This window comes from Chiloscyllium punctatum, chromosome 47 (genome assembly GCF_047496795.1).
Source record: "Chiloscyllium punctatum isolate Juve2018m chromosome 47, sChiPun1.3, whole genome shotgun sequence".
Lineage (NCBI taxonomy): Eukaryota > Metazoa > Chordata > Chondrichthyes > Orectolobiformes > Hemiscylliidae > Chiloscyllium > Chiloscyllium punctatum.
The window spans coordinates 51,069,203-51,141,291 of NC_092785.1; the positions used below are offsets into that span (position 1 = coordinate 51,069,203).

A 72,089-nucleotide genomic window follows, 5' to 3' on the forward strand; every position below is an offset into this window, starting at 1 on the left:
CAAAGATCTTCACGACCATCTAATTACTGTTCAGTGGAATAATCACAGTAAAATTTTATTGTTACTGAGATCAATCCCCACTATCACAGTAAGGATCTGGTTATCATTCCCTTCAATAAATGTAATAGTTGTCCTCTGGTATTTCAGTTCAGTCGTTATACACTATACTGGTTGTTCAAAGCATGGTTATTCTTTATTATGAATGGCCAAGGGTTCTAACGGCAAGAGATGTTGTTCGACCTGATTTGTTGCATGTTCTCAAACAAGTTTTCACGATAAATATTATAAAAAAATTTGCATTTATTTGGTCTTGTTCAACTGCTGATGCTAACATTTTCAGTTCATGTTCATTAAGCATATTTGGAGAAAGTGAGGAAAGCTGTGGTGTTGGAAAAGTGCAGGCACATTCAAAGAGCAGGAGTATCGAAAAGATTCCTGATGAAGGACTTATGCCCAAAACGTCGATTCTGCTTCTCCTTGAATGCTGCCTGACCTGCTGTGCTTTACCGGCACAATGCTCGTGCCATTAGAAATATTTGACTGAATATTCAGAGACAATACTAAAAGTTACCTCTGTCAATTTAATTTACTGTGCTTTCTATTCACTGAAGTTTTCATGTTAATTGCACCTCTTTTTCTTCTTAAATCTGATACAAATTTTAAAATACAGAACACATTAAAATTCACATGAATTATAAATTTACATTCTCGACAACAAAACCAATGGAAGGCGTGAAAGAATGCTTGAACAGCCTACATATTTGAATGAAAAAGCAATTCCTTCTAAAAAATGTTTCCACGTCTGTATCTTTTTCTCAATTCAATAATCCTGCAAGTAGTTTATAATTGTCAGTTGATCTCTCTGAATGAGTACCTAATCAATGTCAATGTAACAGCTGAAACATTAACAACAGATGGATAACTGGATGTTAAAGACCTTATTTGAAGCCAACAAATGTTTGGTCTTTACTAGAATTCCACCAGAAAACATTCTTGAATCATAATAAAAGAAGTGAGATATGTGAGAGATGTGCAAACCTTATTTTTAAATGAACAAACTCCAATATTTTCAAAGCATTTCAATCTTACGGTCAAAATGAACAGGTGAATGGGAAAATAAAAACAAGTTTCTGACAATTCATAAACTGAACAACAATTACAAATTCACTTTGATCAAAGGACAGAGTAATATTTAGATGAATCACAACATTTAGTTACAAAGTAGATAATCAGCTGACTGACAAGTAATAGGTGGTAGCATTCGTTAGTTTACTGAAGAAGATATCAACTTTATTTCAAATTTATAGCACAAGAGAATAATGTTTAAAGTGTTTCAATTGTTTGGACTTGCCCCTTTGCAACAAAAAAAGATCAATCTCATTACTTAGACATTGTAATCTTTAATTCTGCAGCATTTTCAAATACTCTCCAGGAACTTATAAGCGACAGAATTAGATACAGGTCTCCCCACTATCCGAAAGTAGAGCGTTATTATGAAACCTTACACAAACTGAAAAGGGGTAAATCGAAGAAGCATTAATTTATATGAGAAACACCTCCCCTTTTATCGTAAAAGTGAAAATCCTCTTCAGATTTATTTCAGTTAGAGAAAACAGGGACAGATGTAAGTCTTTTGTAAAAGCAAAGTGGCTAAAACGAATTTTCCAACACATATTTCTTGGTAACCTGGTAATCTGATAAGTATCAGATTTTGTGATTATTGATATAATAGATAAAAGCAGATCTAATGGTGGATTGAAAAGCAGTTCAGTCTGTGCTCAGGTACTCTCTCATCAACATTCAGATAGCTCTTGGTATATTTGTGGTGAAGGTGTGATTTGAAACCTTCCCTCGGGTCTAGTAATAGAGACACTGCCACAGCTCCACAGGCTCCTTTCATAATGTTCCCACTCAGGACGGTCAGAACTGCAATATTATGTTTAATGTGGTTACACAAATGAAAACTAATCAGCTGTTTATTGTAGTAATTCGATTGGGAATTAATTCGTTGGTTTCTGTGTGTAATGGACTGGAAATTAAACAATATTTTACAATAACAATAGAATAAATGAATGATAGTCTTAAATAAAGAGGAATCTCATGGCAATTCTTTGAAAGACAAATTGACAAAACTGCATGATCATTGTACTTTAATTTTAAATATACATCAGTCATTCAATGTGAATATTCAGCTGACGACAAGTTCCCTTCCTTTCAACAATGTACAACTTCCACAATTTCAAAATGAACAGTCATTGATAAAGGAAGGAACAAGGAGATGTTAATTCTATTTTCTTCACATAAACGTGTGATTAATTTAAGTAAGTTTCATATATGTAAAAAGGAAACTCTTATTGTTGTCCTAAATGCAATAAATGTTAGCATGAAGTGAAATATAATCAAATGAATTCAACTGTGTTTTCTCAGTTAAAATACCGTTCAATATTCAAAGTAGTCGAGTGATTGTACACTGCAATATCTTTACAGTAATTCAGTGCTGAGACATAATTCCACATTTATACGCATCATAGTGAAGCAAACTTGTGCCAGGAGTCTGAGCAGGTTGGTGAGATCTTTAATGAGTACTTTGCTTCTGTATTCACGAGTGAGTGGGACCTTTTTCCTTGTGAGGACAACATGAAACAGGCTGATATGGTCGAACAGGTTGATGTAAAGACAGAGAATGTGCTGAAAACATTTAAAAATAATGGGGATAGATACGTCCCCTGGGCCATAGTTTGTTATGAGAAGGGAGGCAAGTGATTGCTGTGTTTTGGCAATGATCTTTGCATCCTCACTGTCCACTGGAGTCATAACAGATGATTGGAGGGTGGGAAAAGTTATTCCCTTATTCAAGAAAGGAAATTGAGATAATCCTGGGAATGATTGATGAGTCAGTCTTACATCAGTTGTGGGCAAATATATGGAGAGAATTCAGAGAGACAGGATTATGATTCTTTGGAAAAGCTTAGATTGATTAGAGATAGTCAGCATGGCTTTGTGAGTGGCAGGTTATGCCTCACAAGGCTCATTGAATTATTTGATGTTGTGGCAAACACATTGGTGAGGACAGAGTAGTGGGTGTGGTGTATAAGGATTTTAGCAAGGTGTTTGATAAGGTACCCCATGGTAGGCTCATTTAGAAAGTAATGAGGCATGGGATATAGGGAAACCTGCCTGGTTAGATAATAAATTGGCTGACCCATAGAAGACAGGGTGAGATTGCATAGATAGTTTTCAGCTTGGAGCACGGTGACCAATGGTGTTCTGAAGGAATTAGTTCTGGGATCTCTGCTCTTCGTGATTTTTACAAATGACTTGGATGAGGAAGTGGAAGGGTGTGTTCGGAAGTTTGCCAATGACACGAGGGTTGGTGGAGTTGTGGATAGTGTGGAAGGCTTTTGTACGTTGCTGGAGGACATTGACTATGCAGAACTGGGCTGAGAAGTGGCAGATGGAGTTCAACCTGGGAAAATGTGAAGTTATTCATTTTCGAATTTCAAATTTGAATGCAAATTTTCAGATTATTTGCAGGATTTTTGACAATGTGGAGGAACAGAGGGATCGTGGGGTGCACGTCCATACATCCCTCATAGCTGACATCCAAGGTGATAGGGTTATTATGACGGTGCATAGGGTGTTGGCTTTCATTAGTGGCGAGATTGAGTTTAATAGCCACGAGGTTATGCTGCAGCTCCGTGGATCCCTGATGAGACTACACTTGGAATATTGTGTTCTGTTCTGATCACCTCATAAGACATAGGATGCGGAAGCTTTAGAGAAGGTGCAGATGATATTTATCAAGATGTTGCCTGGACTGGAAGGCATGTCTCATGAATAAAGATTGACAGAGCTGGGGCTTTGGTCATTGCAATGAAAGAGGATGATAGTTTACTTGATAGCTTTGTGTAAGATGATGAGAGGCATAGATAGAGTGGATAATGAAAGACGTTTCCCCACAAAGTGGCATAATTTTAAGATGAATGGGGGAAGTTGTGGGGAGATGTCAGAGATAGTTTCTTTATAGATAGTGGTGAGTGTGTGGAATGCACTGCCAGTGGTGGTAGTACGTTCAGATTCATCAGGGACATCTAAGCGACTCTTGGATAGGCACATGGATGATAGTAAATGAAGGGCATGTTGGTTAGTTTGATATTAGAGTATGATAAAAGGTCTGAACTACATCGTGGCCAAAGGGCTGTGCTGTACTGTTCTATAGTCTATGGATTGAAATGAACAATTATTATATATTAGCAACATAGAGATTTTCAAAATTCTACTGGCATACTTAAGAATAATGATAAATTTCATCTTGCTATTTGACTGTGCTATCTGCAAAAAAATGAACAGGAATTGTTGCAGGGAAAAGTAAATAGGATTTTCTAAATTTATAAGGCTGGGATTACACAGATCATTCAAATGAGCAAAAGTCATATTTTGAACAGTGCGCATTGCATCAGAAATAATGGATTCTTTTGTAGGTGTGTTGATTGGAAATAAAATGGAGTTTTATATTACTATATAGGTACTATGGAAGATTGGATTAAATTCAAATATAAACATCACTGTAGTTGTTAGCAAAACTAAACTAAAGCATACTATAATTATTGTCGTACAAATGCCTTAACAATTACTGTTAGAATCCTGAAAAAAGGATATATTGTACCAATTTTCAAACAATCAATAAATTAAATTGTAAACCTCAGTATACTTGTTACCCAGACCAATTATTCTGCAATTGTTGTAATTGTAATGACGTTATAACTAATGCTAAAACCTAAACAGATAAATTGTTTCAATACTTTGTCAGCATGTTGCTCTGAAATTGATTGGATATTTATTAAGATCGGTAAACTGAGGGACAAAATATAATAGCTCACTTGATAGAATTGAAGGAAAAAATGAGACAGTGTTTATTGAACACAATGGATTTTGTTTAAAAATGCAGTTGATGCAAGAATAATATATTTTCCTCGATTGGTTTTCTAATAGAGACATGTTTTTTTTAAAAAAAATTGTCATGATTGTCAGAGTCTGCAAAGGGGAGAGTGAGAGAGAATGAAATTCTAAAAAAACAAAAAGGAAAGGAATTGGCGAGCAGAGGATCTCCAACTGTACTGTCTCACCCTGCCAACATCTTCTTGGGTGAGCTGGAACGCAGACAAGTCAAGCAACAAGCCGACACAGTCATACGCACAGAATCATAGCTTACAATGTCCTAGACACCATCGTCACCATCCCTGTATGTCCTGTCCCACCGGCAGGACATGGATGTCACTGAAATACTGGAACATGCAGGGTAATGGACTAAGATGTGCAGAATGTGATCAATGTGATTTATTTGACATTTCTCCAGAAATTTAAACTCCAGTCCAAATTGAAAAGTTACTAGCGTCATCAGACTTGAACTACAAATGCCAGAAAAAAAATTATCAGAAAATGACAGCACACTTGGCCAATCCTGGGTAAGTGTTGGCTGAAATACAACTCCCCAGGCGTTACAGCTTTTTTACTCATCATTGAGAGCAAAGATTTCAGACTGAACTCTGCCCTCTATGCTTTTATAATCTGTTTTTTAACATATTCCTTTGGCAGCTGCACACCTTATTTCCTTGTTTCTTTCCCAGCTCTAACTCCATTCTCCATGGCCTTGAGGGACGACCATTTCTGCTGTTGAACCTCTCCTGCCTTCCCCCGTGTGACAGACTGTCTTTGTGTCCTTGTCTCACCCCCACCTTGCTCACAACCTCTTACATTTCTGATGGTTCCGAGACCTCTGTAACTTTCACTGCGCCCCCTGGGTCAGTGGCGTGAGTTTTGAATTCTCTTCCTCCTAAGAAAATCAGAACTTTTTCCGGTTGCAGTGTCCCCCAGATTTTATTTTGAAAAGCAGAGCATTTGTGTCAGAGTCTAGTATTTGTGAGCCATCTTCCACAATTCTCAGCATTTGTATGTAATTTGTGACCTTCCCACAGATGTGTAACGTCACTGGATTGGCCATGCTAACATGGTCGCAGTGTGCAATTTAGGTGGGTTGAGCTAGCCATGGTTAATGTGGGGTTATGCGGGTAGGGTAGGTGAGCAGGTCATTGCAGACTCGATGGGCAGAATAAACTCTTTCTGCACCCACGGGATTCTGTGATTCTAACTAGTTTTGATTGTTGTTCATTCAACTCAGATACATATGATTCCTTTATGATTCTGTGGGTGCTCACTCACTCATTTCCTTCAGTTTTACATCAATTTCACACTGTATGTGAGGGTGGGAATGGATTTGTAAATATAAATACTCCAATCAAAACCCCTCACAGGTCAGGAACTGTTTCTGCTACTTTCATCACTCACAAGGAAGAGGAAAATAAAGGTTCAGTCACAAATCTCACAGGAACATAGCGATTATAATCACCAGGAAAGGCTGAACAGGTCGAAACGCTTTTCACAAGAAAAGAGGAGCCTCAGAGACAGCCTGGTACAAACAGAAAGCATTGTGTCTGTGTTTTCAGAGTTTTGAGGTTGAAATCTTTGGGTTGGAAGCATGTTTCATTGCCCCAGATCATCAAAGGTGATATCTAAATGTGCATCTTTCTTTCTATCTGTCTGAGTTAACAATCAGTTGGACAGGTCAATGTCTGAGTGTCTTACCAAATCCCTGATTGAAACTGTCTCCGCCCACAAACTCAGCTGCCTCACCACTCACTAGGTCATGGAGAAACTCTGCTGTTACAATGAGAACTGTCTTTGCTGTCACCGCTCCTCATGCTTCCACCTAATCCCCACTTCCCTTCATTAAATCCCAGCTACCTCTAGTCCACCCATGTGGACATGTTGAAGAGCATGACAGGAGATTGGATTGAAACCAAGAGTTCAATAGCCAGAATGAAATAGGAAGAAGTCAATAAAAGGTGATTGTGGATCCTAGGGGATACAGACTCCAGGATTAGTCTTTGTGGGCATTCCTGCAGTAATACACGACAGTATTCCATGATGAGAGTTAAACCCGGGTGGCAGGAGAGGGAGTCACTGAACATTAGTAAGTTTATTTCAAACACAGGAGGTTTGTTCAGTCAGTAACAGTGTGTTCGATATGGAGGTGAATTGAGCAGTGACGGGAAATGTTACCACAAGCTGACAATGGAAAACTTTCCTTGGAACAGGAGGAGGCCATTCAGCCCCTCGACTTTGCTCTGCCATTCATGATGATCATAGCTGATGTGTGACATAACGTACAATTTTCAAAACCCTCTAATTTCATCAATAAACTCCTCTGCAACAGACAAGATGAGAATTGGAAAACTAAACATCTGCACATGCTGGGAAAAACTGAAAAAAATAAAAGAAATTGCTGGAGAAATTCAGCAGATCTGGCAGCATTTGTGAGGAGTGAACCTTTCAGGACCAGTGACAAGTCAGGTGACCAGCCGCAGCTGACCATTCTGCCTGTTCTGGAACACTCTCTGGAACAAGTTCTGGTGTGAGATTGTCAATGATAACTGAGAGAAACAGGAGGACGGGCTCAATCAGAATAAGGAATTCACTTCACCCGAACAGTGGGACACTCACCGACACAGTCACACTGCAGAGAGGCATTTCACCTGCCCCACGTATGAGAAGGGATTTACTCGACCTCACAATCTACTGAGGCAGATCTCATTCAGATGCTCAGTGAAGAGAAGGGATTCAGTTATTCATCCCACCCCCTGAGACTCCAGCGTGTTCACACTGGGTAGGAGCTGTTCACCCCTCTGTGTGAGAAGAGAATTGCTGCGTCTTCAACACGATTGAGAGCCCAGTGAGTGCTCACAGGGAAGTGGTCATCCCCCTGCTCCATGTGGATTGCAGGACTCTGATTCTGATGTTACTGTCCATCAGAGTCAGGAGTGGACCTTGTACATGATGACACTGTTGGAGTATTGATGTTGTTGTTAACCACATTAACTGGGCTGGAGGTGACTGAACTTACATTGCCACTTTCTGAACCTCAGGATGTCTCTCTGGGCAGTAAGTCCCCACAAACAGCAATGTGACAATGAGCAGGGATCATCTGTTTTGATTTAAATTGTGATTGTAGCACAGCTGCTTCACAGCATCAGGTACAAAGTTGGAGTCCAGCCTTGTCCAACGGCCTGTGTGGAGTTCCCACATTCTCTCCATGATAGTGTGGGTCCCCTCCAGGTGTTCTGGTTTCCTCCCACAGTCCAAAGATGTGCAGGTTAGGTGGATCAGTCGTGCTAAATTGTCCACAGGATCCAGAATTGTACAGACTAGGTGGATCAGCCATGGGAAATGCAGTGTTACAGTGATGGAGTGCTCTGGGCGTGATGTTCTTCGGATGGTCGGTGGGGTTTGATGGGCCAATGCTCTCCTTCCACACTGTAGGGATTTTATTCTATGATTGAGGATAAATGCTACACAGAAGGGTGTCCTTGGAAAAGGAGCATGTGGTGTGGATCAATGCTCTCGATGCCTTTAGATAGAAGTGGGCACCGCAGGGGATATAGTGCTTTATCTCCATCGCTGCCCCCTCCCCACAACTCTACTGTGATTTAGTCCCTTCTCATTCTGACACTTGTAATGGTTTGCTTGGCCCGAAATGGGCTTTGTTTGGAAATATTCAATTGGTTACACAAATGGTTGACTGCTGGTGATTATATGTCTAGATTAGAGTGGTGTTGGAAAAGCACAGCAGGTCAGGCAGGATCTGAGGAGCCGGAAAATCAACATTTCAGCAAAAGGCCTTTTCCAGCATCCCTCTAATCTAGGCTCTTGTTTCCAGCATCTGCAGTCCTCACATTTGCACTGCTGGTGATTATATGTTAACCAAAAGCAAAATGGCGTACTGATGATTTTGATGGTGGGTAGATTGCTGTGCTCACATTTCTGGGTCGGAGAAATGGGGAAAAAGAATGCTTCACAGCTAACAGAACGAGAACTGAAAAGCAGTTAAATCAAACCAAAGGTTCAGACAGGGAGGGAATATTTCCCTGGAGTTTGAGTAGCTGGAAAGTGATTGTGTCCAGGAATAGACAGGATTTTGTTTTACAAGGGTTGAAAGTTTTAAAACTGTTATATTCAGACAGTTTACGTTATTTTCTTTAATTTTATTTGCTGTGCAAAATAACTTTTACAACATTTTAAAACCAAAATTTACAAACCTTTTGTTAAAGATAAATGTTAAATAAAATCCATCAAACCATCCCACACTGAAAACTGTTGTGGAAGTGCAATCTCCTGGAGAATCCCTGCGAACTCCTTCCTGCCCAGGCTCCATGACTATATACAGACCTGGGGGATAGCAGCAGGAGGAGACCATTCAGCCTTTCAATCCTGCTCCACCATTCAATGGGAAACAGCTGACCATCCAGCTCAGTCTCCTGCTGTGTTCCAATCCCTTTTCATGACTTTACCTTGAAGAACTATATCTAAGTCCTCCTTTGGCTTCACTGCCTTTTGTTCCAGTGATGTTGCTGTGTTACTGTGTGGGTGTAGGCAGGGGTAATGTGATGGTGCTACCTCCTGGAGGATGCACTCAGCGTCCCTCATCATCCTGCAGGAACATCAACTGGGGTTCAGCAACTAGAGATAGAAACCATTTCCAGGATATGGGCATCACTGGCTCAGCCAGCATTTATTCCCCTTCTCTAGTTACCCTTGAGAAGATGGTAGGGAGCTGCTGTCTTGTACAATTCACAGTCCATTTGGTGCAGAGAGATCGAAAATGCTGCGATGAGAGTGTTGCAGGATTTTGGCTGAGTGATTCTCTGTCTTTGCTTCTTCAAATGCTGGTTAACTTAATCATGATCTGCACATGACTTTGAGATTTCAGTCTGCAAATCTTCACCATCTAGCACCCTGTATAAAGGAATATGTACATGTTAGAAATTCAGAGCAGACAATTCTACTTACTCTTTTTCCCTTTCTTCCCTCAAAGCTGTAACCCTCCAGCCCACTTACTCTCTCCCACCATTCTGACTCTGCTACCCCCTAATGTACACCCTCCCCATTCCCATGGTGTTACTGATAAACAGATCCATGCCACCACTTCCCGTCCCTGGTTAGACTCTGCACCCTTTCTGAGTTCACTTCCTTTCCCTTCAGTTGCTGCAAGTGAATAATGTAACAGCAGAATGAAACAAAAGGAAAGAAAGGGAGGTGGCAGATCCTGGACAGAAGAGGAACCTTCAATCTGGGAGAATGGATCAGATCCTTCTTCGTTCCCCATTAGTTGATTCCGACCATTACAATGAATTGGGGATGGAGAGTGGTCCTACATGGATGTAGTGATACTTTGACCCCCTCCCCCAACAGATCAATACTATGAGTAAATACGTTCCTCCTCCAGCCAATCACAGAGTGAAAAACTTTCCGCAAAGCATATTTACCCAAAGCACATGCTCCAAAACCCGCACACATTTTGTACATGTACAGTGCCGTGTTTCCCCACACACGTGTGGTCCCTGCCTCAGGGATTGTGGGAGTTGTAGTCCCCATGACGCCATTGGAGCCCTGTCTCTGGAAAGTCAACGAAAAGTGTAGACTGGAGGGTGTTGTGTATCTGATCCCCATTCAGACACACATAACATTTGGATTGTCACTGGGTTTTATTGAAACATCTGCTTCCACAACCTGATTTTCTGATGTAAGGAATATAGATTCAGCCAACTGGGGTGTGGCGAGAATAATAGGAGCAGGAGATTTTAAGCAGAGGTGACTCAATGGTTAGCATTGCTGACTCACAGCGTCAGAGACCTGGATTTGGTTACAGCCTTAGGCAACTGTGTGGAGTTTACACGTGCTCCCTGCGTCACTGCGGGTTTCCTCTGGGTGCTCGAGTTTCATCCCACAGTCCAAAGATGTGCAGGTAAAGTGGATTGGCTATGCGAAATTCCCAGTGCCCATACGTGTGCAGGTTAAGCCATTAACCATGGGAAATACAGGGAATGGGTGAGTGTGAATGGGATGCTCATGATAGGGTTGGTGTGGACTCCATGGACGATTACCCTATTTCTGCACGGTAGGGCTCCTATTCCATTCTCATATAGAAGAATGTACCTATCTCAATGTGCTGTGTATCTGTGGAATTCCCTATTCAAAATGCGGTAGATGCTAGGACAATGAGCAAATTTACTGAAGAAATACAGATGTTGAATTTGCAATGAATTGAAGGGTAAGAGAGAGCAGGCAGGAAAATCCAGCTGAGACCGAGGTGAGCTCAATCAGCATGGTATTAAATGGTGGAGCTGCATTGCCTCTCCTGTGCCCAGTGCTTATCTTCTTGCGGTAATAACGGAAAAGCTGAAACCAAAACTCACCACCTTCACCAAAGGAGATTTTTGGAAAAAGCAGGATAGTCAGGTGGATTAGCGTTTCAAACTTCGAAAGTAAGGAAGCATGTGGGAGAAAATGATTTTTCAATTTTAAACTGAGGTGAGTTAGACCGGTTATAGTCCAACTTATTTAATTGGATCATGATGAAGGAGCAACGCTCCGAAATCCAGTGTGCTTCCAATTAAACCTGAGGGACTATAACCTGGTGTTGTGAGATTTTTAACTTTGTACACCCCAGTCCAACACCGGCATCTCCAGATCATGTAAACTGAGGGGAGACAGTGATTTATGGTTTTAGACTGTTCAGTACATTCACACCGTCCAGAATACTCTGTTTTGAACATCTATCCTGTACTTTATTACAAAGCCAAGGTCTCTGACAATGAAAACCAAAACATCCAGGTAACATGGCCTCACCTCGTAATCTGATAAAAGACTTGTGATAAATCTGGTTGAATTTAGAATACAGTTGGAAAGCGGGAAGATTAAATCCAATCCCAAGATCCTGTGTTTAAACAAAGGAGACTACAATAGGATGAGGCAGGAGTTGGCTAATGTAGACTGGAAGCAAAGACTTTAGGGTGGGACAGTTGACGGACAGTGCGGGAATATCAAATAATCTTTCAAACTGCTCAGCAAAATTATATATCAGTGAAAAGGGAGGACTGTAGGAAATGGAATAATCTGCCGTGGGTGGATAAGGAAATAAGGGAGTCTATCAAACTGAAATAGAAAGCATTCAAATTGGCAAAGACCAAGAAGAAACTAGGAGATTAGAAAAACTTTAAAGATCAACAGAAAGCTGGATGGGATTGGGGGAGAAAAGTGATGAGTAGCTATCCCCAGGGCTGGAATAGCAGTTTACACTGCTAGAGGGGAACCTATTATTTGGGGAACATATGGCCTCTGTAATTGTTGAAGCACTTAACTGTTACCATAGAGATAATCCTGATCAAGTGCAAAATCTCAGCACACTCCAAAAGCTTGTACTTCCAAATAAACCTGTTGGACTATAACTTGGTGATGTGTGGCTTTTAACTTTGCCCACCCCACTCCAACACCAGTTCTTCCACATCAGAATCCTGATAGACAGCCCCACGGAAACTGAAGTGCCTGTCAGATACCTGACTGAGCCACAGGGCCGTGAGGGAGGGGTATGTGGTTTAACCACAAAGTGCTGAGCTGAACTCGACTTTTTTAACTGCCATTGCCATGGAGATAATATTGAGAGACAGCGTCCATTCAAAACACAAACCACAAAGGTATAAGAATGGGAGCGGCACATCGGACAGGCGGGGAGTTACCTGATGCTGCCTGGAGGTGTTTTGCATGTACACTATCCAGGTAACTGCCATGTCTCATCAATAAAGACTCAAAGAAGGCCTCTCAGAGTTCTGTGCCCAGTTATTCCTATCCAGCAGGGTTCAGGAATATGAGTACACAGCAGTCAGTCTTCACAGTGGAGGATACGAAGAACATGCCAGTAATTGATAAGGAGACTGAGGAAGGTGAAGACCAAGGAACAACCATTATCACGAAAGTGTTAGAGCTGGGCAAGCTAATGGAGCTAAAGGTAGACATGTCTCTTTGCCAGGATGGAATACATCCCAGGGTACTACCAGAGGTGGCGGGAGAAATAGAAAATATATTTGGAGTCAGAGTCCTACAGCAGAGACAGGCCCTTTGGCCCAATCTGGCCCATGCCGGCCAATATGTCCATCCACGCGAACCCATTTCCCTGCACTTGGCCCATCTGCATCTGACCCTTTGCTATCCATGTATTTGTCCAAATGTCTTTTACATGTTGTTAATGTACCCACCTCAACCACTTCCACTGGCAGCTCAGTCCATATACATACCACCTTCTATGTAAAACAGTTGCCCCTCAGGTTCCCTTTCATAATTTCTCCTCTCACCTTAAACTGATGCCCTCTACTCCTTGATTTCCTGGGAAAAAGACTGAGTGCATTCACCTTACCCAAGCCTGTCACAATATTATACACTGCCAGAAATAGATCTCCCCTCTGTTTCCTCTGCTCTAAACAAAAAAGAATCCTCGCTTGTCCAACCTCTCCCTCTAACTCAGACCCCTGAGCCCATTTCTTCTGCACCTTATCCAGTTGAATAACCGAAATCTTCACTGCATTCATCACATTTCCAGTGTCTCCCCACGGCGCTGGAACAGACGTGACATCGCCAACGGATTACAAGCCATGATCGAAAATTAACCCCATTACAACAATCCCGTTTTCATTGTATTTTCCATGGTGCAGGTATCCTTCTGTCTTTCTGGTTGCATGGTTAATTAAAAACTTGTCCTCATACAAAACAAATCTGTAACTTCATTATTCCTGGGAAATGTGACATGTATTTTCAGACTTTTAAAAACAAATGAAAGCTCTCTCCACATTCACCACGCTGACATGGACTTGGCTGTGTCTCAGTAATTTTTCCAGTCACATTGACACTTGAAATATTCGCCCACGGACAGAATACACACCTTTCTTTCCACATGAAAAGGCCAATGATATTCAGATCGGCACGGATTAAGTAACTGTCAAAACTGAACATGAAGTTCAATCTGAATTTCTCATTCACAAATCTGCCCTTTCAGTACCCTACAACAGAGAAAACAAGTCACCACCATTAACACAGGATGGAAATTCATAAGACAATTATAGTATTAAATTGTAGTTTCTTTGTTCCCCCAAAGCTTTAATTCTCAGTCTCACAATTTCTCCCTTCTGTGAACTGAAATCCAAACCAATCTCCTCACCCCTTTCCTCCACACCCAGTTCTAATGCTCTCTCCTCTCGTTGAATTCAGCTTCTTAGCTCCTGCCTGCAGACTAAGGACCAAAACAAAGGTGTGGCACGATGGCACTGCTGCCCCACAGCGTCCGTGTGGAATTTGCATGTTCTCTCCGTGTCTGCGTGGGTTTTCTCCGGGTGCGCCGGTTTTCTCCCACAATCCAAAGATGCATTGGTCAGGTGAATCGGCTAGGCTAAATTGCCAATAGTGTTATGTGCATTAGTCAGAGGGAAATGGGTCTGGGTGGGCTACACTTCCGAGGGTCGGTGTGGACTGGCTGGGCCGAAGGGCATGTTTCCACACTGCAGGAAGTCTAATCTAATCAAATCAATGAATCTGACTCGGAGTCTCCTGGGTGTTGGTGAATCCTCCCCCCACCTCCCAAGGTTTCCTAGTCAGACCAACATTGATTTTTTTTTTCCAATCTGGAACCTCTTATTTATTTCCTCCACACCAACCCTCTGATAAGAACCATCCTGCACACACTGGACAAATCACATCTGGTTGAACTAAAATGAACCAAATTAGAACTTTAATTGCAGGCCTACCTTTGTTCCTTTCCATAACATTCCTGAATCTTCACCTGAGTTCTGATAACTTTCTGCAAAATGCTCCCCCCACCGATACGCCGACCACTTGTCACGATACCAGGGCAGGGACCAGTCCCCTGGGTCCTGTTCTCAGAGGGAGGAAGGGAGGGAGCAGCCAATGACAGATTAATCCCACACATCCAAAGCCTCCCTCGCTGGCACTGACCCATACTGCACATACGCCAACAATTGGCCAGCACTGCGCCCGTGCACAGGTCTCCCCTCCTACAGAGCATGCTCCAGATCACACAGGTGCCTGGGTGATTGAAAGCAGCTGCTGCCCAATAGAGTGGAGGGGGAGGGGCTGCAGGACTGGAACAATGGGATTGTAAACAACGAATGAATGTGGAGGACACTTGGGGATGGACAGGTCAGTGAGGGACAGGAGCAGTGCAGCAGCAGGAGGGAATACTGGACAAACTGAGCAATGGGAGAGCCTGACAGGAGAGAAACGACAGGATGGTTCTGTTTGGAGACTCAGGCAGGGACAGCTGGGAGACAGTATGGCCTGGTGGCTTGGGCATGATTTCCAATCAGCCTCTTCAAAGCCGCTGTTACCAAACTCTGAACCCGATTCTCTTGGTCCAGAGGTAAGGACACTACCGCCATTTCTTGGTGGGCTAGTGGAAAGAAGGGAAGATTTTCTCAATCTCACTCACATGGAAACTCCATGAGCTCCTCCCACTTACTGTCTACGGTGGGAATGGAGGAGACAGAGCAACTGGAAGGGGGTTAGGGATATAGGGACTGCCTTTCAAAAGGAACTCATCTGTGTTGGTGTTATTAACAAGACTCAGTACACAGTCACCAACACAAAGCTGGTGTATGTGAAATTTATCCAGAATATTAACACCCATAACTGGGTGACGCAGACCCCAATGTACAGAGTTAAGTCCGGGATATTAATAACGGCTTTGTGTGTGAGAAATCACGTCTCATGAACTTGATTCAATTTTTTTGAAGTAACAACAAAGAGGATTGATGACGGCAAAGCGGTAGAAATAATCTACATGGACTTCAGTAAGGCATTCAACAAGGTTCCCCATGGGAGACTGGTTAGCACGGTTAGATCTCATGGAATACAGAGACAACTAGCCATTTGGATACAAAACTTGTTCAAAGGGAGAAGACAGAGGGTGGTGGTGGAAGGTTGCTTTTCAGATTGGAGACCTGTGACCAGTGGGATGTCACAATGTATCGGTGCTGGATCCTGAAATGTTCATAATTTATATAAATGATTTGGATGTGAATATAGGAAGTAATGTTCGTAAGATGACCCCAAAATTGGAGGTGTAGTGGACAGTGAACAGGATTACCTCAGATTATAATGGGATCTTGATCAGATGGTTGAATGTGCTGAGGACTGGCAGATGGAGTTTAATTTAGATAAATGTGAGGTGCTGCATTTTGGAAAAGCAAATATTAGCAGGGTGAATACACTTAATGATAAGGTCCTCGGGATTGCTGCTGAGAAAGAGACTTTGGAGTACAGGTTCATAGCTACTTGAAATGCAGAATCACAGGTAGATAGGATAGTTAAGAAGGTGTTTAGTATATTTTCCTTTATTGGTCAGAGCACTGAGTATAGGAGGTGGGAAGTCATATTGCGGCTGTACAGGGCCTTGGTTAGGTCATGCTTGGAATATTGCATGCAATTCTGATCTCTTTCCTATCAAAACAATATTGTGAAACTTGAAAGGGATCAGCAAAGTATTACAAGCATGTTGCTAGGGTTGGAGGATTTGAACCAAAGGGAGCGGATGAATACACTGTTTTCCCTGGAGCGTCAGATGCTGATGGGTGACCTTATAGAGGTTTATCAAATCAGTAGGGGCATGGATAGGGAAAATACACAAGATCTTTTCCCTGCGGTGGGGAGGAGGCATGATGGGGGATGGGAGACAGAGGGGAGACACCGAGAGGGGGAGGGTGACCATTATTTTGTAGATTACAACACAACCCTGTTCCTGTTCTCTCCCTATCCCCTTCAATCCCTATGAAAGGCTCAGAACAAGTGTACAGTCCCTGGAAAGTAGAGCTTCAGGGTGATCAAGTGCTGAAGGTCAGCTACCTGACCTGCTGTGCTTTTCCAGCGCCACACTTTAACACAAGCTGGAAGAACAACACCTCATTTTCTACTTGGACATCCTGAACACCTCTATCAAATTCAATAATTTTAGGCCCTGAACTCTCCAATGTCCTAGCGCCCTAGCCTCTTAACCCACACACCAGTCCTTGTTATCATAGAGCATGCCATTACACACTACCTATGGTTCGCCACTAACAGTCCTCATAAACAGCTATTCACCCTCCCCCAGCCAGTTCGTTATCCACTCCGTTGTCCAACTGCTCCCATCTCTTTCTTTGGACTCTATCCCCACCTATCATGTACTCCTTAACCCCTACCTTCTGCATAAAAAGTGACATTTCTTTTCAGTCACATCGGCTCTGAGGAAGGCTCAGCGAATCCAAAATGTTAATTCTGATTTCTCTTCTCAGATGCTGCCAGACCTGCTGAGCTTTTCCAGTACCTTTTGGTTATTGTGAGATTTACAGCATCCGCAGCTCTTTTGGTTCTAATTTACCAGGAATTTCTAATTCAGGTCTAGCCACCTAAAACCGTGTGTTTATCAACACTCCCAGTCCATACAAACTCAATTTCTCTCCCAATCTCTGCTGTCTCTCTCATTCCCTTCACACTCACGGAGTACACCCGCACCATAGTGACAGTGCACCTGCACAGTTTATGGTCACATGTTGGCCCACTGGACCCACCCCTCATTCACTCCCATTGTCTGGAGGATCACATCAACTCTCCTATTGGTCTGAAGCTGCCATCAATCTCACCGGCCCCATTGTGACACGAGTTGTGCGCTCCTCCTAGGAGTATTGGAGGCTGAAGGGTGACCTTATAGAGGTTTATCAAATCATGAGGGGCATGGATAGGATAAATAGACAAGGTCCTTGCCCTGGGGTGGGGGTGTCCAGAACTAGCGGGCATAGGTTCAATGTGCGAGGGGAAATATATAAAAGGGATCAGAGGGTCAACTTTTTTCACAGCAGGTGGTGTGTGTATGGAATCTTCTGTCAGGGGAAGTGGTGGAAGTTGGTAAAACTAGACCATTTGGCATCTGGATGGGTGTATGTATTGGAAGGGTGTAGTGGGATGTGTGCCAAGTGTTGGCAAATGGGACGAGATTAAGTTCGGATATCTGGTCAGCATGGACTAGTTTGACCAAAAGGGCTGTTTTCATGCTGTATATCTCTATGGCTCTGCACTGGCATGAGCTTCAACATTCAGTGAAAGGGGGCAGTATCACAGAGTAGAGGGACTGGGGGCTATTCAGCCCATTGGGGCTGTACTCTCTCTCTCTGGAGATGGTGCCAGTCTGTCCCAACTCACCTCCCATTTGCCTGTAAGAAATCTGCTCCTAGTTGAAATCACTGCTTAACTTTCTGAGTTCCAAGGAGAATTATCCGACCTTCTGCTAACTCTCCACATAGAGAAACGTATCTTATTTTAATGTTTCAGTGTTATCGAGATGTACAGCACAGAAACCAACCGTTTGGTCCAACTTGTCCATGCCGATCAGATATTCTAAATTAATCTCGTCCCATTTGACAACACTTGGCCCATAACCTTCTAAACCTTTCCTAATCACTTACCCAATCTTTTAAATGTTGCCTTTTAAATGTTGCAATTGTTCCAGCCACCACACTTTCTCTGGCAGCTCATTCCATACACATAGCACGTTCAGCTTGAAAACAATGCCCCTCAGATCCCTTATAAATTGTTTTCCTCACTCCTTAAGCCTGTGCCCCATAGATTTGGACACACCTAACCTGTGAATAAGATCCTGGTTGATCACCCTATCCATGTCCCTCACAATTGTATCAACCACTGAGGTCATCTGTCAGCATCCGATGCTCCAGGGAAAACAGCCCCAGCCTATTCAGCCCATCCCTATATAGCTGAGACCCTCAACCCTAGTAACATCTTTGCACATCTTTTCTGAACCCTTTCAAGTTTCACAATATCATTCCGATAGCGGGGAAACCAGGACTGAAAGCAAAATTAAAGAAGTGGCTGAATCAATGTGCTGAACAGCCACAAAATGCCGTCACAACTCGTGTACTCAATCCACTAACCAGTAAAGGCAAGGATACTAAACGCCTTCTTCACTACCCTGCCTATCTATGACTCCACTTTCAGGAACTATGAACCTGCACTCCAAGATCTTTGTTCAGCAACGCTCCTCAGGACCTTTCCATTAAGTGTATTAGTCCTGCCCTGATTTGATTTTCCAAAATGGAGCACCTCACATTTTTCTGAATTAAACTCCATCTGCCACTCCTTAGCCCATTTGTTTGAAGTCCCATTGTAATCTGAGGTAACCTTCTTCCCTGTCCACTGCACCTCCAATTTTGGTATCTATGTAAAGTCACTGACCATGCCTCCTATATTCACATAGAAAACATTTACATAAATGAAGAAAAGCAGTGGACCCAGAAACGATCCTTACAGCATATTGCTCATAGAACATAGAACATTAAAACACAGTACAGGCTCTTCGGCCCTCAATGTCGCGCCGACCTGTCATACCAATCTGAAGCCCATTTAACCAACACTATTCCATGTACGTCCATTTGCTTGTCCAATAACGACTTAAATGTACTTAAAGTTGGTGAATCTACTACCGTTGCAGGCAAAGCATTCCATACACGGACTACTCTCTGAGTAAAGAAATTACCTCTGACATCTGTCCTATATCTATCACCCCTCAATTTAAAGCTATATCTCCTCGTGCTCGCCATCACCATTCTTGGAAAAAGGCTCTCCCTGTCCACCCTATCTAACCATCTGATTATCTTGTATGTCTCTATTAAGTAACGTATCAACCTTCTTCTCTAACGAAAACAGCCTCAAGTCCCTCAGCCTTTCCTTGTAAGACCTTCCCACCATACCAGGCAACATCCTAGTAAATCTCCTCTGCACCCTTTCAAAGCTTCCACATCCTCCTTATAATGTGGGGAACAGAACTGTACACAATACTCTAAGTGCAGCCTCACTAGAGTTTTGTACAGCTGTAGCATAACATCATGGTTCCGGATTTCGATCCCCCTGTTAATAAAAGCTAAAACCCTGTATGCCTTCTAAACAACCCCGTCAACCTGGTGGCAACTTTCAAGGAAATGTGTACCTGGACACTGAGATCTCTCTGCTCATCTACACTACCAAGAATCATACCATTAGCCCAGTACTTTGCATTCCAGTTACTCTGACCAAAGTGAATCACCTCACACTTGTCCGCATTAAACTCCATTTGCCACCTCTCAGCCCAGTTCTGCAGCTTATCTAAGTCTCTCTGTAACGTACAACATCCTTCGTCACTATCCACAACTCCACCAACCTTCGTGTTGTCTGCAAATTTACTAATCCATCCTTCTACGCCCTCATCCAGGTAGTTTATGAAAATGACGAACAACAGTGGACCCAACGCCGACCCTTGCGGTACACTACTGGCAACTGGACTCCAGGATGAACGTTTCCCATCAATCACCACTGTCTGCTTTCAGCGAGCCAATTACTGATCCAAACTGCTTTATCTCCCACAATCCCATCCTTCCGCATTTTGTACAATAGTCTACTGTGGGGAACCTTATCGAACGCGTTGCTGAAATCCATATACACCACATCAACCGGTTTACTCTCATCTATCTGTTTGGTCACCTTCTCAAAGAACTCAATAAGGTTTGTGAGGCACGACCTACCCTTCACAAAACCGTGCTGACTATCCCTAATCAAATTATTCTTTTCTGGATCATATCTCTTATAACCTTTTCCAACACTTTACCAACAACTGATGTAAGGCTCACTAGTCTATAATTACCAGGGTTGTCTCTACTCCCCTTCTTGAACAGGGGAACCACATGTGCTATCCTCCAGTCTTCTGGCACTATTCCTGTAGACAATGATGATTTAAAGATCAATGCCAAGGCTCGGCAATCTCTACCTTGGCTTCCCAGAGGATCCTGGGATAAGTTCACTGGGCCAAATGGGTTTTATCTATTTTCACACTCTGCAAGATTTCTAATACCTCTTCCTCATGAGCCTTAATCCCACCTAGTCTAGTAGCCTGTATCTCAGTAATCTCAACAACATTGTCATTTTCTAAAGGGAATACTGTTGAAAAATATTCATTTAGTGCTTCCCCTATCTCCTCTGACTCTACACACAACTCCCCACTACTATCCTTGATTGGCCCTAATCTTATTCGTCATTCTTTAAATACCTATAGAAAGCCTTAGGGTTTACCCTGTTTCTATCCGTCAACAATTTCTCATGTGTCCTCCTGGCACTTCTGAGCTCTTTCTTTAGGACTTTGCTGGCTATTTTGTAACCCTCAAGCGCCCTAACAGACGCTTCACATCTCATCCTAACATAAGCCGCCTTCTTCCTTTTGAAGAGAGATTCCATTTCCTTTGTAAACCACAGCTCCTGCACTCTACAGCTTCCGCCCTGCCTGACAGGTATATACTTATCTCGGACAAATAGGACCTTTTTCTTGATCTTTGAGGGTCCCTATTCTCTGCCTGCTTACTCGTTTATCCTTAGTGTATTTCTGGAATCTCTGGATTCTCTGGGAACCTATTTCCCAAAGCTCTCTCATGTCCCGTTTTTGCTCTCCTGGTTTCCCTCAAGGAGACTCCGACTGCCCCTATACTCCTCCAGGAATTTACACAAACCCAGCTGTCTGCACCTGCCGTATCGCTCCTTCATTTTCTTGACGAGACTCTCAATTTCTCTCGACAGGCAGCATTCCCTACACTACCTATTAAGGCCTTAACAGGAACATACTGTCTGTGTACTCTCGTTGTTGCAGGCCTATGGACGCAATGGCAGATGAGGACAAAGAAGCAATCATTCTCAGTAAAGAGGTGGTGTTGGGAAAGATAACAGCCGAAAGGTAGATGGGTCTCCTGGCCGTGATGGAGTGCATCCAAGGGGACGTTAACAGATGGCAGTGGGTAAATAGCAAATGCACTCGTGATAATTCACTAAAATTTGCTGGACTCTGGGACAGCTCTGACAGATTGGCAAGCTACAAATGTGATGCGAATATTTTAAAATGGACCTGTTAGCATAACTTCTTTGGTGGGGAAAATGCCCGATCTCTTAAGGAAGAAATAGTGAGCTATGTGGATAGAAATTATCTCATTGAGCAGACACAGCATCGATTCATGAAAGGTAGACTTCACTAAGATGAGTGGTAGAGCAATGTGTGCCGAGGCCACTGTAAGTCTGCACAGGGATACAGATAGGCTATGTGAGTGGGTAAGGATCTGGCAGATGAAGGACAAGATTGGGAAACGTGAAGTCATCCATTTTGGTCAGACTAACAGCAAACTGATGATGAAATGGTGAAAACTTGCAGCATGCTGCTGTGCAGAGGGAGCTGGGTGTCCTTATGCACGAATCACAGCAAGTTGGTTTTCAGGTACAGCAGGTAATTAAGACAGTGAAGGGAATATTGTCCTTCATTGCTAGAGGGATGGTTATGCTGCAGCTGTACAGGGTGCTGGGGAGGCTACACCTGGAGTACTGTGTACAGGTTTGGTCCCCTTACATTCGCAAAGATGTACTGACACAGGAGGGAGTGTAGAGGAGGGTCACTAGTTTCAGTCAGGATTTCAGAGGGTTGGCGGATGCAGAGAGATTGAGGAAACTGGTAGTATGCTCATTGGAATTTCGAAATATGGGAGGTTGGATGGGAAAAAAAATAAAATTATGAACGGAGTAGATAAGATAGAAGCAGGGAGGTGATTTCCGCTAGGGGTCGCTTAAACTAGGGAGCAGAGCATCAAAATAAGGGGGTATCAGATTTAGGACTGAGTTCAGGATGGACTTCTTTAGGTAAATCTGTGAATCTGTGGAATTTGCTGCTGAGTGCAGCAGTTTAGGTTATCGACTTGACTATCGTTAGGTCAAAAGGTAGATTTGTGAACAGGAAAGGAATTAAGGGTTATGGTGAGAGAACAGGAAAGTGGAGCAGAGGCCAAGAAAAGATCAGCCCTGATCTTATTAAATGGAAGAGCAGGCTTGAGGGGCCATGTAGCCTACTCCTGCTCCTCTTTCTTATGTTCTTATGTTCCCACTTTCCAGCCTGGGAATAGCAAAGGAATACCTTGTACTGTCAAAATTCGCCTTTGTCCAATTTAGAACACCATTTAGATCTGGTCTATTATTTTCTGTAACTATTTTAAAACTAGTAGAATTATCAAAGAACCCTGACAGCGTGGAAGTAGGCCATTCAGCTCATCACAACCACACGGACCCTCAGAGACTCCTACCTTACCACTGCATTCCCCATGGCTAATCCACCTAGCGTGCACATCCCTGAACAATATGGGCAATTCAGCCTGGAATATCCACACAACCTGCATATCTTTAGATAATGGGAGGAAACCAGAGCAAATAGACGAAACCCACGCAGATAGTAACAACAAGGTGATGATCCCTTTCTTATTTCCCAGTTCCACCAAAATAACTTCACTGGACGTACTCCCAGGAATATCCTCCCTCAGCACAACTGTAATGCTACCTCTAATCAAAAAGGCCACTCCGCCCCCTCTCATGTCCCCCTTTCTATCCTTCCTCTTGCATCGATACCCTGGAACATTACACTGCCAGTCCAACCCATCTCTGAGTAACGTTTCTGTAATCCTCATGATATCCCAGTGCCACGTTCAAAACCATACCCTGAGCCCATCTGCTTTCCCTGTCCGGCCTCTTGCATTGAAGTAAATGCAGTGTAACTTGTCAGTTCTACCTGGTTCTGTGCCTTGCCCTTGCCTGTCTTGACTGTCTGACTTCTGAACTGTACCAGCCTCAGACTTACCTCTTTTCTCACCATCTCTTTGGGTTTACCCTCACTGGATTAATGCCACCTGAGTAACACTAGCAAATCTCCCTGCCTGGATATTAGACACTTTCTAATTCAGGTACAATCCATCCTTCTTATGCAGGTCAACTCTACTCCAGAGGAGATTACAATGATCAAAAGATGTGAATCCTTCTGCCCTACACCAGCTCCTTAGCCAATCATTCATCTCCTCCATCCTGCTATTCCTAGTCTCACTAGCATGTAGCACCAGAAGTAATGCAGATATTATGGTCGAGGACCTACTTTTTTATATTCCAGGCTAATTTGCTATATTCTCTCATCAGGACTTCATCTCTTCCCCTTCCTATGTCATTGGTACCAATGTACAATGACCTCTCACTGGTCATTCTTCCCTTTGAGAATATTCTGCTACCTGTCCGAAACATCCTTGATCCTGGCACCAGGGAGGTACCACCCCATTCTGATGTCTGTCAGCTACAGAAAGGGCAGTCTGTGCCCAACTACAGAGTCCCTTATCATCCTTGAGCGTTTGGAATCTGATATACCTCTCATTATAGTTGAGCCAGTCTCAGTAGCAGTAACTTGGCTGTCAGTGCAAAATTCCCCTGAGAGTCTATGACCACCTACATTATCCATAATAGTATACTTGTTTCAGATGGGGATAGCCACAGGAGACTCCTTCTCTACCTACCTCCCTCTCCTACCTTTCCGAGAGGTAACCCATCTACCTGACTGTATCGGCAGTTTTTCGGCCTGAAACTGCCACCTATCACACATCCTGACTTTTGTAAATTCTTCATTACCATTAAGCACCGCTCCATCTGATCCATGTGATCCAAGAGGATTTGCATCACTTCCTGTAGGCTATCCTCAGGATCATTCAAACTCCCCCTACTCTCCTCCAGGAAGTGCACATCACTGTACGAATGGCCATCTCTGCACCTTAATCTGTAGACCCAGAAAAAGGCAGAGTCTTACAGCTTTACAAAAGACTACTCTCAAATACATTAGTACCTGTATTTTACATTTAAAACATTCAACCAAAAGATCATAACAGAGGCACTTAAACTAGTAAACACTCACCCTACTGAATGTTGCAGATTTGAAAAAGTAAAACAGAGTAAGATTTACCTTTGAAGAGACTGAAACCCACTGAGCTGATCCCCGGCTGTGAGTCACAGACATACAGCACGGAAACAGACCCTTCAGTCAAACTCGTCCATACCGACCAGATATCCGAACCTAATCTCGTCCCATTTGCCAGCACTTGGTCAATATCCCTCTAAACCCTTCCTATTCATATACTCATCCAGATGCCGAATAAATGTTGCAATTGTACCAGCCTTCACAACTCCCTCTGGCAGCTCATTCCATAAACACAACACCGTCGCATGAAAAAGTTGCCCCTTAGGTCCCTTTTATATCTTTTCCCTCACGCTAAATCTATACCCTCTAGTTCTAGACTCCCCCACTCCAGTGAAAATCCCTTGTCTATCTATCTGATCGATGCTCATGATTTTATAAACCTTTGAGATCACTCCTCAGCCTCTGACGCTCCAGGGAAAACAGCCCCAGCCTGTACAGCCTATCCCTATATCTCAAATTCTCCAACCCTAGCAACATCCTTATAAATCTTTTGTGAACCTTTCAAGTTACACAACATCTTTGTGATAGGTGGAGAACAGAATTGCGCACAATATTGCAAGAGTGGCCAAACCAATGTCCTGAACAGCCGCAACATGACCTCCCAACTCTCTTACTCAATACTCTGACTAATCAACGAAATCATACCAAACACCTTCACTATCCTATCTACCTGCACCTCTACTTTCAAGGAGCTATGAACCTGCACAACAAGGTCTCTTTGTGCAGCAACACTCCCCAGGACCTGACCATGATGTGTATCAGTCCTACTAAGCTTTGCTTTTCCAAAATGCAGCACCTCGCACTTATCTGAATTGAACTCCATCTGCCACTCCTCAGCCCATTTGCCTATTTGATCAAAATCCCATTGAAATCTGAGGTAACCTTCTTCACTGTCCTCTACACCTCCAATATTGGTGCCATCTACAAACTTACTAACTATCCCTCCTGTGTTCACATCTAATTCATTTATATAAATGATGAGAGGTAGTGGACCCAGCACGATCCTTGTGGCACTCCACTAGTCACAGGCCTCCAGTCTGAAAAACAATCATCCATCACCACCACCCTCTGTCTTCTGCCTTTGAGCCAGTTCTATATCCAAATGGCTACTTCCGTGAGATCTAACCTTGATAACCAGTCTCCCATGGGGAACCTTGTCGAACACCTTACTGAAGTCCATATAGATCGCATCTACTACTCTTCTCTCATCAATCCTCTTTGTTACTTCTTAAAAACCAGATCGAGTATGTGACACATGATTTCCCATGCAGAAAGTTATGCTGACTATCCCTAATCAGTCTGTGCTTTTCCAAATACACGCAAATCCTGTCGCTCAGGGCTCCCTCCAAAACCTAGTCTAGCACAGCATCTGTAGTTCCTGGGCTTGTCCAAACTGCCTTCGTTAAATAGTAGCGCCGTATTAACCAACCCGCAGTCTTCTGGCACCTCAGCTGTGACTATCAATAATACAAAAATCTCAGCAAGAGGCCCAGAAATCACTTCCCTCGCTTCCCACAGAATTTTAGGGTACAACTGATCAAAGCCTGGGGATTGATCCATCCTTTATGCGTTTCCAGACATCCCGTACTCTGTAGTATGGACATTTTTCAAGATGTCACCATTTATTTCCCCACATTCTACATCTCCCGTGTCCTTCTCCACAGTAAATACTGATGCAAAATATTGCATCTTGATAAAACAAACGAGGGCAGGACTTACACTAATTAAAAGTAAGGCTTTGAGTTGTGATATGGAACAAAGAGACTGAGAGGTACAGGTCTTCTTAGTCTGTGTCACATGTAGACAGGGTGGTTAAGAAGGTGGTTAGCACACTTATCTTCATTGCTCAGACCTCTGAGTACCAGAGTTGGGAATTTAGGTTGAGGCTGTACAGGATGCTGGGGAGGCCTCTTCTAGAATACTGTGTCCAGTTCTGGTTGTGCTGTGATAGGAAGGATATTATTAAATTGGAGCGGATTCGGAAGAGACTAACCGGGATGTTGCCATGAATGGAGGGATTGTGTCACAAGGAGAAGCTGGATAGGCTGGGATGCTTTTTCACTACAGCGTAGGAGGTTGAGGGATGACCTTAAAGGATTATAAAACCATGAAGCGTGTAGATAAGGGGGAGGGGGGGATTCAAGACCTGGGTGCATACAATTTGAAAATAGAGGAGAAAGGTTTAAAAAATAAATTGGGGATTTATTTTTACCTTTACATGTGTGAAGTGAACTCCCAGAAAAAGAGGCAGCTGTGAATACAATTACAATGTTTAAAAGACATTTAGACAAGTCCATAAATAGGAAATATTTGGATGAATGTGGACCAAGCGGAGGCAGGTGCGATTAGATTAGTTGGGAATTATGGTCAACACGGACTGGTTTAACCACAGGGTCTGTCTCTGTTCTGTATCATTTTAGGACTCAAACTCTCGCTATCTCTGAATTCCTCCATGCTCACAACTCCCCAGATCACTGTCACCTCATCCAGACTAAACTCTTCCTTATCTCTAGAAATCCTCTCTTGCCTCAGAACCATCACTATCTCTGGTATCACAAGCATCTCTGTAACATCCTCCAATTGCCTCCCATCTCATCACCCACCCTCACGATCTCTAATCTTGACAACCCCCACAAATCTGTCCTTCTCCACAGTAAAAACTGATGCCACTCATTTAGTATCCCCCCCAACAACTCCATCTCCTGTGTCTTCACACATAGGCTGCCTTGCTGATCTTTGAGGTGGCCTATTCTCTCTCTAGTGACCCATTTGCTCTTAATGTATTTGTAAAAACCCTTTCCCTATTCGCCAAAGCGGTGTCCTGTCCCCTTTTTGCCTGACTGATTTTACTCTTAAGTATACTCCTCTTGCCTCTATACTCGAAGGATGTTTGTGATTTTTGGATTGGAATAAATGCAAAATATTACATCTTGGTAAAACAAACGAAGGCTGGACTTAGACTGATTAAAAGTTGGGCCTCGGATAGTGATATGGAACAAAGAGACCGAGGGGTTCAGATCTTTGAACTATGTGTCACATGCAGACAGGGTGGTTCAGAAGGGGTTTAGCACATTTGCCTTCATTGCTCAGATCTTTGAATATAGGAGTTGGGACATTATGTTGAGGTTGTACAGGATGTTGGGGAGGCCTCTTCTGGAATACTGTGCCCAGTTCTGCTTGTGCTGTTATAGGAAGGATATTATTAAATCGGAGCAGGTTCAGAAGAGATTTACCAGGATGGTGATGGGAACGGAGGGATTGAATTATAAGCAGAGTCTGGATAGGTTGGGTCCTTTTTCACTGGAGCACAGGAGGCTGAGGGGTGAACTTATTAGAGGTTTATAAAATCCTGAAGAGTTTTGGTAATGTGAACAGCAGGTGCCCTTTCCAGGAGGGGTTGCGATTCAAGATTGGGGACATCCTTTTCTCAAATTAAAAAGTAAGGCTTTAAAAAGAAGTTCCGATGTTATTTTTTGTTTTTGCACAAGAGTGGTTCACATGTGGAATAAACTTGCAGAGGACGTGGTAGATGTGAATGCAATTACAATTTCAGGGTGGCACAGTGGCTCAACGGTTAGCACTGCTACCTCTCAACACCAGGGACACAGGCTCAATTCCTGTATTGGGTGACTGTCCATGTGGAGTTTGCATATTCTTCCCCATGACAGTGTGGGTTCCTCCAGGTGCTGCCGTTTCCTCCCACAATCCACAGATGTACAGGGGAGGTGACCTGACCGTGCTCAATTGCCCATAGTGTTCAGGAATGATTGGGTTGAGTGAATTAGTCGGGGTAAATGTAGAGCAAAAGGGTAGGGGAATGGGATTCTAATAGGAAAAAAACATTTGGACCCGTATATCAACAGGGAATGCTAGGATGGACTTGGACCAAGTGGAGGCAGGTGCGATTAGTTCAGTTCGAATTTATGGTCGACACGGACTGGTTGGACCACATGTTCTGTGTCGATGCTGTGTAACTTTATGACTCGTTACCTCTGTAAATTCCTCTATGTTTGGAACTCTCCCTATCAGTGCCATCTCATCCAGCCTTACAAATATTCCTCATCTCTATAATTCCACTCCAGCCTCAAAATTCAAAAACCTCTATCACAAATATCTCTATCTCTGTAACATCCTCCATCCTCACAATCCTTTCCAACTTGCATCTCCTCCAGCTTCATTATCCTCCCCATGTCTAATCCCCTCCAGTCTCTCAAAGCTCTGCTATATGTGCCTTTCTTTATTTCCAGCTTTCAGGATGCCCAATGTTTATTTCTCACTTGATGATTGCCCTTTACAATTCCTGCGCTGAGCTTCTGAATTTCCTCTTAAATCTCTGCGTCTCACTTTCCTCCCAAGAAAATCGACCAATCATGTGTCATCTATTCTAGTATCACCGTTTCTGACCTGATGTCCAATGGAGCCTGTCATATTCCTATAATAAACATCTCAGCGGTCTACAGAACAGAAAAACGCTCTGGTGGTCCATCGAATCTGAGAGAAAGAAAACTACGACTGAAAACTACCACCATACTATTATCCTCCTCTATTTTCCAGTACATGTGGAAAAGTGTCATCTATCATGGCATAGCAAGTGCACACTAAATACATCTCAAATGATTTCGGGATTTGTGTCTCCCACCCTCACAGACAGTGAGGTTTAGTGCAAGTGTTGCTCGATGATGACATCACCCACAGGAACACAGAGCAGCTGGGTCTGTGCAAACCAGAGTTTGCCCACACATTGGGAAGGATGGCAGGGTCCCTGAGAGGGGGCACAGGAGAGTTACCAGGATGGTTCAAGGAATGGGGGATTTTAGTTGCAGGGACATGGGTGTTGTTAATACATATCAAGAATATCCATCTACAATAGATGGACTCTTGTTCTCAACCTCTCCCCTTGCCTGGGCTGTGGTAACCTTCAGGTTAAACCACCACCAGACATCTCTCCCTAATGAGAGAGCAGCCCTATGGTCTGGTAGGACAATGCTGACTTTACCTTTTACACAGTGATGCCACTGTGCATCGGGGGTGGAGAGAGGGAATGCTGAAGGTGGTGGATGGGACACCACTCAGGCACAGTGCTTTGTCCTGGAGGATGTTCGCTTTCTTTAATACTGTTGAGGGCTGCACTGATGAAGGCAAGTGGAGAATGTTCCAACACGATCCTGATGTGTACCTTTTAGAGAGCAAACAGACACTGGGGAATCAGGGGTTTGGGGAAACTGAGGTGTTCTCGTTGTAGCAAAGGAAATTGAGGGGAGCTGAGAGACAAGTGCTTACAAAACATATACAACAGGATGTTAAACCTTGCACTCATCAACTCATCATAAAAGGATTACTGGACATATATTTAAGATTTTGGGGAGATCTATTGACAGGACGGTTTGATTCAAAGGAGAATTTTTATGCAGAAAATGGAATTGAGCTGGAACAAAATACTCACACACAGTGCAAATATCCAGGTCCTGAGGTCCTGATGAATGGAGTAATTCAATCAGAGTTTGGCATTACAGTTACTGAGATTGCCATCTGAATATCCACCTGTAGTATCCTGTAATACAAATTTATAAAATCTGTCACTGTCAGTTCAGGTTAGAAACTCACACCATCCCCTCCTCCTGGTCCAGGATGACTGTACATATTATCCCTTGTGGAGGTCAGTAGTCAGTTCAGGGGGAAATCTGTGTGGGTTTCTATGATTTTCCAACTTGGGACTTCATGTGACTGAACAGGGCAGATCTTTGACACATGGGACAGAATGTTCCAAGAGTCAGTGAGATTTGGAGAGCAGGATTTCCTTCCTTTTCTTTCCTTCCGTTCTGCCGCTGTGCCTCATCAATAAGACATGGGGGGGGGGGGGTGAAAGGCTCATGCAGCTCGATGGGCAAGTTGTCTCCATTCTGACCAAAGGGCAGCAAGATCCTCCCAGTCATTCCAAAGAGTCTCTCTGAAAAGACAGCAACTCAGCATGCTTCCCACTGCCTGGTGCTCCCTGGAAAGATTTAGAAGAATGAGGGGGGAGTCTCCTAGAAAATGTAGAACAGTAAAATTCCAAAAGGATTATAAACAGTTTACAGAGATGGATTCGGAGAAGTGGACAAGTTGGTAAATGGAGCATAACTTGGGATAATGTGAAGTTGTTCATTTTGGAGGAGGTAATAAAAGAACAGAGGACTATTTAAATGGTGGAAACTGTAGAAAGCTGCAACACAAAAGGGACCCAGGGGGTAACTGTGCAGGAAACACAGAAAGCTAGCACACAGTTACAACAGGTCATCAGGAAGGGGAATGGAATATTATTCCTGATTTCAGGGGATTTGCAGTATAAGAGTTTGGAGTATATACCTGAGAGCCACTTTATATATGCGAGTGAGACCACATATGGAGTAATGAGAGAAATTTTGGTCCCTTTATTTAAGGAAATACATCACTTCATCGGAAGCATTCAGAGAAGATTTACTGGGATGATCCCTGGTTTGCAGGGACTATCTTTTAAGAAAAGGCTGAAGAAGTTGGGACTGGACTCATTGGATTTGGGGGAGAATGAGAGGCGATCTTATTGAAACATAGGCTTATTAAGGGGTATGTCAGGGTAAATACTGAGAGGATGTGTCCCATCATGAGGGAACCTAGAACCAGATTCTGGGTCAGTTGCAGAATCAAGGGTTCTGTTTTAGATTTGTCAACTTTAATGCAACACAGACATGGGTAAGGGGTTTCAGTAGCAATGGAGCTGGGGTGAGGTGGAGAAAAGCAACATTTTAGAGATTGGAATTCCAGGTGTTTGCAATTGTGTAGATGTCTGATCAGAAGGTTACCTTGGGGTCAGAACATGAGAGCAATATTGTTAAGTTCTGCCTCAGGCATTTCCCAGTAAGAGGGAGGGGCTGAGCAGTAAGGGAAAGTAATTTGTAATAGCAACTGAAGGCAAGGGGTTTAACCATTGCAGTGTTTCATTGGAGGAAATTGCAGCCAAACGTGTGGTAAGCAGTTTGATGAATGAGTAACAGTGGAGCAATGGAGAGGGATGATAGGGAGAGAGAGCTGGGCATTGTCAGTGTAGATGGGAAACCAATACGATCTCACCTCCTGGCAGTATGTAGGTGAGATACAGGAGGGGACAAAGATAGATCCTGGATGGACACTACATATGAGGAATTCAGAAAGGAAAGGGAGAGTGGAGATGGAGCAGGATTTTCCAACAACCGGGAGGTCAAATATTAGTTCTTAGCAGAATTGGAGAGAAGGACATAACCAGAAAAGACAGACAGGACAACGAACAATATTTGTGAATTGGGGAGGGGGAGTGATGAGGAGGAGCCCGACTCCAAAACTGCTATTCCTACATCAGTGACATCACCCAACTCCACCCTCGTCTCAGCTCATTTACGGAAATGCTCGTCCATCCCTGTGTTATCTCCAGACTACGTTATCCAAACACAGTCCTGGCCAGCCTCCCACATTCAACTTACATATAATCCCAAGAGTATCGAAAACCCTCCTGCCCGAGTGCTCACTTGCACCAAAACTTGTTGATTCATCAAAAGGTTCCTTCCAAGCAACAATTTAAAATTCTCTCCCTTGATGTAATTCCTGGCTGTGAACATCCCTGTCTCCCTGCACCACACAACCTGAGAGACCTCGACAACTCATTTTCTTTCAGACTCCCAAAGATGCATTTATGTATTGCTTCACCAGTCTGGCTGTTTCGACACGGTCAAGGGAACAAAGTCTGGAATTCGCACCCTGACCCTCTCAGACTTGCTTTCCTCCTTTAATGTATTCCTGAAAACCTGCTTATTTGGCAATACTTTTGATCACCTGACCTAATATCCCCATCTGTGGCCTTATGTCAGAAATTCTCAATTTCTGTGAAATTATAAAAATGATAAAAATACAAACCGTTGTTGATTTGCACACACATTGTCAACTCTTCACTGTCACTGAGTGAATAATCTGTAACATCTCTTACCCAAGTCACCACACCAACTGCAGCTGTACAAGGAAGTCAAACATCACCCTCTCCACAGGCAATGGGGCTTTGGCATTAATCACTGGTGTCTGTGGAGAGAGAAACACATAGTTGATATTTCAGGGAGTGCTAAATGCATTACAGGAAGTGAGAATGTTGCAGAATTTGATGGTCAGAAATGGAAGGAAAATGCACTCTTTTGTTGAAAAAAAGATTTATTCACTGGCAAAGATACTGTGGAAAATTTAGTCCGTTGAGAGAGCAGCACATTGTCAGGGGTTGGGCAGCAGAGGAAAATTAACTTACAAAAGGTCTGTGAAAGTAACAGTTAAACACTAAACAAGCCAAACAGCCTGTGCCCAAAGACTTTAACTCCCCTTCCCGCTCCACCAAAGATATGCAGGTCCTGGGCCACCTCCACCGCCAAATCCCAGGCATCTGATGGCTGGACGAAGAACGCCTCATCATCTGTGTTCAGATCCTCCAACCACATGGGATCAATGTGGATTTCACTACTTTCCTCATTTCCACTCCCCCCACCTTATCCCAGATCCAGCCTTCCAACTCGGCACTGCCCTTTTGACCTGTCCTACGTTTCCATCTTCCTTCCCACCAATCAGCTGCTGCCTGACCTGCTGTGCTTTTCTAGCATCACACTCTTTGACATTGAAAACATCCTGACTCTGACACTGTGTAAATCCTGCCCTATCACTCCCTGCCAAGGAAGGCTGTGCATGCGTTCCCCCTACAGCTTGCCCCTCTCAAAGTTGGCAGCCACACACATGTCCCGTGGATCACTGCCCCCAATAAAGATGGCGGCGATCACTCACACCTTTCACCATTTGAAGCATTTTCCCGTTTGCCACAAACACAGGCCTGGGATTTTCAAATTTGTGTTTTCCGATGTGCACTAAGTTCTGTAAAACGTCTCAGCCCGTTCCATTAAAATTTCCTTCTCTTCCTGATTAATATGTCTTTCCTTAACCATGCCCTGCACCTTCACACATTTCCAATGCCTTGATCACAACATCACAGTGCTGCCAGTGAAGCTTATCACGTGGTATCACTTTATTCCTGATGAAGGGCTTTTGCCCGAAACGTCGATTTTGCTGCCCCTTGGATGCTGCCTGAACTGCTGTGCTCTTCCAGCACCACTAATCGAGAGGCTTATCACGTGGTTGAGTGTAGCCACGCCCCTCATTCACTCAGACCAACCGGCACTACCTTGTCTTTCAGCCCCGTCCCCATCCTTTTATTGGTCCTGCACTGAGATCAATCACCAGAGGCCCTTTGTGGGCTGGAGCATGCTCAGTGCTTCCTGCTTTTGCTGCTGTTTATCAGGTATAAGAGAGAGAGTGTTCATTCCTGTTTCTCCTAATGTCAGACATTAACAACAACGACCTGCATTGTATGGAGCCTTTCACACTGACAAATCTCCTAAAGTGCTTCACGAATGCTGGAAATGTTGATTAAAGAGAACAACTTTAAGATACATCTTTGAGGAGTATAGAGGGGGTTGGGAAGGATATTTAAGAGATTTTTAGATCAGACAAACCGTCTAAAGAGCAACCCACCCAGACCAATTCCCCTACATCTAACACGACGGGCAATTTAGCATGGCCAATTCACCTAACCTGTACATTTTTGGACTGTGGGAGGAAACCGGAGCACCCGGAGGAAACCCACGCAGACACTGGGAGAATGTGCAAACTCGACACAGACAGTTGCCTGAGGTGGGAATAGAACCCGGGTATCTGGCGCTGTGAGGCAGCAGTGCTAACCACAATGCCACCGTGCCGCCCATCTGCAACTCTGTCCTCTGCAGCTCCAATCATGGAGTGATGTCTGTGGAGAACAGCTTACGACGGAGACAGTTAGTGGCTAACCGTAGTTTAGCAACCCCATGTCCTAGCCCCCCTACCCCACACACCAGTCCTTGTTCTCACAGCCTGTCATTACACACTACCTATGGTTAGCCACTAACAGTTTCCACTAACAGCTAGTAGCCCTCCCCCAGCTAGATCGTTATCCACTCCTTTATCCAACCCTTCTTCTCGCTCTATTCCCACCTATCCTTTAATCCTTACATCCTCCCCTAAACCCTTCCCTCTGCATATAAACCAACATTTTTTTCTCTCAGTATCAGTTCTGAGGAAGGGACACCGGATCTGAAATGTTAACTCTGATTTCTCATCACAGATACTGCCAGACCTGCTGAGCTTTTCCAGAACCTCCTGGTTGTTTTTTCTGATTTACATCTTCCACAGTTTTTTGGTTCTAATTTACAGGGAGTTTGTAATTCAGGTCCCACAGCCTCTGTCCCAGTCTCTGCTGTCTCTCCCAACCCCAAACAGTGACAGTGCACCTGCACAGCTCATGGACCTGTGTCATCTTGCTGGCCACACCCCTCATTCACTCCCATTGGCTGCAGGACCACGCAGACTCTCCTCCCATTGGTCTGGAGCTGCCGTCAATCAGCCGGGCCCCATTGTGATGAGAGTGGAGGGCTAATCCCTCTCTCTGCCCTGGGATGAGCTTCATCATTCACAGTGAATGGGGCAGTACCACAGAGCACAGGGCCTGGGGGCTATTCAGCCCATTGGGGCTGTACTCTCTCCCTCTGGAGATGCTGCAAATCTGTCCCAAATCCCCTCCTATTTGCCCACAGCCCCCCAAATCTTTCCTTAAAAATTAAAATTCCAAGTCTCTTTCAGAATACCTGCTGAATCTGTGTCATTCAGACTGTTCCAGATGCTCAGAACTTACTGAGTACAATAATGTTCACATTTTCACTTTGTATTATTTGCCAATTACTTGAAAGTAGTTACTAAAAGTTATGACAGTGTTAACAATTCCTCTCTCTCCTCAAATTCAAGACCTTGGAACCAAATCTGCACCAGGTCAAAATCACTGCTTCACCTTCTCAGCTCCAAGGACAATTATCTGTGCTTCAGCTTGCTCTCCACAAAAGAGGAACGCATCTTAGTTTATTAACGTCATAGACATATACAGCACAGAAACAGAACTTCGGTCCAATTCATCCATGCCAACTAGGAATCCTAAACTACTGGAGTCCCATTTGCCAGCTATTGGCCTGTATCCATCAAAACCCTTCCTGTTCACGTACCCAATCGGATGCCTTTTAAATGTTGTGATTTTATCAGCCTCCACTACTTCATCTGGTAGCTCATTCCATACACACACCACACTCAGCTTGAAAACGTTGCCCTTAGATTCCTTTTAATCGTTGCCCTCTCAACCATGTGCTCCAGTTTTGGACCCATCTAACCTCAGGAAAAAGAACCCCGGCTGCTCACCTTATCCATGCCCCTCGTGATTTTATAAATCTCCATGAAGTCACCTCTCAGTCTTGGACTCTCCAGGGAAATTAACCCCAACCTATTCAGCCTCTCCCTGTAGCCCAAATCCTCCAAACCTGGCAACGTTTTTGTAAATCTTGTCCGAACCTTTTCACGTTTCACAACATCCTTCCCAGAACAGGGAAAATCAAACTGAAAACAGAATTCGAGAAGTGGCTTAATCAATGTATTTTAAATGTTGTAATTGTACTCTCCTTCACCCCTTCCCTTGGCAGCTCACTCCAAACATGCACTGCCCTCAAACTGTCCAACTCTGGCAAAGTCCTTGCAAACATTTTCTGAAAAGTTTCAAGCTTCACAACATCATTCCTGGAACAGGGAGATTGGAACTGAAAACAGAATTCCAGAAGAGCCTTAATCAATGTCCTGTACAGCAACAACATGACGGAGAGCATAACAAACGCTGCATTCACTCCCTTACCTACCTGTGACTCTACTTTCAAGGAACTATGAACCTGCACTCCAAGGTCTCTTTGTTCAGCAACACTTCCCAGGACCTTACCAGTAAATGTATAAGTCCTGCCCTGATTTGTCTTTCCAAAATCCAACAGCTAACATTTATCTCAATTGAACTCTATCTGCCATTCCTTGCTCCACTGGCCCATCTGATCAAGATCCTGTTGTATTCTGAACTAACCTTCTTCGCTGTCCACTACACCTCCAATTTTGGTGTCTTGAATAAAGCTACTAACCATATCTCATATATTCACATCCAAGTCATTTATATAAGGACCCAATAATTGATCCTTGTAGCACACTGCTGCTCACAGTCCTCCAGTCCACAAAGCAAATCTCCATCATCACCCTCTGTCTCCTACCATCAAGCCAGTTTCGTACCCAAATGGCTTGTTCCCCTTCATTCCATGTTATGTAACCCTGCTAACCAGTCTGCTTTGTGGAACCTTGTCGAATGTCCATATAAACAACGTTCACAGCCTGGTTTAATCAATTTTCTTTGTCACTTCAAAACATTCAGTCAAGTTAGTGAGACACTATTGTGCACGTACCAAGCCACATTGACAACAGTCAATGATTATTCCTTACTTTTCCAAATAGATGGATATCCTGTCCCTCAGAATCCCTTCCAACAACTTGCCTGCCACTGACTTCAGGCTCACTATTTTCTTGTTCCATGGCCTCTCCTTACCACCTTTTTAAAATAATGGCACCTCATCTGTCGCTATCAATGATACAAATACCTCAGGAGAGGCCCAACAATCACTTCCCTAGATTTCCAGAAAGTTCCGGGATACATCTGATCAGGTCCCAGGGCTTTATTCAACTTGATGCGATTCAAGACATCCAGTAACACCTCCACTGTAACATGGATACTTTTCAAGTTCTCTCTGTTTATTTCTCCAAACTCTCGAGCTTCCATATCTTTCTCCAGTAAAAATGACGTGAAATATTTCCATATCTTTCCCACCCCTGGTGGTTCCATAGACAGCCTCGTTAATCTTTAAGGGGTCCTATTCTCTGGTCCAGTTAATCTTTTGTCTGTGATATATTTGTTTGATCTCTTTGGATTCTACTTAAACCATTTCCTGAAGCTATTTCATGTCAAACAGCATCAGCAGCAAGCAACAGAGCTAAACGATCCCACAACCAATGGAACAGATCGGAGCTCTGCAGTTCTGCCACACCCAGTTGTGAACGGTGATGGACAATTAAACAACTCACTGGAGGAAACATCACAGATATCCCCACCCTTACCGGTGAAGGGGTCTCACACGCCCACGCACCAGATAAGATGACAGCATTTGCAGCAATCTTCAGCCAGAAGTGCAAAGTGGGATGATCCATCTCAGCCTTCTCCAGTGATTTCCAACATCACAGATGTGAGTTTTAAGCCAGTTTGATTCAGTGTGAATAACATCAAGAAATGGTTAAGTAGTGCAAAGGCTACGGGCCCTACCAATATTCTGGCAATAATACTGATGGTTTGAGCTCCAGAACTTGCCACCCACCAAGCTAAGGACCGCTCCAGCCCTGGCATCTAGCGACAATGTGGAACCTTGCCCAGGGATGTTCAGCACAAAAACACAGGGCAATGCAACCCAAGCAATTTCCATCTATCAGTCCATACTCGATCAGCAGTAAAGTGATGGAAGATGTCATCAACAGGGGTATCAAGCAGCATCTGCACAGCAATAGCCAGCTGAGTGACACTCATTTTAGGCTCCACCAGGGTCACTCAGCTCCCGATTGTGTTACGGCCCTGATTCACAACCTGACAACCAGCTGAATCCCAGAGGTGAGGTGAGGGTGACAGCCCAGTCCCACTCCAAGATCACTATTTCTAGCTGATTCTACCCTTGTCTCAGCTCATATACTGTCATCCACCTTGTGTTATCTCCAGACGTCAGTATCCAAAGACACTCCTGGCCAGCTTCCCACATTCAATCTCCCTGTAATCTTAAGAAAAACTAAATCTCTGCTGCCCAAGTACTCCCTCGTACCAAAACTTGTTGATCCATCACAAGGCTCCTATTCATAATCAACAACATAGAGCCACAGAGATGTACAGAATGGAATCAGACCCTTCATTCCAACCCGTCCATGCCAACCAGATATTCCAACCCAATTCCGTCCCACCTGCCAGCATCCGGCCCACATCCCTCAATTTAAAATTCTGACCCTTGATTTAATTCCTGATTGTGATCATCCCTAGCTTGCCGCATCAGACATCCGTGAAGACCTCGACAACCCATTCTGTTCGAGACTCCCAATGATCTATTAATTCATTACTTCACCTGTGTGGCTGCTTTTACAGTTGCCAAAGCATCATTTTCTGAAATTCGCAGCCAAAACCTCACAGGTCTGCTTTCCTCCTTTAAGACATTCCTCAAAGCCTGCTTATTTGGCAATGCTTTTGGTCACCTGACCTAATACCATCAGTCTCTGACCTTATGTCTAAAGTTCCCAATAATATTTTTGTGAAATTATAAGCATGATGATAAAACTACAAACTGTTCTTGATTTGGACATTACCTTCAAATCATCACTGTTGCTGTAATGAATACTCTGTAATGTCTCTTACCCAACCACATTGTGGGAGTACCTTCACCACACAAACTGCAGCTGTACAAGAAAGTCAAACATCACCCTCTCCACAAGCAACAGGACTTTGGCATTAATCACTGGTATCTGTGGAAGGAGAAACACAGTTGATGTTTCAGGGAGTGCAAAACAGATTACAGGGAATGAAAATGGTGCAGAATTTGATAGTCCGAAATGGAAGGAAAATACACTTGCTTATTGGAAAAAAGAATTCTTGAGTGTCAAAGATTTTCCAGAAAGAAAATTAATAAGCAGCACATGGTCAGGGGCTGGGCGGCAGAGAAAAATTAACTTACAAAAATGTCTGTAAAAGTAATCGTAAAATACGAAACAGACCAAAAATACACCCATTGTTTGATACTGAGCAAGCTAGATATTGACAAAGTGCTCATAAGGGAGCCCAGAGATGAAGTAGAGCTGTAGAAGCTGTTATGATCCCACAGTCATACAGACGTATTGCACCAACACAGACCCTTCGGTTTAACTCATCCATGCCAACCCGGTATCCGAACCTAGTCTATTCCCATTTGCCAGCACTTGGCCCATATCCCTGTAAACGCTTCCTAATCATATCATGTGTCTATTTAGATGCCTTCAACAAGTTTTAATTGTACTAGCCTCCACCACTTCCTCTGGCAGCTCATTCCACCCACTGCATGAAAGAGTTGTTCTTTAGCCCCCTTTGAATTTTTGCCCCGTTAACCCTAAAGCAATGTCCTCTACTTTTGGACACCACTACTCCAGGGAAAACACCTTGTTCATTTACCCTGTTCATGCTCCTCATGATTGTATAAATCTCCATAACATCACCGCTCAGCCTATGGCACTCCAGGGAAAACAGCCCCAGCCTTTTATGCCTCATCCTGTAGCTCAAATCCTCCAACCCTAACAACATCCTTGTAAGTCTTTTTTGAAACCTTTCAAGTTTCACAGCACCCTTCTGATAGGAGGCAGGCCAGAATTGCACACAATATTCCAAAAGTGGCCTAATGAATGTCCTGTACAGCAACATGACCTCCCACATCCTATATTCAATGCTCTAGCCAATAAAGGAAAATACACTGAACACCTTCTTCATCATCCTATCTACCTGCAACTTGACTTGGAAGTACTGTGAACCTGCAGTCCAAGGTCTCTTTGTTCTGCAAACGTCTCCAGGGCCTTTCCATTCAGTGCATAATCGACATTTCGGGCATGAGCCCTTCTTCAGGAATCCTGAAGAAGGGCTCATGCCCGCAATGTCGATTCTCCTGATCTTTAGATGCTGCTTGACCTGCTGTGATTTTCCAGCAACACATTTTTGAGCTCTGATCTCCAGCATCTGCAGTCTTCACTTTCCCCTAGAGTATAAGTCCTGCCTTGACTTGCTTTTCCAAAATGCAGCACCTCATATTTATCTAAATTAATCCGTATCTGATCAATATCTCACTGTAACCTGAGGTAACCTTCTTCCCTATGCACAATACCTCCAATTTTGATTGACCTGCAAACTCAGTTACGATAGCAAGTCCTTTAAATGAATGACGAAACAAATCCAGAAATAAACATTCATTACTCTGAGTTTGAATGTACTCTGTGTAAATCCTGCCCAATGACTCTGTACCAGAGAAAGGCTGCACATGCGCCTGGCTGCACCTTGCCCCCTACAAAGATGGCGGCTGCGCACGTGTCCAGTGAATCGTTGCCCCGAATAAAGATGGCGGTGCTCACTCAGGCCTGCAGCCGCGCTGAGGCAATTTCCCTTTTACTACAAACACGGGACTGGGAAGTTCAAATTTGTGTTTTCCGACGTGCACAACATGCTTGTAAAACCTCTCCCCTCATAGCAATACAGTTTTTCTCCCGTTTCCCTCTGTTTATTTGTTTCTTTCCTTACCGTATCTTTTCGCTCCATAACTTCCGGAAAATTCATTACAGCGACTCTCCGCTGCGCGCGAGGGTGATCACGTGGTTTAGTCTAGTTCTGCCCCTAGTTCACTTTGATTGGTTGGAGGACCAACCTCCCCTGGTCCTCCAGGTCCGCCCACCGTCCTTTCATTGGTCCGGTGCTGACATCAATCAGCCGGGGTCCCTTTGTTGGCTCGAGCATGCACTGTGCGTCCTGCTTTCGCTGATATGTTGGATAATGTGATGGGAGAGTTCACTGAGGGGAAGGATCCCTTTGTGTGAGCTCTGCAGTAGATTTCCATTATTCATGGAGGGAATTCCCTTCCTACTCATGACTGCATAGCTGTGATTGATGAACCAATGCCATCTGAACCAGTACATAAACACACCATTTTCACAACATCTGAGATCTTCAGCACATTGTATCACACTCTTCTTTGGAGATAAAAAAAGCATGAAATGGAGCCTCAAGGAATCAGAACAGGAATAGGGCATTCATTCCTTTCGGCTTGTTCCCCCATTCTATCAGATCATGGCTGGGCCAACCCAGACCTCAACACCTCTTTTATGCTTGATCCGCATAGCCCTCAACTGCTCAATATTTCAAAAATCTATCTGCCCTCTTTTAGAATAATTTGAGACAGAATCATAAATTCCCTACTGTGTGGAAACAGGCCCTTCAGCCCAACAAGCCACACTGACCCTCTGATGACTAACCCAACCAGATCCATTCCCCTTCCACATTTAACTTTCACAATTTTTTGGGCTAGAAAATTCTAGCCATTCACTGAGAGAAAAAAATTCTTTACATTTTTTACAAAATGAATGTTCCCTTATGTAATGTTTAGTTTGAGACTTCATTGGTGCTAGAAGATCGAGTCAACATCTACCCTGTCAAGCTCCTCAGAATCTTGTTTCCATATTATGTGGGTGGCACAGTGGTTATCTCACAGTGCCAAAGACCTGGGTTTAATTCCTGCCTCAGGTGACTCTCTGTGTGGAGTTTGCACGTTGTCTGCGTGGGTTTCCTCCGGGTGCTCCGGTATCCTCCCACAATCCAAAAAAAGTGCAGGGTAGGTGAATTGGCAATGCTAAATTGCCTGTAGTGTTAGGTGAAGGGGTAAATGTAGGGGAATGGATCTGGGTGGGTTGTGCTTCGTCAGATCGGTGTGGACTTGTTGGGCCAAAGTGCCTGTTTCCACACTGTATGTAATCTGTTTGTCAAGATTCTATTGAAGACCTAACCTGTTTAGCTATTCTTGATAGGTCAACTTTTTCATCCTTGAAGCAGCTAGCTGAATTTTTTTTTAATTGTCTCCAATACTGGTTTATCCCTTATTAAATATGGGAGCTAACATTGTGTACAGTACTCCAAGTGAGGTCTCAGCAACAGCCAGTGTGGTTAACCAATCCTCACTCCATGCAAATAGGTTACCCCTGACAAAGTGAGCTCCTGTATTATGCAATTAACTTTTCTATAGCACATTATCATATGCATTTTTTAAAACCCAAATACAGAACATCATTGGATTGCCCTTTATCAGCCCTGCTTGTTATCTCCTCAATGAACTGTTGCAAATTTGTCGTAGTGTCTCTTTCACAAAACCCAGTCTACAATGTTAAATGATAAGCTTTTCTAAATGTCCTGCTATTTATTACTTTAATATTCGACTCTGCCATATTACAAACACAGACATTAAACTAACTATAGTTTCCTGATTTCTGTCTCCCTTCCCTTCTTGAACAGGTGCATCAATCCACTGGATTTTTCCTGTATCCCCTGATTCTGGAATATTCCAATCGATGCCTTGAATATCTCTGCAGTCAGTTGCCCTAAAAGTGTTTGATCCAGGCCATTAGGTCCTGTCTGCCTTTAGTCCTATTAGTTGGTCAATACTTTGTCCCTTGTGACAAAGACTGTTATAACATTTTTCTACTCATGATTAACTTGCTTATTTGCTCCCTTTAGGATGATAACGGTATCCTCCTTCATGAAGATCAATGTAAAATATCGGTTTAAATTATCTGCTGTTTCCTTGTACCCATGATCAATTCCAGAGTCAGAACCTCCAAGGGTTCGATGCTGACGTTAGATACTCCATTTTTATATACCTGTACAACTCTTGTCATTCATTTTTGTTTCTTGTCAATTTAATTACATGATCAGTTTTCTCCCTTTTTAGTCATCCGCGGCTATGTCATTCTTTTCCTTGTGGGTACTGCTCTTGACTGCCTTTGTTACCCACGGGCGGTTCACCTTTCTCTTCGCGTTCTCCTTTTTGCTTCAAATTAACTTTTGCTAAGAATTATGTAAAACAAAACTCATCATATTACAGTGACTGAGCATGTGATTTTTTTTAAACATTGGATGCCTTAATGTTCTCATTGGGTTTTGCTGTTTCAAAGAAGATCTGAGATCAGCTGCAAAGGAAGTGACAGCTGATTCGCTGTTAATTTCCAAAATTAATTTGAATACTTGCAAAAAGAAATTGTTTGTATTACTGTGAGAGCAGGGATCTAGCCAAATACCTATTTTAAAAAGGTAGCACAGTTGTGATGGGTTGAAGAGGGGCCTCCGATTTCAAAAGCACAATGTGATCCAAGTTGTCTTCTAATCTGTGCTGTACTAATTCTTTCTGATTGAGATGACTGGGTTGGCATGTGCGCAGGTTGTAGCAGGATCTCTGACTGCCACAAACCGATCTGGGGGAACAGCTCCTGTGTCAGTGACAGTGCTGTTGGACTAATAGAGGCAACAACATTCAGACTTCACGAAGCAACTGCGAACCAGGGCTGCAAACCCACAATTCAAAGAACTGCAGGTTAGGTGAATTGGTTATGCTAAATTGCCATAGTGTCCAGCGATGCACAGTTTCAGCGCATTAATCAGGGGTAAACATTGAGGAATAGGTTTGGTTGGGATACTCTTTGCAGGGTTGGTGTGGATTTGTTGGGCTGAAGGGCGTGTTTCCACAACGTAGGGATTCCTTGCTATGAGTAATTTTGGGGATCTAACAGAATCCTGGAATTCAGAGGGTTCACTGTTAGTTAAAATAGTATTGTGCACTCAGCTTATGCTACCTTCTGAAGCAGTTTGAGGTAGACTGCTCTGTGCAATTTTACAGAACAGATGCTCTGGAACCAATCATGGAACAGCTATTTTAGACCTGATAATATGATTGAATAATGAGCTCAAAGTAAAAGACCCTTTTGGTAAGATGCAATGCAGCATGATAGAATTTAGCTTTAGGGTGAGGAATTTGACTCTTCAACTCGTATCTAAACTTAAAGGCAGTGACAAGGGGATGAGGTAGTAGTTCGCTAAACTGGAATGGGACTCTAGTTAGAATGTCAAAGCAGAAGAATATATTCAGTTATTTTGTTATTCTCAACAATATATATTAACTTGTAAAAGAAATGCACGATGAACAGCGGTGCATAGCTGAGGGAATTATGAGTGACATCAAATTGAAAGAAAAGATGTACAAAACTGCAAAGATGATGGTAGACAAGAAAGTTTAAAAATTTCAAACTATCGAAGGATGAACAAAACAACAGATGGAAGATATTTTGTCCCTTGTCAGAGAGACTGTTGTAACATCTTTGCTCCCCTTAATACCTTGCTTATTTCCCAGCATTAGGATGGTAACAGCATCTTCCGGATTAGTAAAATAATTGGGCAAATTAACCCACCAGTCACTCAGCCTAAAACACAGTGCTCTTGTGATTCTGTGGTAGTGTCTCCAACTTTGAGCCAGAAGGCCTGGAACTGTCCCACTTCCAGAGGTGTCATAATGCATTGAAATATATTGATTGGGAAAGCAATACTGAGACAAACTTCAGTAATTGAATGGACAATCTTGATGGTCTCTGAAAAATCCAAACTTGACTGATTTGTATCCTCACCTGAGGCCTGATCTCAATTAATCTGCCTCATTTAAATGGAATTGCCTTTTCTTGTGTTGAATATAATTGAAGTTTGCCCTGTCTGCATGCCCCCTTGTGCAAAACATGTTGCAATCTGTCAAAGAATAAGATTGAAAACTCAGATCAGCTGATAACCTGTTCAAGGGCTTAAACCAGTGGCCTTTTCCACTGGGACAGTAGGCGCTACAAAATTGATCCCATTTCCCATTAAACTGAGACAGGTGGTGGTGAGCTTCCTGGAATGTCTTTCACTGAAACATTTTTGAATTAAAATAAATTACTTTGGTTGCGGTGCAATTGAATTTAGAGATTTAGTGGGGAGTATCGACTGTCATTTCTTCATTTCATCGCAGAAGGAATGAGAGCAGCCCAACGCCAGCCGAAACTGCCAGATATTAAAATGCGTAACTCCACCTCATTAGCCAGTCTGACTGAGTCATCCAGACTCAAACATCATGACTGGAGGTGGGTTTTTGTGTTCACTGTGGATGCTTTTACAGAGTTCAAAATTAATGCAGAACATATTTCTTGAGAACTGAAAACAACAAATAATGAATATCACAGGAGGGAGCTGATGGCCGAGTGGTATTACTGCGAGGTAAAAACATTGACTGCAGATGCTGAAAACCAAATACTAGATTAGTGGTGCTGGAAGAGCACAGCAGTTCAGGCAGCATCCAACGAGCAGCGAAATCGACATTTCGGACAAATGCTCTTCATCGGGAATAAAGGCAGTGAACCTGAAGCGTGGAGAGATAAACTAGAGGAGGGTGGGGGTGGGGAGAGAGTAGCACAGAGTACAATGGGTGAGTGGGAGAGGAGATGAAGGTGATAGGTCAAGGAGGAGGGGATGGAGTGGTTAGGTGGAAAAGAAGATAGGCAGGTAGGACAAGTCCAGGCAAGTCAAGGGGACAGTTACTGAGCTAGAAGTTTAGAACTAAGTTGAGGTGAGGGAAGGGGAAATGAGGAAACTGTTGAAGTCCACATTGATGCCCTGGGGTTGAAGTGTTCCGAGGCGGAAGATGAGGCGTTCTTCCTCCAGGCGTCTGGTGGTGAGGGAGCGGCGGTGAAGGAGGCCCAGGACCTCAATGTCCTCAGCAGAGTGGGAGGGGGAGTTGAAATGTTGGGCCACGGGACGGTTTGGTTGATTGGTGCGGGTGTCCCGGAGATGTTCCCTAAACTGCTCTGCTAGGAGGCGCCCAGTCTCCCCAATGTAGAGGAGACCGCATCGGGAGCAACGGATACAATAAATGATATTAGTGGATGTGCAAGTAAAACTTTCATGGATGTGGAAGGCTCCTTTAAGGCCTTGGATGGAGGTGAGGGAGGAGGTGTGGGCGCAGGTTTTACAGTTCCTGCGGTAGCAGGGGTAAGTGCCAGGATTGGAGGGTGGGTTGATTGGGGGCGTGGACCTGACGAGGTAGTTGCAGAGGGAACGGTTTTTGCGGAAAGGGGTGGAGAGAGAAATATATCCCTGGTAGTGGGGTCTGTTTGGAGGTGGCAGAAATGTCGGTGGCTGATTTGGTTTATGCGAAGGTTGTTAGGGTGGAAGGTGAGCACCAGGGGCGTTCTGTCCTTGTTACGGTTGGAGGGGTGGGGTCTGAGGGCGGAGGTGCGGGATGTGGATGCGATGCATTGGAGGGCATCTTTAACCACGTGGGAAGGGAAATTGCGGTCTCTAAAGAAGGAGGCCATCTGGTGTGTTCTGTGGTGGAACTGGTCCTCCTGGGAACAGATTCGGCGGAGGCGGAGGAATTGGGAATACGGGATGGCATTTTTGCAAGAGGTAGGGTGGGAAGAGGTGTAATCCAGGTAGCTGTGGGAGTCGGTGGGTTTGTAAAAAATGTCAGTGTCAAGTCGGTCATCATTAATGGAGATGGAGAGGTCCAGGAAGGGGAGAGAGGTGTCAGAGATGGTCCAGGTAACTTTAATTTCAGGGTGGAATGTGTTGGTGAAGTTGATGAATTGCTCAACCTCCTCGCGGGAGCACAAGGTGGCGCCAATGCAGTCATCAATGTAGCGGAGGAAGAGGTGGGGAGTGGTGCCGGTGTAATTACGGAAGATCAACTGCTCTACGTAGCCAACAAAGAGACAGGCATAGTTGGAACCCATACGTGTGCCCATGGCTACCTCTTTGGTCTGGAGGAAGTGGGAGGATTCAAAGGAGAAATTGTTAAGGATGAGGACCAATTCAGCCAAACGAATGAGAGTATCGGTTGAAGGTTACTGTTGGGGACGTCTGGAGAGGAACAAACAGAGGGCTTGGAGGCCCAAGTCATGGCGGATGGAGGTGCACAGGGATTGGATATCCATGGTTAAGATAAGGCGTTGGGGGCCAGGAAAACGGAAGTCTTTGAGATGGTGTAGGGCGTGGGTGGTGTCTCGAACGTATGTGAGGAGTTCCTGGACTGGAGGGATAGGATAGTGTCGAGGTAGGTAGAGATGAGTTCAGTGGGGCAGGAGCATGCTGAGACAATGAGTCGGCCAGGGTGGTCAGGCTTGTGGATCTTGGGAAGGAGGTAGAACCGGGCAGTGCAGAGTTCCCGGACTATGAAGTTGGAAGCTGTGGGTGTGATATGTCCTGAGGTGATGAGGTTCTGTATGGTCTGGGAGTGGGGACACTGCTGGGCAAGGAACAGCTATATTCGAGGCTTCAATCCCACTATCTTGTGAGGACATTTCTTTCCCCTCTGATGTATGGTCCTCACTGAGACAACCCAGGTGGTCCCAGGTATCAATCTTGACCCATGCTGTATTAGTGATCCCTGTAATATCCTCCATTCCCGATCATCTTTCCTCTGTTTGGAATCTCTTCTAGTCCCCACAATGCTCTCTATCTCTGTCAGGTTCTCCAATCCCTAACAACATAATCCCTATACATCTCCAGTAGAAACTAAATTCCTTCATCCTGGTTAACCCCGAGAGTCCTGTTTATCCCTGTAAGCCCCTCCTACCAATACTGCCCTCCATGTAAATGTATTTGCCTTTAACCTCTCCATCCTTTCCTATCTGGGTAAACGTCTCCAGCTCCTCCAAGTCTTCCTTGTCTGTGAAAAATTATTCACTCCATTGAGCTGTCCCGATCTGTGTAATCCCTTCCAGATCTAAATACCTCCCTGTCTTTGAAACTATGTCAGGCTCCTACCTGAGAATCTCACTATCCGTGTAATCTCCCAAGGAACCCCTGACTTCAGGAACCCCTCCACCTGATAATATTCTCCACGTCTGTAGAAATCTTCCAGTTCAACCGTCCCTATCATGGAACTTTGTCTCTATAATCCTAATGATGATGATAAACTCTTCCTCTCTAAAGCGCACTCAATCTCTGTAAATTCTGCTGGTCCCTGCTCCCCTCCTTGTGCATGTAATCTGCTTCAGTCACTACATATCTTTATATCTTTAACGTCCTCCCCATGTGACTACACTATTTATTTCCGTTACCTTCATGAGCTTCCGTAATTCTCACCGACTCTCACCATGTCCCATCCCTATATCCCTCCGTTTTTCTGAAAAGTCCTCCTGATTCATAAAACCCTCCCTAAATTTGTCTCCTGTTCCAGCCTCCACATCTCTCCCTGGAGCAGTCAAAGCTGCTCCAATAACCTCAAAACCTCCTGGTGTTTCTAACTCCCTTTAGTTGTGAAACTCTCCCCATGTCTGTAATATATCCTGCAGTGTCAAAAGCTCTCCCTATATTTGTATGGTCCTCCAATCCCTACAATTGCCCCTGTTTTTGTAACATTATCCTGCACCTTGAAACCTCCTGATTGCCGAACCTTCTTCAGGCTCTGCACTTTCTCTATTTCTGCTACTTTCTCCTGCTCTTAGAACACTCTCTCTCTGTATGATCCCCTACAGTCTCTGTAGCCATCCGTATCTCAAACCACAAGCTGCCTCCACAACCTTCCCCACACCTTTTCCTGCTTCCAGTCCCTTCAGCACCTTCTATAACTGCAAACTGCCCGTTTGCCAAGGCTACTCCAGTTCCTACAATGTCTGTCAGAATCTGATGCCCACACTCTCTCTAATCTGCAAGTCTCTCTGTAATCTGTTAATATCTGCAGCCACCACTACTGTCCGTAACTTTCTTCGGTCTTCAAGTCCCATTAAGCTTCCCATTCTTGCATTAACTAAAGCCTGTGTATCTTAGTACTGCCTAAAAACGTGCATGTCTATGTAAACTGTTCCAACCCCTCACTATCTCCATAAACACCTGCTACCCCTAAATCCATCTCTATTTGTATTCCCTCTTCTAGTCCTGTCAAAACCCCCAATCTATGGAGCCCATTTGATCTTCCCTTGTTGGGTAATCTCTTGAAGTTCCAGGTGATTTCCCAATTTTAGCAGTTTCCCCAATCTTTATGACTCTCCAATTCCGATCAGACTCACTTTCAATGCCAGTTTATCTAGTATCAAAACCTACCTATAATCTGCTTATTCTTCTCCAATTCTTAGAAATTAATCTCTTTACATTTCACCCTAGTTCTCCCCCAACCCTCCCAACCACAGGAACCTCTTTCAGTTTGAGCAACCCTCCCCATCTGTGTCATTGTCTCTAACCCAGTAACCTGGCATTCTCCATTGCCTTCCTATCTATGAGCCTTCAGAACCTAGAAGCCTTCGAATATCTGTAAACATCTTCCGTCACTACAACCTTCCATACCTCTCTTAGGACTCTTCTCTTGGAAACACCCCCTGTCTGTCCCTCTCAGTCTGCCTGCCTCACCCTACACCCATCCCAATCCCTATCTCCAGAATTAAATCCAGCTCCCTCTATCTCTGTAAATTCCTCAAATCCCCAAACACCTTTGTCCCGCTGACATTCTTGATCAGATGTACTCTGTTTAACTCTAACATCCTTGTGTCCCTGTAAGCCTCCCTATCTCTGTAACCTTTATCCATCTGTTCAAACCCCCACTACTGAGGAATGACTCCCTGTATTCGCCATAAGGGAGAAGGAAAGACAGTGAACAAATATGATGGAACTGTCATTCCGGAGATGTAGCTGCAGAATCACCATCGCTGGAAAGGGAATATTGAAGGGTTGTTGGGATCTATACAAAAAGGCAACAAGTTGTGAAGAAAGGATGAGGTTAATGCATTAATGAGACAGTCATATGGATCTGAAGATCAAATGTTGGAGTCTGTTTGGGTGGAGCAAGCAGCAACAACCGTTAGCAGGAATTATTTTATGGGCACCAGAAAATGATGGTAATGTCAAGATGGTTATGATCAGGACACTGAATATACTTGGAGCAAGGGCAGTATAGTTACTGTGGCTGACGGTGGTCTCCATCCCGACTGGATAACTAATGAATATCAGGGCTATAATGGATGGAATCCTGGATTGATTACGAGATGGTTTTCTCTAACATCATATCAAGGAGCCATCAACAAAATTGTCTATTGTAGATCAAATACTGTGTAATAATAAATATCTAAAAATCCTAATCTAAAGGTGGTTTTTTGAGCAGAGACCCACAATGTTGTAATGTAGATGCTCAGTTTGAGCTAGGACCATGAGAAGTAGGAGTGAAATTAGACCATTTGGCCCATTGAGGATGCTCTGCCTTTCAATCTGATCATGGCTGACCTGATACTCTTCAACTCTACTTTCCTGCCTTTTCCCCAAGCCCTTGTTTCCCTGATTCATTAACATCTGACCATCTCTGCTGTAAATATTCTTAATGACCCAGCCTCGACAGCCCCCTCCAGTCAGGAATTCCCACAGAGTCACTACCCTCTGAGTGAAGACATTCCTCCTCATCTCCATCTTAAATAGGTAAGCCCTTGATGGGATTTTATGGTCTCTGGTTCCAGATTCTCACACAACTGAAACGAAGGGAAATGACAAAGATAATTATTGGAGGTGAAATGAAAATTGGTGGAGATGGGGTTAACGAACAAGAATGTCCAAGGTTGCAGAGCTTTACAGATCAGTTGGAAAGATGTGCAGAGAAATGGCAAATTGAGTTTAATCTGGACAAGTGTGAGGTGATGTCAGATTCAAGCGGAAATTAAGGACACTGAGGGAAGTTGATAAATAGAAAGATCTTGGTGCAAGACATTAACTCCCTGAAAATGACAACAGAAGTGTTTCAGACAGGAAAGAAAACAAATAGAACACTGGCCTTCATCGGTCACAACATTGGGTATAGTGGTTGGCATCTGATGTTGTAATTGTATTAAACTTCTGCTTGGCCACATTTGCAGTACTGTGTGCTGTTCTCATCTCCACACAATAGGAATTATGGGGAGACTTTGGAGAGGGTACAAAAGGTGTTTATCAGCACGTTGCCTGTGTTAGGGTTTTCATGGTGTGTTAGGTGTAAGAGGAAATTAAACAAAGTTGGATTGTTTTGCGAGAGTATCAGAGGCTGACAGGAGACCAGGTACAGAGGACGTTTAAACGAGATGTGTATGACAAGTTTTTTTTAATATAGAGAGTGGAGGTTACCGAGGGATGTCGTAGCAACAGAATGTGAATAAAGTTTCAAAGTGGCATTTAGACAGAAACATGAACAAGGATACGGGATATGGACCATGTGCAGGCAGATGGTATGTGTTAGAATAGCATCTTGCACAGCACAGCCATGGTCGGCCGAAGGGCCTGTTGCTGTGCTCTACTGTTCTATTTTCTAACTTCACAGCATCTGCCCGATCAGAGACCCTCAGAATCTTGGATGGTTCATTCCATTTCTCTCTCATTATCTAAACTTCAATGGGTTCAACCTCAATCTACTTCACCTATTCTCACTAGAAAATCCCTCCATTCCCAGGATCAGCCGAGTGACCCTTCTCTGACCTGCCTCCAATGCGACAGTATCTTTCCTTCGGGCACTCAAACTGTTCATAATATTCTAGGTATTGTCTGACTTGAACCATGCCTAATTTTAGCTAGATCTGCCTATTTTTAGACTCCATTCCCTTTGTAATAAATGCCAGCATTTGATTTGACTTCTCTATTACCTGCTGACCTTGGAAGCTAACCTTTTTAGATTGATGAACAAGAACTCCCATAACCCTTTCTCCTGCCAGTCTGAAACCAAATAGTGTTAGCCTGACATTAAGTCGGGAGCATATTAAAATTGTTCGAAAGGATATTTTAAAATAAAATAACTGGCCACTTAGAAACACATTTTATAAAAAAGACTTTGTTTTTGAGCCTGTTGGATTTAATTGGTTTGTGTGAATATAAATGGCTGAATTGAATGGGTATAGAAGGGGTGTAGTGGTACAGGGGAAATGGTGTCTTTGAATTATCAGAAGCCTTTACACAAATTTCAATAAGGGCTAATGAGTAACTTGGTAGAGAATAGGGCCTCTGAAATATGAATAAGTTCGCCTATGTGTGGAACCAGAGGAGGTGGGTGAGATATTAGACAAAATAGTGTTGTCAGTATTTACTGTGGCGAAAGACATGGAAGTTAGGGAAAATGGGGAAGTAAATAGTGATGTCTTAGAAAGAATCCTCAACAGAGAAGAGAAAGTGCTGGAATCTTAAAACAAATAAAGTTAGATCAATCCTCAGTAGCTCATTAGGTGCATCCTAGAATATTGTGGAAATCTAGGGAAGAAATTGCACTGCCCCTAATAGAAATATTTATATTATCAACAGATGCAGTGCGGTGCCGGAAGACTGGAGGGAGGATAATGCTGTTCCATCACTTAAGGGCTGCAGGGAAAAGCCAGGAAATTACAGCCCAGTGAGCCCAGTGGTAGGGAAGTTGTTGGAGGAGATTATGAGAAAACGGTACCACATATATTAACAAAGGCAAGGGCTGATTAGAGATAGTCAGCATGGCTTTGTGAGTGGAAAACCGTGTTTCACAAATCGGATTCACTCTTTGAGGAGGTAGACAAGAGATCGATGAAGGCAGACCAGTGAACATTGTCCACATGGACAGCAAAGCATTTAACATTGTTCGAAGGGATTTCGAACATCTTGTCAAGAGGAAGAAGGAAGCTTATTTTAGGTTGAGGAAGCAAGGGTCAGAAAGCTTTTTCGAGGGTAACATAGAGCAGAACGATGGCTCAGTGGTTAGCACTGCTACCTCATAGCACCACGGACTCCATTTTGATTCCAGCCTCAGGCGACTGTCTGTGTGGAGTTTGCACATTCTTCACGTGTCTGCGTGGGTTTCCTCCAGGTGCTCCGGTTTCCCCCCACATCCCAAGGATGTGCATGTCAGGTGACTCAGCCAAGATAAATTACCCATAGTATTCAGGGATGTGTAGGTGTGGCGCATTAGTCAGGGCAATTGGGGAGTAATAGGGTGGGGGAATGAGTCTGGGTGGGATACTGTTTGCAGGGTTGATATGGAGGTGTTGGACCAAATGGCCTGTTTCTATACTGTAGGGATTCTCGAAAGTACCAGGAAGGAACTTAGGAGTGGACTTAGGACAGCTAGAAGGAGACATGAAAAATCATTGTTGGGAAGGATTAAGGAAAACCGTAAGGCAGTCTCCACTTAAGTGAGGAACAAGAGGATGGCCAGAGTGAGAGTAGGGCCTGTCAGGGATAATGGAGGGAACTAGTGCCTGAAGTCGGAGGAGGTTGGGAAGGACCTCAATGAATCTTATGCCTCAGTATTCACTGCTGAGAGGGACATTTGTGAGGACAGCCTGAAACAGGCTGATATACGTGAACAGATTGATGTTAAGAATGAGGATATGCTGAGAATTTTGTAAAAGATAAGGATAGATAAGTCCGCTGAACCAGATTGGATGTGCCCAAAGTTACTGCACGAAGCGAGGGAAGTGATTGTTGCACTTTGGCGATGACCTTTGCACCCTCACTGTTCACTGGAGTCGGACCAGATGATTAGAGAGTTGCAAATTTTATTCCCTTGTTGAGGAAATGGAATCCTGGGAATTACAGACCTGTCAGTCTTATGTCTGTGGTGTGCAGATTATTGGAGAGGACTCCGAGACAGGATTTATAATTCCTTGGCAAACCATAGTTTGATTACAGATAGTCAGCATGGCTTTGTAAGGGGCTGATCATGCCGTATAAATCTTATTGAAACTTTTGAGAATGTGACAAAATACCTTTTAGGCTCAATTCAGAAAGTACAGAGACATGGGTTGCCGGGAAACCTCTCTTTCTGGACATGGAATTAATGGCCCCCAGAAGACAGAGGGTGATTACAGATGAAAAGCATTCATCCTCGAGCTCAGTGACCAGTGTTGTTCTGCAGGGAGAGGTGCGAGGACCTCTGCTCTTTGTGAGTTTATGAATGACTTGGATGTGTGAGTGGAAGAGTGAGTTAGTAAGTTTGCCAATGACACAAGCGTTGGTGGAGTGGTGAATAGTGTGGAGGACTGTTGTTGTTTGCAACGGGGCAATGACAGGATGCAGAGCTGGGCTGACAAGTGGCAGATGGAAGTCAATCTGGAAAAGTGTGAAGTCATTCATTTTGAAAGATTGAATTTGAATACAGAATGCAATGTTAAAGGCAGGATCTTTGGCATTGTGGAGGAACAGAAGGATCTTGGGTAACAGGTCCAGAGATCCCTCAAAGTTTGCCACCCAAGATGATAGGCTTGTTAAGAAGGAATATATTGTGTTGGATTTCATTAGCTGGGGGATCGAGTTTTAAAGCTGCGAGGTTATGCTGTAGCTCTATAGAGCCCTGTCTGGACCCCACTGGTAATATTGTGTTCAGTTCTGGTCTCTTCATTACAGGATGGATGTGGAAGCTTTAGAGAGGGTAAAGAGGAGATTTACCAGGATGCTGCCTGTACTGGAGGGCATGTCTTATGAAGAAAGGTTGAGGGAGCTAAGGCTTTTCTCATTGGAGTGAAGACGTGTGAGGATGACTTGGCAGAAGTGAACCAGATGATGAGAGGCACAGAAAGAGTAAATAGTGAGAGACATTTTTTTTTACCCTGACATAAATAGCTATTACAAGGGGGTGTAATTTTAAGGTGATTAGCGAGTATTTAAGGGGAGATTTCAGAGGTAGGTTCGTTACATACAGAGTGGTGGGCGAGTGGAATGCACTGCCAGAGGTGGCAGTAAAGTTAGACGCATTAGGGACATTAAATATATTTCTGGATAGGCACATGGATAATAAAATGAAGGGTGTGTAGGTTAGTTTGATCTTACGTTTGGATAAAATATTGGCATGGCATCATGACCGAAGGGTCTGGTGCTGCACTGTCCTGTGTTCTTTGTTCCGTATGGTAAAGTGGGTAATGAGCTCAGATCAATGTAAAAGGATATGGCATTCAGGAGGAGTGAGGGAACTGGATACAAAACTGGGCTTGATGATAGGAGACAGAGGGTGATGAGAGACATATTGTTTTTCTGACTGGATGCATGTGACCAGCGGTGCAGTGGGTCCCCTGTTGTTTGTCATTTGGACTAATGGTTTGGATGGGAATATTGGTATCCTGGAAAGTAAGATTTTGTTTTTGAGTTATACTGAAATTTGTGGTAAAGTGGACAGTGAAGAAGGTTATCTGTGATTCTACAGGATGAACAGTACAGCTGGGATAGTGGGCTGAAGAATAGCAGATGGAGTTTAATTAGATAAATGTGAAGTGTGCCATTTTGGTAAAACAAGTCAGGGTGGGACTTGTAAAGTTAATGCTTGGGCCCTGGGTGGTGTGGTCAATCAGAGACCCAGGGATGTAGGTACACAGTTCTTTGAAAGTAGTGTCACAGGTAGACAGGCTGGTGAAGCAGGTGTTTGGGATGGTTACCCTCATTGGTTAGAGCATTGAGAGTCGGAGTTGGGATGTCATGTTTACTCTGTACAAAACATCGGTGAGGCCTCCATAAAAAACATTGTTGATCAGTAGGAAGAACTCACCTGGTTCACTTACCTGCTTTAGGGAAGACCACTGACATTCTATCCTGGTCTGGCCTACATGTGACTCCAGACCCACAGCAATATGGCTGACTCTGAACTGCCGTCTGGGTAAATACCAGTGGGGGCAAAGAATGCTAGTCCAGGCAGTGACACGCACATCCCATGAATAAATAACTAAAAATACCCATGGCGCTCCCTACCTCTGCAAACCCCTCCAGCTGCAGCAATCCGTACTGACCTTGTAACAACGTTCAGGCCCTGACCACTCTCTGTAACACTCACCACCTCCATCCCCTTCATCTCTCCCTGTTCCTTTTGTGACAATAAGCCCTGACAATTGTACCCCTTCCATCTGACTTCCTCCTGCTAGACGACCCTTTGTAATTCCTTTAAAAATTACACCTAAACACTCCCTTATTGCAGAATTTGGTGATCCTCTCAGCCTGATAATCTAATATGATGCATTCTGTCCTGAGTGAGGGACCAGTGGGAATTTCTTGCTGAGGTTTTGTCTGTTTCAATGGAATGTCCTTTTGTTGAGTGTTTTACACTGTTCCTTCAAATGTTTTCCACTGTTCATTTACAGACACATATTTCAGTCTGTTTAGCCTGTTTACCTTGGTCACTTGTCTGCTCAAACACAAGTAATTGGCTATTTTCATTTCTAGTTATAACTTGTCCTTTCTGTGAGTCTCTTTACATTATATTTCTTAAAACTGCACTTAGCACAATTTCCTAGAGGATCTCTTAAGGTGATATGACTCATTCACTAAGTTTCATCGCACAACGGTCAATCTGAGATCGTTACATTCCTAGCCAGTTGCCCAATGTGTTATTCAAAACAACACTGAAAAAAAATTCTTGGAACTCCTCTTCCAATATCACAGTTGTCCATCTGACTGTCCCAGGTTATGCGAAAATTGAAGTTTCCCAAAATTATCACAATGCCTTAGTTAAAAATTCCATTGAGTTCCTGTTCAATGCAGTGATGAGCAATGAAATACTGTTCGGTGGCTAAAAACTGTTCTGCTGCTTGTGTCCTTGGCAAGTAGTAGCCAGAATTTACATTCAGACTGACTCTACTTCATGATCTGCGGCCAAATGCTTTCTCTGTAATGCCATTGTTATCCATTATTGTTAGCGTTACTGATTTTGCCTGAGTTTCCACAAGATTGTGAACAATTGAATATTTATGTTTCACCTTTTGTTCGCCCTGTAACCACGTCTCCCTGGTGACGAAATCTCTTCTTATCACTGCATCACAAATCCATCTACCTTATTGATGAGAATTCGTCAATTCCAAAAAAAAGTCATATTTTACTCTTTCCCACAATTTCCTGTCACAAACCGATTCCCTGATGTACAGTTTTAGTTAAACTTTGTCCCATCCTGTTCCTTTCTGCTTGTCTTTAGCCACATTCCCATGCTGTTCCGGTGCTTCACCTTTTCTTTTTGGATTTGGAAAGCTCCTTTCACCTGAACCCTGGCCCTGCATCCTCTCTGTCAGTTTAAAGCCCTGTCCATAAACCTACCGACATGATTGGCCAGGACACTGCTCCCAACCCAGTTCCAGTGGGACCATCCTAATGGACGATTTATTAAATCAGTTATGGGATGTGGGTGTCTCTGGCTGACCAGCCTTTCTTGCCCAGCCCGAGCTGCCCGTGAGCTGAGTAACTTGCTCGGCCATTTCAGAGGGTAATTGAGAGGCAAGCACTTTGCTGTGGGTATGTCGTGCTGACCACGTGAGGATGGGCAGATATCCTTATCTAAAGGACAAGTGTTTGGGTTTTTTGTACATCAGCAATGGTTTCATACTTACTTATGGATTCTTACTTACTATTTTTGAAATTATTCATTTGAAATTCCCTATTTCTGTGGTGGGATTCAAATCTGTCTCCCCTGAACATTAGCTGTGGTTTGGGATACATGCTCTAGCAATAATACCACTAGGGCATCACTTCACCTGCTCACTGGTTGCTCATCCCTGAAACCAGTGCATCATGAAGCTAAACCCATGATTCTGTGATCCCAATACCTTCCAGCACTCTAGTGATATCACTCAGTATCTCTCCATGTGGTATCCCTCACTGTGTGGGTATAATTGCAGTCTCTGTCAGTGCTTCCCGCTCTTGCAGTTAGTCTAGATCCTGGGTCAACAGATTTCTACCTCCAGAAAGATACAGCAACACAGAGCAGGATGCATTTTCCAGATCTCTGTGGGACTTAGTACCATTCTTCTTGTGTAACCCTCACTGCATCAGTCTTATGTCCCATTCTGTCTAATGTCCCATTCTGTCTATTTCCCTGTCTCCTGTAGGTACTCGGGAAGTTCCTGGCTCAATAGACTTCCCAACTGCTTGGTGTCTCGTCTGTCACCACATTGAAGATGTTTGGTCAGCCAAAGAGACAAAGGGAAGAGAGATCTGGAGCCTTCAATAAATCCTGCAGTGAGGTGAGATCACTCACAGTGCACAGAGCAGGGAGCAATGAGTGGGCTCCAAACACCAGCAAACAAGACATGACACAGATGCAGTGCTGGAGGGGGAGCATTGTACAGACACACCCCAGGCTCAATCACCACATCTACTTTAACGTACGTTGTGAGACAGCATCGGGAGTTCAGAGAAATCATTCCAGGCCTCTGCTGTCTTAGTGAGCATCAGTACAAAATAGGTTAAAGCAGGCCTCCCACAAGACGTTTGGAATGCTGCATGGGATCTTTCTCTTCTGTGTTCTCCCTCCAACACTGCACTAAGACTCAGTACCTGTAACACTGTGTCTACGGCATGGCTTGTGCACCAGTGTCTTCAATAATTTGTAACTCCTAGAACAGTTCCTGTCCCTGTAACCACCTCCATTCCCTGTACTCCCTCCACATATTTGAAAGGTACTGCATTCTGGATTACCATCCCTATTGCTGTAAATTGCTTCAGTGTCTATAACATGCTTTATTTCGGTAATCTAATCCTCTTTAACTGGATACAGAGTCATACAGCACGGAAACAGAACCTGTGGTCCAACTCCTCAATGCTGCCCAGCTTTCCGATACCGAACGAGTCTCACTTGCCTGCATTTGGCTCTTTTCTATTCTAACCTTCTCCTCTCCATGTACCTCTCCATGTTCCTGCCCAAATGTCTTTTCCATGTTGTTATTATTCTTGTTTCTCCCATGTGCCTCTGGCAGTCCATTCCGTCTATGCACCATCCTCTGTGGATAATGTTGCCCCTCAGCTCCCTCTTTAAATCTTTGCTCTCTCACCTCCCGTTTATAGCCTCTAGTTTTAGATTCACTTCCCCTTGGCTATTCACCATTCTTAGGAACTGTATGGTTTTGTAAAACTTTATAAAGTCACTCCGTAGCCTCCTCTGCCCAAGAGAACTATTTAGGACAATGTTACAAATATCTCCAACGTATCTAACAAAGTGCTGGACAATGACGGCAAGTGTCCTAAATGCCACTTTCGCCACCCTGTCCATCTGTAACTGTACCCCTTGGTCTCTCACTGTTCGACAACACTGGCCGGGGCCCTCCCATTAACTGTGTCATTCATCCCTCGTTTGTCTTAACAAAATCCAAAACCTGAATTAAACTCCATCTTTCATTCCCTGGTCCACTGGCCCAGTTGGTCAGTGTATTCACTGTATACGATAACTGTACTCACTGCCCACTACACCATTAATTTGATCATCTACAAACTTACTAACAATGACTCCTATATTCTCAACCAAATTGTTTGTGTCGGTGATGTATATCAGTGGACCCAGCCCTGAACCTTCTGGCACACCGCTGGTCACAGGACTCCAGTGTGAACAACAACCCTTTCCCACCGCCCTCTGTCTCCTATTATCAAGCCAATTTTGTATCCAATTGGCTAGTTCCCCCTGATCCCATGTCAACTAATCTTACGAAACAGTATATCTTGATAAATCCTGTCAAAGACCCTGCTGACTTTAGTGTAGACAATGTATGGTCACCACTTCAACAAAAGTATCAAGTTAATGAGACCTGACTTTGTATGCACAAAGCCGTGCTGACTATCTTTAATCAATCCTTGCCTTTTCCAAATGAATGTGACTCCTGTCTGGCAGAGTCACTTCTACAACTTACCCACCATTAGGCTAATTGGTCTTTAGTTCCCTGGTTTTCTATTGCAGCCTTTCTTAAATAATAGAATTAACCCATATTCTTGTCATAGAGTCATAAAGAATGGAAACTGACCCTTCACTTGATACCCATCATAATCTCAAACTAAACTCATCCCAGCTGCCTGTTGCTGGCCCAAATCCCTCCAAAACATTCATGTTCATATACTCATGCAAATGTCTTTTAAACGTTGTAATTGTACCCACATGCACCCCTTCCTCAGGAAGTTTATTCCACACTCAAACCACCCTCTGTGTAACAATTTTCCGCCATGTCTTTTTTTTTTTAAATCTCTCTCTTCTAACTTTAAAAATGTGGTCTCTCCTCTTGAGAATCCCCCACCCTGAGGAAAAGGCACCGACCATTAAATTGGTCTATATATCTCATTTTTTTCATAAAAAGTGCTCAGCCTATCCAGCCATTTTTCAATCTCAAGCCTTCCATACCCAGCAACATCCTGGTTAATCTCGTCTGAACCCGTGCAGCTTAATAATATCCTCCCTATAACTGGGCGGTCACAACTGGATGGAGTACTGCAGAAGAGACCTCACCAGTGTCCATACAATCTCAACATGTTGTCCCAAATCCTACACTCAATGGACTGAGCAATAGTCAAACATGCCAACACTGTCTTATCCATCCTGTGATACAAACTTCAAGAAATATGTAACTGAACCTGGAGGTCTCTCTGCATTAAAACACTAACTGAGGCCCGAACATTAATTGTATAAGTTCTACCCTTGTTTGTTGTACTAAATGTATTCGTTGCATTTATTCAGATTGAATACCATCTACGGTTTTTCAGCCCATTCACCCATATTATCAAGGTCCATTTGTAATCTGAGTAAACCTCCTTCACTGTCCACTATGCCACCCTCCAGCCTTCCAGCACCTCACACGTAGATGTCAATGGTATAAATACCTTTGCTAGGGGCTCCACCATTTCTTCCCTAGCATCCCACAATGTCCTGTGATACACTTAATGAGGTCCTAGGGCTTTCCATTCCTCTGTGTTTTAAAACCTCCAGCACTACCTCTTCCATAAATGCACTCTTTTCAAGTCACAGAGATGGATACCATGGAAACAGAGCCTTCGGTCCAACGTATTTATGCTGACCAGTAGATCTAACACATCCCTCCCATTTATCAGCATTTGGCCCATGTACCTCAAAACCCATGTTATTCATGTTCCCATCCAGATACCTTATAAATGTTGTCATAATATCAGTCTCTGTTACTTTCTCTCTCAGCTCATTCCATACACGCATCACCATATGCATGAAAAAGCTGTCACTTCAGTGCCGTTTAAACCTGTCCCCTCTAACCTTAAATCTATGCTCTCTAGTTTTGGACTCCCCAACCCCTGGGAAAAGACCTTGAATGTTTACCCAATCCATGTCCGTCATGTTTATATAAACCTCTGTCAGGTCACACCTCAGTCTCCGATGCTCCACTGAAAATAACCCCATCTTATTCAGCAGCAACCCGGGCAACGTCTTGTAAATCTTTTATGAGCTCTTTTTAGTTTCACAACATCATTCCTATAGGAGGGAGACTGGAATTGCAGAGAACACCAATTGTGGTCTAACCTATTACTCTTGTTCCCTGAGTTCCCCAGTCTTTGTCCACAGTAAGTTCTGGAGTGAAAAATGTGTTTAGGGTCTTGGGAAATATCCTGCAGTTCCACACATGAATTGCCTCATTGATATTTAAGGGCCCCAATTTTGGCCTGAGATACTCGTTTACTTTTAATATTTTATACAATCACTTTTGGATTCTCCTTATTCTTCTCTGCCGAGGCATTTTCATGTATCTTTTCTGCATTACTGATTTCTACCCAAAGTGTATTCCTACAGTCCCTATGATTCTCAAGGATCCCCTTGATCCAGCTGGCTATACCTGACATTCGCCCCCTTTTCCATGACCAGACCCTCAATAGACAGCCAGCATTTCCAAATGCTGTCAGCATTGACCTACACAAAAAACAGGAACATGTTGGCGCTGAATGCTCAAATTATCTCACTTTTAAAATATTCTCACTTGCCAATCTTCCCTTTCCCTGCAAATACACTCCCCAGTCACCTTTTGAAAGTTCCTAGCTAATGCTATCAAGATTGGGCTGGCTCCGTTTTAAAAACTGAACTTGTGGACCAGGCCTGTCCTTTTCCAGAGCTATTTGTAAACTAGAAGAACTGTGGTCACTTTAGCAAAATGCCTTCCCACTAACACCTCAGTCCCTTTCCTGATCTTGTTTCCCAAGGAGTTGGTCAGGTTTTGTCCCTTTCTCTTTTTAGGCCGTTTACATATTGATTGGGAGTTTTCTGGAACGCAATTACCAAATTCCTCCCTTCCAAACGCTGAACACTGGCAGTCCCAGTCTAAGTTTGGAAAGTTTAAAAAAATCCCTAAAATTACAGACCTATTATTCTGATTGATATTTGAGATCTCCCGACATACTTGTTCCTCAATCTGCCACTGGTTATTCGGGGTTAGTAGGACAATTGTATCAAAGTGATGACACGTTCTTATTTCTGAGTTCCACATAGCTTCATTGGGCGATCCCACAGGAATATCCTCTCTAAGTACTGCTTTGATGATTCATGCAATCAAAACCCACCACCACGCGTCCTCTCTTGCCTCCCCTTCGATGCTTCCTGTAGCATCTCTACCTTGAAACAATGAGCTGCCAGTCCTGCCCCTCCCTCAGCTGTGTTTCTGTAATAACTATAATATCCCAGTCCCATGTTCCAATCCATGTCCTGAGTTCATCTTCCTTAGCTGTCAGGCCCCTTGCAATGAAATAAATGCAGTTTAATCATCAGTTTCCCCCCATTCCCTGTTATGTTCTTGCCTGCCTTGTCTTTTGAAATCACTCTCTTTAACGTGTGCACCAGCCTCAATCTTCGTTGTGACCTTACAACTGTTTAAGGTCCAATACCCTGCCAGACTAGTTTATATCCTCTCAAGCAGCTCTAGTAATTTACCCCATCAAGATATGGGTCTCGCTCCCGCTACCAGTTCAGGTGTCTTCCCCACCCTGTCTACCTGTGCTGACCCATTCAGAGATCAATGGACTTATCCACCAAGGTCCCTGGGTTCCTCAGTACGCCGCAAGGACTGACCATTCATTGTGTCTGTCCGTTGCTTATCATACCTCCCACAAGTTATTACCTCACATTGATCAGAAATAAGTTCTGCTCAGCTTATCATCTGATTGACATCGGACTGCAGCCTGAGACCATCCCCCTCACTGTGGACAACACCCTCACCTTTCATGGCATCTGCAAACCGACTAATGACACCTTCCGCTTTCACATCCAAGTCATTAATGTACATCATAAACAACAGTGGTTCCTGCACAGATCCCTGTGGTACACCCGCTGGTACATCCGCTAATTTTACATCCAATTTGCCAACCTGCCTTGGATCCCAATGGCTCTTTACCTTTGGATCAGCCTTCCATGACGGACCTTGTCAAAGGCCTTATTCAAGTCCATATAACCCACATCATCTACACTGCCCTCATCAATATTCTTAGACACCACTTCAAAATCTGAATTCCTCAGACAATATCTTCCTCTACTCAATCCGTGATCACTGCCTTTTCAAATGTTGATTCATCCTCAGAATTGTTTCCAATAATGTCCCTCCCCCTGCTGTCAGACTCCCTGTTCTGTAATTACCTGGCCTACCCCTGTTGCCCTTCCTGAATAAAGGTGAAAATGCATTGCTGGAAAAGCGCAGCAGGTCAGGCAGCATCAAAGGAGCAGGAGAATCGACACTTCGGGCATCAGCCCTTCTTCCAGCATCTGCTGTCCTCACTTTCTCCTCCTTCCTAAATAAAGGAACCACATTAGCGATCCTCCAGTCATTCGGCACTTCACGTGTGGCCAGCAAAGTATTAAATATATCCACTAGGGCCCCAGCAACCTCCTCCCTTACCTCCCATAGCAGCCTGGGAACATTTCATTGGGCACTGGGAATTATCTCCAACATTACGCCAAATAAAACATTTAATATCTCCTCGTTATTGATCATACCATGTTATAGAATCTCACCAACCGAAATGAAGTCCGCAGCTACAATGTCTTTCTCCTGTGTGAATACAGATGGGAAGTATTCATTGAAGACCTCAACTACTTCATCTGGCTCCATGCACAGATTGTCACTTTGGTTTCTAACAGGCCCCACTCTTTAGCTGGGAATCCTCTTCCTCTAACTACACTCATAAAATACCTTGTGACCTTTCCTTAACAGTATTTTAATGAGGATATTTCATGGCCATTCTTTGCTACTCATTTTTAAGGACCCCTTTGCACTCTTGATACTTCTGAAGAGCTTCGCCTGTTTCCATCGTACTGTACCTCATTTATCCAGCTGACAGTATCGCTTGACCAGTATTCGCTCTTCAGGGACCACACCGGCCCTGAATTCTCACTGTATCACTTTAACATTTTTCCTCTTTCCGAATGTGAACGTAACTGCAAATAGTTCCTCCGTGTCTGTGTTTGCCAGACCCTGTCTCCTGATAGTGAGAATGCCCAGTGACAGTGATATTAGAACAATTACGGGGCTTCCCCAAAATCGGCCTCTTCACTTCTGCATTATTCCTTTTCCAAAATGACATTGAAACCTAGTGTTATGACCACCATCGCCAAAACATTACAAAAATCCTTATGTTTGCCATCTTGTCCAGCACCTACAGCCGACTCTGTCTGTAACATCCAGCCCTTACTGACCTCCCCATCTGTGTACCTTCCTCCAGCCTCTCCAGCACATGATGTCACTGTAACCTTCTCCAGTCCCCACAGCACTCCTCCATCCTGTCTTACAGCACCCCATTACCTCTAACCTTCCACCATCCATTTCACCTCCCTGTCTGTACAGAGTCCTTCAGTTCTGTAGCGTTTCCTGCCAACCCTCCCTTTGTGTAACGTTCTGAAGCCACTTGAACTGTCCCAATATCTGTAACCTTGCCCTCTCTTTCCATACCTCTCTGTCTCTGTAACAAACTCCCTTCCTTACCTTTGACCACCTCCAGTCAGTACTAGCCTTTCTAGCTCTCGAACATCCTGCAGCCACTAAAACCATTCATGTGTCTGAAACCTCCTCTCAATTGTTGTAAAAACTTTCATTCACACAACTGCCTCTGTCTATAACCTCAGCCAGTCCATAGAATCCTTGCTAACTCTGGAACCTCACCCAGTGTGCACAACTCTGAGCAGTACTAACTTCATTCAGTCTCCCCAACCGTCCCTACCTCTTATTGCCTGGAGATTCCACAGCCCTCCCTATTGCGCTAACCTCCTCCAGTCCCTCTCATGGACACCATCTATGTAACCTTGTCCTATTCCTGACTATATATTCTTCCTTTTCCAATAAACCCTTGTGAACTTTCGAACCTGGTCTAATGTATGCAGCGCTCTGTATAATCAGACACAGGGATGGCTCAGTGGTTAACAATGCAGCCTCACTGCGCCTGGGACCTGGCTTCGATTCCAGCCTTGGGCAACTGTCTGTGTGGACTTTGCATGTTCTCCCTCCGACTGTGTGGGTTTTCCCGGGCGCTCTGGTTTCATCCCACAATCCAAACGTTGCACGATCAGTGGATTAACTATCATTAAGTGTGGTTTAGGTGAGCTAACCATGAGAAATGCAGGGTTAAAGGGATAGGTAAAGGGGTGGGTCTGGGTCAGATGCTCTTCAGAGGTTTGGAATGGACTGGTTGGGTCGAATGGCCTGGTTCCAGACTGTGGAGATTCTATTCAGATTTTTGTCCAGTCCTGCCAACCATCCCGGTCTCTTGAACCTTGCGTCATTCCAGTATTCTCTTTAAAACTGTAATATCCTCCAGTCCCTAAGACACTCCTTTCCGATGTAACCTTCTCCAGTCCTTACAAAGATTGATATATAAACCTCTTCCTGTTTTTAGCACCCTCCCTACAACTACTGCCATTTGTTACACCACTCCCAATCACTGTTCCCTCCTGAAACTCCCATGAACATTCATATCTCTGAAACACATTGGACTGTCTCAACTTCCCTTTGACAGTTACGTGCTGAGACCTGCTCTATATCAGTGAAGTAATTAAGTCTTGGCAACACTCACTGTTATAATCTCCCTCCAGCCTTACAGCACCGAGGATCTGTAGAAGGTCTTTTCAACCCGACAGCCATCTCTGTGTCTGTAATCTCCTCCACTCCCCATAATACATTCTCTCTGAGCTCCTCTGTAGTCCACTAAACACTCCCTAACACTGTCTGTATCAGTGAAACCTTCACCAAAACACAACCTTCCCTATCTGTGTAAATCCCTACACCAGTCCCTATCCCTCTAGCTCCGTCTAACAAGATAACCCTCCATGTCTGTGTATTTACCTTCAGTCCTTACAACCCTCCCTATCTGTGTAACCTTCTCCATGCATATTTGCTTCACTCTCGTCAACTGTCCCTGTCAGTGTAATCTCTTTCAGACGCAAAAACTCTCCATCTCTTTAACTTTCTCAGGCCACACAACCCTCATATCTGTAACCTACTCTTGTTGGAGAACCCTCACTATGTGAACTGCTCCAACTCTTCCACTCTCCATAAGCTCCTGCAGCTCTTACATCCCTCCCTATCTACCAAATCTCTTCCAGTCACTAAACAACAACAGTCTGGGGAGACCCGACAACTATCCCTATCAGTGTAATCCTCTCAGGTCTCGGCAGCACTTCTGATCTGTAGAACTCACTTAAATGCCTGTGACTCTCCCAATCAAGTTTCTACAAAACTCACTATCTATTTAACACTTTCCTGTCACTATCATCCCCCGTCAATATTAGCTCCTCCACTGTCTCCACCATCTACCCATCTCCATAACCTTGTCCAGCTCTTATACCCCCATCTGTGTAAACACCACCCTCCTCTACAACCTCCTCCTGTTAGTGCTGTGCTCCCTTATCTGTGAAACTGTCTCCAACCAAACTTCCTGCACCAATCTCTGAAATATATTCCAGATTCCACATCCTCCATGTCGAAACAACCTGCAGAACCTAAGCCTTCCTATATCTATAATCATCTTCAGTCATGACTACCCTGCATATCTCTGTTTGTTCGTCCAGTCGATACAAACATCTTTATCTCTGTAATCTGCTCAGCTCCCTAAAACACTCCCTGTCTGTGATCCAGCCCTGTCCTACAAACATCGTTATCCCTGTAAACGCCTCCATCCTTCCCAAATTTCCAAACTTCATGAACCACTGACATCCCTGTAGCCCTCCACATTTCTGTAACCTCCTGTGGGTCTATGGTCCTCCCACCCTCTGAAACCACCTCCGGTCCCCACGTCCCTCCCAGTCTGGGTCCTCTGCTCCATATCAGACCATTGATATCTCTGTAAACACCTCCACTACTGAAAACTCTTCCTATTTGTGTAACCTTGTTCAGATCCCATACTCTCCAGCTTCCTGAATCCTCTTCATGCATTGCAACCAAAATCACATCTTTCTGTAGTATCCACGAGTGCTTACACCCTCCCCAACTCAGTAACCACTTGCAGCCCTAACAAACACCCAAACTGTGAAACCTCTTAATTCCCTACAGTACTCCCTCCCTCCCTCCCTCCTCAAATGCCTTCATCACCATGAAACCTCATAATTACTGAAACCTCCTTTTGAAACTGCAAACCTACTAATGTCTGCAAAATCCTCCTGTCCTGATATTCGTCCTTATTTCTGTAACCCCCGCCACTCTCCAGTGCCCCTCTGGGGAACATGGCAGAGGAGAGAAGATTTGTAAAGTCCGAGCCATGTTACGGAGGTAGAATCCTGGGAATTACAGATATAGTCTTATGTCTGTGAAGTTCAGATTATTGGAGAGGACGCTAAAGACAGGATATATGACTACTTGGAAAACCATAGTTAATTTAGAGACAGTCAGCATGGGTTTGTGAGGGGCAGGTCATGCCTCAGAAACCTTATTGAATCCTTTGAGGATATGACAGAATACGTTGATGGCTCATTCAGAAAATGAGGAGGCATGGGAAACAGGGAAATCTATCTGTCTGGATGCAGGATTGGATGGCCCAGTGAAGACAGAGTATGGCGGCAGATGGACATTATTGAGCCTGGAGCTCAGTGACCAGTGGTGTTCTGTAACAATCAGCTCTGGGACCCTGTTCTTTGTGATTTTTATAAATGACGTGCATGTGGAAGTTTGAGAGTGGGTTAGTAAGTTTGTCAATGAAGGTTGGTGAAGTGGTGGGTAATGTGGAGGGCTGTTGTAGGTGGCAACGGGATATTGACAGGACGCAGAGCTGGGCTAGAAGTGGCACATGGAGTTCAATCTGGAAAAGTGTGAAGTGATTCATTCTGGAAGATTGCATTTGAATGCAGAATACAGGGTAAAAGGCAGAATACTTGGTAGTGTGGAAGAACAGAGAGATCATGGGGTCCATGTTCATAGATCCTTCAAAGTTGCCACGCACATTGATAGAGTTGTTAAAAAGGCATATGTTGTGTTGGCTTTCCTGAGCAAGTGGATTGATTTTAAGAACCATGAGGTTTAACTGCATCTTCATAGCAGCCTGGTGAGACCACACTTGGAATATTGTGTTCAGTTCTGGTTCCTTCTTTACAGGAAGGATGTGCAAGTTTTAGAGAGCATACACAGGAGATTTACCAGGATGCTGCCTGGAATGGAGGGCATTTCTTATGGAGAACGTTTGAGGGAGCTAAGGCTTTTCTCATTGGAGTGAAGAAAGGGGCGAGGCGACTTGGTAGTGCTGAACAAGATGATGAGAGGCACAGAGAGAATGAACAATGAGAGATTTTTTTCTCCTATTGCTTAAATGGCTGTTACAAGGGGGTATAATTTTAAGGTCAATAGAGGATGGACAAAAGGATAGAGAATGGTATGTGGTTGGAATGCATAGACAACGGTGGTAGTAAAATTAGATACTTTTGGGACATTTAATAGTCTCTTTGGTAGGCACATGAATGATAGTAAAATGACTGGTATGTAGATTAGATTGATCTTACAGTTGGATGAAAGGTTGGCATGGCGTCATGGCCAAAGGGTCCTGTGCTGTACTGTTCTGTGTTCTATGTTCCGTGTGGTAAAGTGGGTAATAAGCTCAGATCAGTGTAAAAGGATATGGCATTCAGAAGGAGCTAGTGAACAGGATACAAAATTTGTTTGATGGTTGTAGACAGAGGGTGACGGGAGACATGTTGTTTTTCTGACTGGAGGCATGTGACCAGCAGTGTAGTGGGTCCACTGTTGTTGGTCATTTGGATAAATGGTTTGGATGGGACTATTGGTTTCCTGGTAAGTAAGCTTCTTGGGTGACACTGAAAATGGTGACAAAGTGGTTAGTGGAGAAGGTTATCTATGATACAACAGGATGAACAGTACTGCTGGGACAGTGGGCTGAAGAATAGCAGGTGGAGTTTAATTATATATCTGTGAGGTGTTCCATTTTGGTGAAACAAACCAGGGTGGGGCTTGTACAGTTAATGTTCGGGCCCTGGGTAGTGTTGTCAATCATTGACGGAGGGACGCAGGTACACAGTTCTTTGGAAGTTGCGTCACAAGCAAACAGGCTGGCGTTTGGGATGCTTACCTTCATTGGGCAGAGCATTGAGAGTAGGAGTTGGGATGTCATGTTGTATCTGTACAAGACATTGGTGAGGTCACAATAAAAGCATTGCTGATCAGTAGGAAGTACTCATATGGTTAACTTACCTGCTTTCGGCAAGGACATCAAATATTGTAACCTGGTCTGGCCAACATTTGACTCCAAATCCACAGCAATATGGCTGGCTCTGAGGAGCCCTCTGGGTAATTAGCAGTGTGGTCAAAGAATGTTAGTCCAGGCAGTGACAACCACATCTCATGAATGAATTTATGCAAATACATATATCCCTCCCTACCTCTACACACCCCTCCAGCTGCAGCAATCCATACTGGCTTTGTAACACTGTTCAGGCCCTGACCACTCTCTGTAACATTCTGACCACCTCCAGCACCTTCCCCTTCCCTGCTCCTAACGTGTCATTAAACCCTGACATTGATTCCCCTTCCCACTGCCCCCCTCCTGCTAGCAAACCCTTTGCAATCCCTTTAACTCTTACTCCTAAAACCCTCTCTCACTTCCGGATTTTAAATACTTTTTGGTGATCTTCTCAACCTCATACTCGATTTTGTCCTGAGTGAGGGACAGGTGTGGGTTTCTCGTTGAGGTTTTGTCTGTTTCAATGGAATGTCCCTTTCTTGAGTGTTTTACACTGTTCCTTCAAATGTTTTCCACTGTTCATTTACACACACGTTTCAGTCTTTTTAGCCTATTTACCTTTGTCAGTTCTCCTCTTAAACTCATGTAATTGGCTATTTTTGATTATAATTGTAGCTTGTCCTTTCTGTGATTCACTTTAACATTTTATATTGCTTTAAACTGCACTTTATCACAATTTCCCGGAGGATCTCTCCAGGTGACATTTCGCATTGACTACATTTCATCACACAACGGTCGATCTGACATTGTGCAACTGGCTAGGGCTGTAACTATGTTATTCAAAGAAACACTGAAAACAATTGTCCGAACTCCCCTTCCAATATCACTGTTGTCAGTGTGATTGTCCCAGATTATATGAATTTTGAAGTTTCACTAAATTGTCATTATGCCTTTATTAAAACTTCCAATGAGTTCCTGTTTAATGCAGCGATGAGCAATGAAATGCTGTTCGGTGGCTAAAACTGTTCTGCTGCTTGTGACCTTGGCAAGTAATAGCCTGAATTTACATTCAGACTGACTCTACTCCATGATCTGCGGCCAAATGCTTTCTCTGTAATGTCTTTGTATCCATTATTGATAGCAATGTCCTTTTTTGCCTGAATTCCCGCAAGGTTGCAAATCATTGAATATTTATGCCCACCTTTTGTTCACCCTGTAACCACGTCACCTTGAAGTCTAACTCTCTGTTATCTCTGTCACAAATCCATCTACCTTATTGCAGAGACTTTGTCCATTCCAAAAAAAACATACATTTCCTATCACAAACCGATTCCCTGATGTAGAGTTTTAGTTAAACTCTGTCCCTTCCTGTTCCTTTCTGCTTGTCTTCAGCCACATCCCCATGTTGTTCCGATGCTTCACCTTTTCCTTTTGGATTTGGAAAGCTCCTTTCACCTGAACCCTGTCCCTGCATCCTCTCTGTCAGTTTAAAGCCCAGTCCATAAGTCTACTAACATGATTGGCCAGGACACCGGTTCCAGCCCAGTTCCAGTGGGACCATCCTAATGGATTATATTTTAAATCAGGTATGGGGTATGGGTTTCTCTGGCTGACCAGCCTTTCTTGCCCAGCCCTAGCTGCCCTTGAACTGAGTAACTTGCTCGGCCATTTCAGAGGGTAATCGAAAGGCAATCACTTTGCTGTGAGTATGTCGTGCAGATCACGTGAGGATGGGCAGATGTCCCCAAGTGTTTTTTTGATGAACCAACGTTATTTTGGACATCAGCAATAGTTTCGTACTTATTAATGGATTGTTAATTGCAATTTATAAAAAAGTATTGATTGCAAATTCCACCACTTCCGATGGTGGGATTCAAACCTGTCTCCAGTGAACATTGGGTGATGTTTTAGATATATGCTCTAACAATAATACCACTAGGCCATTACTTCACCCGCTCAAATGTTGCTCATTGCTGAGCACTGATACCAGTGCATCAGGAACCTAAACCTGTTCTTCCGACATAATTGTTTCATTATGAAATCTTCCAGCACTCTGCTGATATCACTCAGACTGTCTCCATGTGGTATCCCTCACTGTGAGGGTCTAATTGCTGCCTCTGTCAGCGTCTCTCGCTTTTGCAGCTACTTCAGATCCTGAGCTAACAGAATCCCCCAATCCAGAGGGACGCAACAGCACAGGCCAGGGATGGAGACTGGGATTTTCCAGATCTCTCTGGGATTCGGTGCTATTCTCCCTGTGTAACCCTCACTGCATCAGTGTAATTTCCCATTCTGTCTATTTCTCTGCCTCCTGTCGGTACTCAGGCATTTCCTGATCAGTCGACTTCCCAACTACAGGGTGTCTCGTCCATCACCACATTGAATATCGTTGGTTAGCCAGAG

The 72,089-nt window shown here is 43.8% G+C and overlaps 1 long non-coding RNA gene across 8 annotated transcripts; it reads right to left on the reverse strand.

Annotated features, from left to right (window-relative positions):
* Positions 1-9,189: 9,189 nt before the first annotated feature.
* Positions 9,190-41,151, reverse strand: LOC140468630 (uncharacterized). 8 transcript variants are annotated; one of them, XR_011955752.1, is made up of 7 exons: positions 41,067-41,131; positions 39,171-39,277; positions 32,751-32,839; positions 30,222-30,329; positions 14,685-14,810; positions 13,826-13,943; positions 9,190-9,849 (listed from the first exon to the last, which is right to left on the reverse strand). It is a non-coding gene; the product is annotated as an uncharacterized lncRNA (long non-coding RNA). The 8 variants fall into 8 exon arrangements; XR_011955753.1 differs by lacking the exon at positions 14,685-14,810 and adding an exon at positions 24,436-24,580; XR_011955754.1 differs by lacking the exon at positions 14,685-14,810 and adding an exon at positions 26,991-27,029.
* Positions 41,152-72,089: the final 30,938 nt, after the last annotated feature.